General features: G+C 55.5%; 2 protein-coding genes and 1 long non-coding RNA gene across 6 annotated transcripts; 1 reads left to right on the forward strand and 2 right to left on the reverse strand.

The window, feature by feature from the left end:
* Window positions 1–9,665: 9,665 nt before the first annotated feature.
* LOC119867960 lies at window positions 9,666–11,710 on the reverse strand. The gene is made up of 2 exons (XR_005385381.1): window positions 11,227–11,710; window positions 9,666–9,831 (listed from the first exon to the last, which is right to left on the reverse strand). It is a non-coding gene; the product is annotated as an uncharacterized LOC119867960 (long non-coding RNA).
* A 3,991-nt stretch (window positions 11,711–15,701) lies between these two features.
* IGFBP2 (insulin like growth factor binding protein 2) lies at window positions 15,702–31,999 on the forward strand. Of its 4 annotated transcripts, none has more exons than XM_038585691.1 (4): window positions 15,702–15,753; window positions 28,864–29,093; window positions 29,783–29,923; window positions 31,509–31,999. In XM_038585691.1, the coding sequence occupies exons 1-4, from the start codon at window positions 15,717–15,719 to the stop codon at window positions 31,671–31,673; spliced, it is 573 nt and encodes a 190-aa protein (XP_038441619.1). In that variant the 5' UTR covers window positions 15,702–15,716; the 3' UTR covers window positions 31,674–31,999. The 4 variants fall into 4 exon arrangements, with proteins under 4 accessions (XP_038441619.1, XP_038441618.1, XP_038441621.1 ...); XM_038585690.1 differs by lacking the exon at window positions 15,702–15,753 and adding an exon at window positions 15,899–15,995; XM_038585693.1 differs by lacking the exon at window positions 15,702–15,753 and adding an exon at window positions 23,125–23,161.
* A 5,925-nt stretch (window positions 32,000–37,924) lies between these two features.
* On the reverse strand, window positions 37,925–59,692 carry IGFBP5 (insulin like growth factor binding protein 5). Its single transcript, XM_038585694.1, has 4 exons — window positions 58,546–59,692; window positions 44,779–45,008; window positions 43,803–43,922; window positions 37,925–42,652 (listed from the first exon to the last, which is right to left on the reverse strand). The coding sequence occupies exons 1-4, from the start codon at window positions 58,877–58,879 to the stop codon at window positions 42,521–42,523; spliced, it is 816 nt and encodes a 271-aa protein (XP_038441622.1). The 5' UTR covers window positions 58,880–59,692; the 3' UTR covers window positions 37,925–42,520.
* Between the last annotated feature and the right edge of the window lie 2,282 nt (window positions 59,693–61,974).

Below are 61,974 nucleotides of genomic sequence, written 5' to 3' on the forward strand. Positions count from 1 at the left end.
CTTATAGCCTGTGTGCGGATTACCCAGTGGAGCCCTGTCAATCCACAGTAAGGCAAGAGATGATACAGATGGTCGTTGTAACCCTTCAGTTTGAGGATGGTTTGTGCACAGGGAGAGGAAACAAGGCAATGGCAGTGTGGGCCACGAGGGGGTAAGGGACAAGTGTGGCCACGCACCTTGATGTTAGCAAGTCTGGAGTTAGAGTGTTGGTCTCCCCAGAGTAGTAGAAAGGTAAGGGAGGGTCTGACATCCGGCTCTATTACACACTATAGACCTTCCTCCACCTAGAGTGGGGTCGAGTCCCAGTAAGCCCTTTGGAAGGAGGAAATGCATCACGACTTAGCCTCGCTCACCTTAACGGTGCTCAGCACACAACGTGAGCCTCGGGTTGCACAAGATCATCTCACACAAAGCCCATTTTGTAATAAAACGTTGACGATCTCCTGTAATTTATTGAATACTGTACTGAGAGCGAAAACCAGAACCGTTGTAGGGGGTTGGGAATGGTGGTAAGGCATACCGGTTGCTGACCCTCGAGATCGAGGGCTGCCGATGAGCCGCGGCCCCTGCCACTCACTGGCGGGGCATCAGGAGAGAGAACCGTCCACGCAGTGCTAGCCTGGGACAAGATCCAAACTCAAAATTCGAAGTACGGTTTCTACCGCAGGCACATTGCTTTTGCGCTGTTGCAAATTCGAAAAATTGCAAGTTGAAACCACTGTGCGTCAGGGACTGTGTGCAGTTGGCTGACTGGGGACAGGTCCCTTAACCTCTCTGGGCCTCATCTGACACTTATGAGAATTAAATGAAGTAACGCCTGGGAGAGTGCTCTGACTTTTGTTCCATGCTTCCTCTTGTCACTGACCTTCGTTGCCTGTGGCTGTGGCCTTGATGATCAGCTGGATCTCCAGCCAGGAGGGATAAGGTTCTGGACTCCATGGCCAGCTCCATGCCTTCTTCCAGGCTTCTGAGGGAACACTATGCTCTGATGTCTACTTCTATTTCTTTCTCGTTACTCCCCCCCTTTTTTTCTGTCTTTCTTGTTACTCTTCATTGCAATTCCTGGAAGCTGTGTGCATCCATTATCCCCTTCCTGCCTCACTTTGTGCCAGGGATCTACTCCCACCCCTTCCCCACAAGCTTATGATGAATTCCTCCTCCTGCAAACATCTTCCCAGCTTTTTTTTTTTTTAAGATTTATTTATTTATTTGAAAGGGGGGGGCGAGGGTGCACATACACAAGCAGGGGAGGGGCAGAGGGAGAGAAGAGTCTTAAGCAGACTCCATGCTGAGTTCGGAACCCAACGTGGGGCTTGATCTCATGATCATGGGATCATCATGACCTGAGCCAAGATCAGGAGTTCACGTTTACCAACTGGGCCACCCATGCACTCCCATCTTCCCAGCTTTATTAGAGGAAGGGCCTTCCTGGCCTCACGCTGAGGCCCTGTCAGCCTCATGCTCCATTCCCATACAGCGCAAAAGGACATGGGCCCCTCTCATGAGCAGAAGGTAAGAACAACAGCGAGACTACTGTCAAGGGCTCTGTGCTTGGTGGAGGGTTTCACTTACTCCTTGCAGTACCTCTTTGAAACAGGTGTTGTTATTATCATTCCCTTATTACAGATGGAAAAATTGAGGCTCAGAGAGGTAAAGTAACTTGCCCCAAACCACACGATCAGTAAGGGAAGGAGTCGGACATGCATCCAGCCTGGCCCAAAGCCCTTTCTCCTTAACGCCTCCACCAGCCTCCAGGGCTCGCATTCCCACTCCGCTTTTCCTTTCTGTGCTCTCTCTCCATTTGGTTACTTTAAAGTCACTCAACCCAATTCCATATCTTCTAGAGGGCAGGGCCACCCAGAAGCCTGAGCCAGCGTCTGGGAAGAGGCATCTGGTCCAGATGCTCTGAGGACAAAGATGATGATGGTGATGGGATCCAGTTGTTAGCCTGGCATGTAAGGCCGGTTCAGGAAATCACCATGAAGCATGCAGCCCTGGCCTCTTATTTACCTCTGAGCACTTTTTCCATTTTTTTAAAAACTCTTTTCCATGGCGATGCTCCTCAGATTTTCCTTATGGAGTTTCCCACCAAGGAATCAGATCAGAAATGCTGGAGGTCATCATGCTTTTTCATTGCTTCAGGACTTACCAAGGAAGAGGTACACTGGTCTGTGGTGTTTCCTAGCAGTGTGAACACAGAGAAGAGGATGCTTCATCTGCTCGAGCAATACTCTTACCCTTTTTCACTGCTTTCTTCCTCCTGAAACAAACAAAACTTCCAAAATAAAAATGTCTGCACCTGGTGTGGCCAGGATGATTTTAGGCGTTACTCACGGTGTTTAATCATGATACACGGGCATGACATTATATAACCTGATATGATAGGATTCTCTTTTAAAATTCATCCCATTGGGGCACCTGATTGGCTCAGTCGATTGAGCATCTGCCTTTGGCTCAGGTTGTGATCCTGGGGTCCTGAGATCAAGTCCCACCCACATCCATCTGGGCTCCCTGCTCCATGGGGAGTCTGCTTCTCCCTCTGTCCCTCCCTGCCCTGTTCGTGCTCTCTCTCTCTACTCTCTCTACCAAATGGATGAATAAGATCTTTTAAGAAAATAAAATTCATCCCATCCTATCATTAAAAAGGTACTCAACTTACTTAGTCATCTGGGAACTGCAAAATAAAACCACAAAGAAAGATGCACAACTATAGATCTACCATAACGGGCATGTTGTGAAAAGATGGACTATGTCAAGTGTTGGCAAGGACGGGGAGCAAGAGACTACTGATGGCAGTACAGATGCAGACGTGGACTTTGCAAAACTTTTTCTGCCTGTCTTCGGCCTCCTAAAGCTGAACACATGTATGCCCCATGACCCAGAAATTCCGTATCTAGTAGAGATGCAACAGAAATGTGTGCACATGCTCAACAAACAGCATGTTCTGGGAGGTTCACAGCAGCTGTGTTCAGAAGAGTCAAACACTGGAAGTCATCCAAACGCCCATGAACAGCACCAAGGATAAATACACGGTGGTATAGTCACAGCACGGAACGCTACCCCACAGCAAGAAGGGGCCAATGACCACATCCAAGAACATGGACGAATTTCACCAGCACGATGTGGAGCAAGATAAGCCAGAGACAAAAAGACTGCCTGCTGTATGTCTTCATTTATGTGAAATGCAAAAACAGGCCAAACTCATCCATGGTAGTAGAAGTCGGGATAATGGGGTGTTGGATGTGATACCTGGAAGGTCTGGGTGCTGGTCATGTTCTCTCTCTTCACCTGGGTACTGGTTATGTGGAATGGTCAATTTGCGAACATTTCTCAAGTTTACGATAGGTGCACTTTTTTGCCTGTATGACATTTCAATGTCATGACTTGATGACTTAAAGGAGACGAATCGCACCTTGGGTCCTGGCTTGCCTTTAAGGCTTCTCTTTAGACTGGCTCATCTTTTGTTAAGCAGAGGCGTATGCCGGGTTCAGAGGCATCAGTGGGCAACAGTCTTCAGCTTGAATGACACTGTTTTGCTTTCGTTGTGTTTATTTTGATGGTTGCCATCTATAGACGGCCATCAATCTTGATTTTCCATTTACCGTAGTGATGTAGTGATGTAAGGTTTGTTTGAGAAATAGCTTTTAGTTGCAAAGAAAAAAAGTGAACTGACTTAACATTAAAACAATATTATGTAAATAACAGTACAGGTGGTACTTGGTGAAGGTAAACCTTGGGAGGGTGGAGTTTGTGAAACACTTTTCAAATGGAAAAAGGCAGGGATTAGGGGGAGGGGAAGCAAACCAGTTTCAGCCTGTCCCCAGCTCTCAACAAGTCCCCACTGCCTGGCATAGTCTCTCAGGCCTAAGTACACATCCTTGATAGAGGGACTCAGGAGCAATTTAAGGTGAGGTAGGCTCCAGAAACAGTGGGCATGGCAGGGATGAGGACCGAGAGCCGGGGCTCACCCAACAAATGTTTATCAGAGCCTCTTAGGGCCAGGCACTGTCCCAAGCCCTGAACCTACAGTTAGGGAAGAAAGTGGTGGGTCAGGTCCCTCCACTTCTCCAGGCTTCGGTGGATGACAGGTAGCCATCTAGTAGCAGCAGCCAGCCTTTCTGGAGTAGAACCCTGAACCTCACAGGGGTTAGGACTTAAAAAGATGGGGTTAGCAGTGGTGGTGGTGGTGGTGTGTGTGTCTGTGGGGAGGGGCCGTAAAACTAACTCTTCACCAGGGAACTAGGAGAAAAGAATTGAGATTCTGGATGTCAGACTCATTCAAGAGAAATCTTGAGTATTTTGCATGTGTCAAGTTAGCTTCACTTTGTCTGTTCATCTCCACAGTTCTTGGCTAAGGAATCAAGAACCTTTTTTTTTTTTTAATTTTACCCGATCTAATTTTTATTTTTTTATTTTTATTTTAAAGATTTTATTTATTTATCCGAGAGAGAGAGAGAGAGAGAGAGAGAGAGAGGCAGAGACACAGGCAGAGGGAGAAGGCAGGCTCCACACAGGGAGCCCTATGTGGGACTGGATCCCGGGTCTCCAGGATCCCGCCCTGGGCGGAAGGCGGTGCTAAACCACTGAGCCACCCGGGCTGCCCCCCCCCAACCCCCGATCTAATTTTTAAAGATTTTATCTATTTATTTGAGAAAGAAGGAGAGGAAGGGCATGAGCAGAGAGAGGGGTAGAGGGAGAGGGAGAACCAGACTCCTTGCTGTGCTGATGCGGGTCTGGAGCTGGATTCCAGGACCCTGGGATCAGGACCTGAGCTGGAGGCAGATGCTTTTTTTTTTTTTTTTTTTTAAGATTTTATTTATTTATTCATGAGAGACACACACAGAGAGAGGCAGAGACACAGCCAGAGGGAGAAGCAGGCTCCACGCAGGAAGCCCGACGTGGCACCCGATCCCGGGACTCCAGGATCAGGCCCTGGGACGAAGGCAGGTGCCAAAGCGCTGAGCCACCAGGGATCCCCCAGGGGCAGATGCGTAACTGACTGGGCCACTCAGGAGTCCCTGATATAATGTTTTTTTTAAAGATTTTAAAGAATTTATTCATTAAAAAATTAAAAAAAAGAATTTATTCATTAAAAAAAAGAATTTATTCATTTGACACAGAGAGAGAGCGCGCACACAAGCAGGGGGAACAGGGGAGGGAGAAGTGGGCTCCCCATTTGAGCAGGGACCCCCCCCCCCCACCTCGATCCCAGGATCATGACCGGAGCCAAGGGAAGTCGCTTAACCGAATGGGCCACCCAGGTGCCAGATCAAGAACTTTAAACAGAGCTGGAAAGAGCATGATTCTCAGATGGTCTGTGAGTAGCTAAATGAATGAGTGAACGAAGGTCTCTCCTATCCCCTCTGCTGGACATCACAATGGAGAGTGAGAAGAACTGCCCGGAGTATTTTTGGAGACAGTGCTTTTCACCCATTCCCTCATTTATTCCTTCACCATATTTATTGAGTGCCCACTAGGTGCCAGGCACTGTATCTTTACTCCACATGGTCACAACTAGTTGCCTGTGGGTGTTATTTAAATTTCGGCTAGCTCAAATTGAAATGCACTCTGAGCACAAAATACACCCCGTGAGCCTGAGGAATTTCATGCGAAAAAAGAATGCTAAATCTTTCATTAATAATTTTTAGTACCGATTACATATTAAAATGATATTTTGAATGTACTGATTGAAATACTGGGTTTCGCCTACCTCTTTTTACTATGTTTTAATGTGGCCGCTTGAGATTTGAAAATTGCACACGCGGCTCACATTTGTGCTTCGCGTGAGACTTCCACGGGCCCGTGTCATGCTAGACACTGTCCCTATTCTGAAGGCGCACAGACCCAGCGGGTGAGAACAACAGGAGCAAATGTTAAGCAGGCAGGACAAGGAGCCAGGGCACACCCAGGGGGAGAGACCAGCAGCCTCCCCACCACGCTCTCTTCTTACTTCTTCAGATCTGCACTAGACACAGCTCTATCGATTTCCAGAAGTTCAGCTCCATGGATCCTACTCCTCTGCTCAAACATGGACACGGCCTCCCCTGTCCCCTGAACGAAGCCACACCTCCTCACAAGTCAATTGGCTTTCCTGCCAGTGCTCCCTGCCTCCAAGCACTCTGCTGGCCCAAGTGGATCTTTCCTCAACCTTCCTGTCCCACGTTGCCCTCCTTGCTTCGGTTGGCCCCTCTGTTCCGAGTGTCCTTGTGATCCCTGCATTTCCGGGGATAGGGGTGGTGGTGGTAAGATTTCTAAGTTTCGATTTCAATTCGGATTCACCCATGACCCCCAAATCCTCATCACCTCTCCATCCAAATACTTCTCCTCCTCCAAGCCTCTGACAAACCAGTTGTTTGTTCATCTTACCAAAATCCTATCCCCAAGCACCAGTTAATTCCTTCAGCCAGAACTTGCCTTCCCTGGGGCATCTCACTCACCTTCGGGGCCAGGTGGCCACTTGGTAAGGAGCTGTAGAGTTCAGTCAAATGGCTCTGAGTCCTAAAGTTAGAGCTGGCAGGGAGGGCTGGTGGGGGTGGAGGGTGGAGAGCGGGGCAGAGGTATTGGGAAATTAACTGTGGGCTGGAGTCAGCTCAACCGTGCATCTTCTCTGACAGGGGTCTTTGTTAGGGCCACAGCCCAGGGACGTGGGTGATAATGAAGGCCTGGGTCCTGCCTGGAGTGCTGGGGGCTGGGGGGCAGCAAGGAGAGGGACTCCGTGTAAACCCAACAGGACAATGAAGGGAGGTCGTCCTGGTCCATCTGCAACACTGGAGAGAGCTCTCAATGCCCTTCCCTGGGGGCCTCCTCTCACACCTAGACATCTGATCTAACCTCTCCAGGATCCCTGAAGCAGGGTGTTTTGGGATCTGTCCCACAGCAAATGCGTCTCGAAGACTCTATCTGGAGAGGTCACAACTAAGGGATTACTTTGGGGAGGGGGGTGTCCGAGGAGGCAGAGAGGAAGGGAGCAGGTTTCTCAGTGCCCCCAAATTGCGTCTCTGGTAATTACATGTTACCGGACGCTCGCAGAGTTGGGAAGCCGGCGTGGTCCCTAATAGGGCTGCTCGGGCTAGGCTGGTGCAGAGGAGGGGAGCTTCCTTCGCCGGAGTCATCGCCCCAGGCCCCGCGTCTGCGCCGCGCCGAGGGGAGCCCCGAGGATGGAGGGGCCCGGTGGGAGCGGACCCGGAGGTCAGGACTAGGTCTTCTGCCCTTGGCCTTTTGCCCCAGCGGTCGGCCCGGTGCCGGCCACGTGGGACGCACGCAGACTAGGTCCTTCCGAACCCAACCGAACACAGGAGACAAAAGCGCCCACTTTTCTCCACTCCCGCGCGGGTCCTGCCCCAACCCCGGAGTCATTCGGAGGGGCGCGGGGCGCGGGGCGGGGGGCGCGCGGGGCGGGGGTGCGCGCTGGGGACCCGCGGAGCAGGGGGGCGCGGGGCGGGGGTGCACGGGGCGGGGGCGCGCACTGGGGACCCGCGGAGCAGGGGGGCGCGGGGCAAGGGGGCGCGACGGGGCGGGGGTTGCGCGCTGGGGAACCCCGCGGAGCAGGGGGGCGCGTGGGCAGGGGTGCACGGGGCGGGGGCGCGCACTGGGGACCCGCGGAGCAGGGGGGCGCGGGGCGGCGGGGCGGGGGGCGCGCCACTGGGGGACTCGCGGAGGCAGGGGGGCGCGGGGCAGGGGGGCGGCGGCGGGGCGGGGTCGCGGCGGGGGACCCGCGAGCAGGGGGGCGCGGGGCGGGGGCGGCGCACTGTGGGGACCCGCGGAGCAGGGGGGCCGCGGGGGGGGGGCGCGCGGGGCGTGGGGCGCGCACTGGTTGAACCGCGGAGCAGGGGGGCGCGGGGCGGGGGGCGCGCACCTGGGGACCCGCGAGCAGGGGGGCGCGGGGCGCGCGGGGCGGGGGCGCGCACGTGGGGGACGCCGCCGGAGCAGGGGGGGGGGGGGGCCGCGGGGCGGGGTGCGCGCGGGGCGGGGGGCGAGCGCTGGGGACCCGCGGAGCAGGGGGGCGCGGGGCGGGGGCGCGGGGTGCGCGGGGCGGGTGCGCGCACTAGGGACCCGCGGAGCAGGGGGGCGCGGGGCGCGCGGGGCGGGGGTGCGCCCTGGGGACCCGCGGAGCGGGGGCGGGGGTGGCGAGGGGCGCGCGCCCAGGGCCGGCGCGCGGGAGAGCGGGGAAGGGGGTGGTCTCCCGAAGGGGGAGGGGAGAAGGCAGGGGGCGGGGAGAAGCAGGGCCCTTTAGGACCCGGCTGCGGGGGAGGAGGGAGAAGCGGAGGAGGCGGCTCCCGCGCTCGCAGGGCCGCGCCACCTGCCCGCCGCCCGCCGCCCGCCGCCCGCCGCCCGCCGCCGTCGCGCTGCCCGCCGCCGACATGCTGCCGCTGCTCCTGCCGCCGCCGCTGCTGCTGCTGCCGCTGCTGCTGGGCGCCGGCGGGGGCCGCGGGGCGCGCGCCGAGGTGCTGTTCCGCTGCCCGCCCTGCACGCCCGAGCGCCTGGCCGCCTGCGGGCCCCCGCCGGCCGCGCCGCCCGCCGCCGCGTCCGGGTGGCCGGGGTGTCCGGGGTGTCCGGGGGGCCCGGGGCGGCCGGGGGGCCCGGGGCGGCCGGGGTGTCGGGCGACGCCCGTGCGCCCTGCGCCGAGCTGGTCCGCGAGCCGGGCTGTGGCTGCTGCTCGGTGTGCGCGCGGCTGGAGGGCGAGGCGTGCGGCGTCTACACCCCGCGCTGCGCGCAGGGGCTGCGCTGCTACCCGCACCCGGGCTCCGAGCTGCCCCTGCAGGCGCTGGTCCTGGGCGAGGGCACTTGCGAGAAGCGCCGCGACGCCGAGTACGGCGCCAGCCCCGAGCAGGTTGCAGGTAACTAGTTGGGGCGAACTTGGGCGGGCGGCGGGGCCCCGCACCCGGGGGCGGCTGCCGGGAGGGCGCTCCCTGGCCGCCTGCTTACTGCTCGGTCGGGGTCGATGGGCGCAGGAGGGGCGTCCCTGTGACCCCAGTCTCCCCTGGCTGCAAGGTCCCTCCACTTCTATTTTGGAGGGGGGATTTTCCGGGGAGGAGGGTGTCGGCCAGACCCCGGGGAGGAAGCGCTTGAGGCTTATTAGGGGGCACGGCTTGAGTCGGTGGCCGCGACCCCAGGTTCCTGGAAAGGTCCCGGCGGAGGGCGCTGCTGGGCGTGGGGGGCGGCGGGGGCGGCGGGGGCGGGCGGGTGCCGCTGACTTCGGGGACGCCGGGCGAGCGGGGCGCACGGAGAAGGCGGCAGCTCCTCGAGGGACCCCTCCGTCTGGGATGGTGAGGTGGAAGGAAAGGACTCGGGACTTTGTAGGGTGGGTTGCTTAGGGGAGAAGTGCAGAGGCGCGCTGCTGTGTGCGGTGGGGAAGCAGGAGGGCTCATGCTTCCTTCCCTGTCGGGTGGAACAATGAAAGAGGGGCGTTGGGGAGGCGCAGCCCCGCGGTCGGCTCCGGGTGACTTAAGCTGGAGGCCGGCTGCGGCCCGGGCGGGGGCAGGCGTGCGGCCCCCGGGAGCATCTGGGCCCCCGGGAGCATCTGGGTCCGGGCCCGGCCGCCCGGCCCCGGGGGACTCCTTCCGCCCGGTGGGATGGGGGCCCCCGGGAGTCCTTGTAAGGCGTCCGCATCGCCCCCACCCACCCAGAGGTTCTTGAGGGACACGACCAGGCAGGGAGACTCTCACTTTTGTTTTGTTTTGTTTTGTTTGTAAAGTTCCAAAAGCCTCCTGCCCCAGTGGTCTGGAGGAAACTGCAATTTATTTTCTTTCTTCTTGGAGACGGTTGGGAAATGTGTCCACTGCCTGCTGCTGTTGTTGTAAAAAGCAAGCCAGCCTGACCAAGTTCCTCAAGCTTAAAAGAAAGAAAGAAAGAAAGAAAGAAAGAAAGAAAGAAAGAAAGAAAGAAAGAAAAGGAATAAGTGCAAACATTCTTGCATGCGTGTAAACTTCTGTGGTCCTAGTACAACCCCCCTTCCCCTTAACCCCCCAAGGGCCCCCCCCCCTCCAGGACCCTACAGCCCCTTGCCCTTCCTCTACCCAGTTATTGTATTTTCCCTGTTCTCCTTGGGAATGGAATTGGGGGTCAGAGTTGAAATCTTTCCTCTGTGTCTCTGGCACAGTTTTGACCTTGAGTGCAGAGCACGTTAGGGCTTCCTCCCTCCGAGGGAGCTAAGCTGAACCCCAGAGTTCCTTTCTTCTCTCTCCGCTGGCTACCCCCCCCCCCAGCCTGCTTGCTTCCAAGTTAACCCTTCCCTGCTGCTTCTCTTAGAAAGTCATAATAGAAGGAAAATACTCGGCTCTGCCTTCCTCCTCCATGGCCCCTTCCAGGCGGCCGGATCCCCCCCCCCCCCCGCCCCCCGGCCCCCCTCCAGGGAGGTGCTGCGCTTTTGGAGCTGAACTCTGACAAACCAAACCTCTTCCTCAGCAGGGTGAACTTTTCCAAAGGCCTCCGAGTTCGGAGACTCCTTTGGATTTTGACCGTCTTAATAAAGTGCATGGTACAGGTCCTCCCTAGACGTTGTAGTATTTTTTCCCACCCTTCATCCCTCTCACTGGCAGCTTGGAAACCAGCTCTCAGGCTTCCCAGCCCCAGAACAGATGTGGGACACTGTCCCCGTACCCTCCTCCCCGCCAGCCTGAAGGGGACCGGGGAGTTGTCAGGGGAGTCCAGGGACAATGGGGCGAGTTCATGGGAAGAATGTCACTCCGGATTTTCTGCCTGGTTGTGGGACTCCCCTCCGCCAGCTAGCCCCAGCTGCCTCCTCAGCCTTCTCCTCCCAGTGTCCACACGGACGCCTTCCGCATTTTTCTCTTGTGCTCCAGACTGGGAAGAGGGGCCCCTGGGGTGGGGGTGGGAGCTAGATGTGGAAGCCGGGTGGGCACCCTGGAGAGAAGTGACCCAGAGCAGGGTGCTGAGGCGCGAGTGGGGCTGGGTGAAAGGGGGCGGTGCAGGGAGAAGCCTGGGCTGCCAGGGGTGCAGGGGAGAGAGGGGCAAGCTGTGAGGCTTCTGGGCAGGAGAGGGTCTTGGGCTGGGGCCGGGACGGGGTGCTGCCTGGAGAGCCCTGGGGTCCGGCTCGGGTGGGCGGCCAGGACGTGGCCCGGAGGGGAGGGGAGCGGAGCCCTGGAAGCCGCTGCCTGCCCCCCCCATCTCCCATCCCCTCTCCCCCCCTGTCTGAAGAGCGAGCTCTCTCCCATCCCAGACTGCATTCCTCTTTGAGCAGGTTGCTTTTGAGAATTTTAAACATACCCTCTTATTTTGAGGCAGCAAACCCCAGCAGTTCCGGCTTTGCTGTTAGCGCTTTTGTCTTTGTTCCCGGGACGCAGGGGCTGTGTCGCTGACTTCCTGGGGACGGGCTGGGATGCAGGGGGTGGGGGGGGCCATCTGCGGGTGCTGAGCCTCCATCCCTTGGGGGGTGATGGGGCGGGCCTGGTGGGCTCAGAGCAACTCGGAAGTCCGCCTGCCTCCGGGTTGGAGTAGGTGAGCGAGCCTGGACGAAACAGGGGAGTGGGGCCCCCCCGGCCCCCCCAGATCCGGCGGGGTCTGGACCTTAGCAGCGTGTGGGTGTGTTTGCTGGCGGAGCGGGGCTGAACCGGAGTGCCTAGAAATGTCGGGGGGAAGAGGAGGAAGTGGGCTCCCTTTCAGAACCCAGGGCCGGCGGGGGACTGGCCCGCTCCGGCTCCTGCTCCTTCCCGCCGCGCACAATGCCTGGGCTTCTGCCGAGGGGCGGAGCCGCCGAGTGGCCGTCTGGCGGCTGCACATATAAAGGTGCTATAGAAATGTGCAGTCATTCAAAGTCCCAGGGCGGGCGGCTCTGAGGAGGCTTTGCATCTGCAGTTGCTGGGGGAGCAGAAAGGGGGGCAGAGGCGAGCGCTGATTTACAGTGGTGCCGTGCAGCTTCGAGAAAGGGGAGAAAAAGCAATGGGACTTCTGGCTCACAGCGCGCTGCTTTGCATCTTGTCTTGCATAAATTTGCATACTGAGTTCAAAGTCGTAAAATAGACTTGGGGAATGAGTGGGACCCACTGTCACCGATCGCTAACGCCACTACCTTCCGCCACCCTCCCCCCCCCTTCTGGACAGAACACCCAGAACTCGCTCTGCTAGGCCGCCCCGCCTGAGTCACCACCGTGCATTGGAAGGAGGAGATGGGGGGAGCTGAGGGCTGCTGCTCCCGGGGCTCCGGGACGCTGAGTCCCTGGGGCCACTGGACCCCGCGGGGGGCGGCCCCGAGGCAGGGCTGGACTGGAGGACGTGGCTCGCCAGGTCCCCAAGCAGCCGAGGCAGGCGGGGCAGGGTTTGCAGGGTTTGGCCGGTTGCCTCCCCTTCTTCCTCCTCCTCCTCCTCCTCCTCTGTGTGCCTGGAGGGCTGGAATTTGAGGAAGTCCCAGAATCCGGGTGTTTGCCGGCAGTCTCCTTACTCACCTTCCACTTAGGTCCACACCGTTCACCCAGGTAGTTCCCTTTGTGTGGTAATACTGACCCCATCTATTCCTTTGACAAAGGTATCTGAAGAAGCTTCGAGGGGAAAAAAAAATCCTATGTAACGAGGTCAAAGGATCTCGTAAAAACAAGAACAGGGCTAAGGAATCTCTGAATTCGCACACGTGGCGGTGTCCAGGGGGAAGAAGAATCTATCTGCTGGTGACCACCGCGAGGGGCCGTCTGGCCAGTGGGTCCTGGCCAGGTTGGACTGCTGAGTTTCCCGGCAGGCAGAGGGAAAAGGGAGGCTTAGATGATTCTCATTGTTAGCTTTAAACGGAAAGCTCGTTGAGCTTTAAACTGAAATTTTCAGGCAAATCATGCCTTTGGGTTAGGGGACTGCATGGAAGTCGGCCCTAGAGAGATGCCTGCAGGTTACTTGGAAGTGGCAGCGTGTTTGGCCACCAGTTGTCCAGCATGTGAGGGTTTAGGGTGAGAGATTTGAGAGGATCAGTGCACTGTAGTAGCTCATTCATCAGGTTAACTTCTAGTCCGGTCTCACGTTAGCTCTTCTTTGCCATAGGAAACTGGATGCACAATTGCTAAATTTTGGTAGGAGGAAGTTCCAGGAATTCTTGGTTCCAGTGAAATCCAAAACAGGACGACAGTATTTGGTGGGGGTGGGACGGGGTGGGGGGGGGTACAGCACGGGCTGCTGAAGGGTGTGAAGGAGGAGCAGGAAATATGCAGACCTTGCAAGACCTTGCATACCTTTGGTTTTGCTGTTGACCCTCCTCACCCTCCTCACCTACTACAACACCTATAACAATAACTATTGTTATTTTGTCAATAACAAAGGGCTTGGTCGTTACTGTTATTTTTAAAAAGCCCCCATCAGCAGGGACTGCTTTAGTTTCAACCTGTCCCTTCCTAGTGCTTCCAGTCCCTCCCCTGGCTCCCCTGGCTCCCCTAGGCCTCTCCCACCATGGCTGGGTCTTGAACCCCTGGATGGACGCTCAGTTAGGAGGATAGAGCTTCCCCAGCCTTCCGCAAGAATCCAGGTAGGTGGAGACCCCGTAGGTGATGGGGGACTGGAATGCTGGGACCACATCTGATCCTGAGATGAGGAGGGTAGTTGGCGGTGGCACAGGGGCTGGGCTTGGTGGGGGGACGCGGGGGAAGTGGCCGTATCCCCAAGGGGGTTTGTGCTGAGGCTGCTCCCCCTGCAACCCGAGGCAGGGAGGAGCAAGGTTATGCTTTTAAGTCACCAGGGGAGCTGGTGTTCTGCTTGGCACCCGTTCTAGGCCTCTCTACTCCTTGCTGTCTCTGGCCAGCATTTTGCTGAGGTGGCAGGCAGCTGCCAGGGGTTCGGTCGCCTTCCCATCTGTCCTCATCCTATTATGAACTGGCTTCTTAGCCTGCTTTGTCTCCTGACTTCCGAGATCCCTGGGAGGGAGAGAGGGAGGCTTTTTACCTCCGTTTCGCAGGTGTGGGGGACTCTGAGGTTCAGTCAGGGGACGCCTTAGCAGGTAAGTAACGAGAGGCCTGACCTTTCTTCTGTGCCCCTCCGCCCCCATGGCCAAGCAAGGGGGGGGGGGGTGTTGGCAGCAAAAGCCTTTGACCCTGTCAGCCAGAAAGTTTGTTCCTGGACACCTGCCACGTAGGGGCCAGGTTCGGTTATTTGCTTTCCCTCAACTCCATTGGGAGGCCCACGTCCTGGGGACTTCAGAGGGGAGTGACCAGCGTGCAGCAGTCAGGAGAGACAGAAGGGTCCCAGCGCGGCCTCAGAAGAGCTGGTGGGCCGGCTTGTGCTGCCACAGGGACTGGGTTCCGTTGCAGACCTGTCCCCGAGAACCTGAGCGCTGGTGTGCAGGGCCTCCCTCAGATGCCAGTGTTGGGGAGACGGGGATGGCTGTGCTGCTGGCCAGTGTCTGGCACAGAGCAGGTGCTCACACGTATTAGCTCCTCAAGCTCAGCAGGCCGGGGCTCCCCCCTGACGCCTAGGGAGCCCGTCTCTGAAACGAAGAAGGCCACGCTGGCTGCGTCAGGCAGGCCACGGAGTCCCCGGAGGTTTCAGTGTGGCGCTTAAGTGGCCTCTTCGTGGTGTGAACTTGCTCCGGCTCAAAGCCCAGTTTCCAACCACACACTAATCACCCAGGGCAGGAGATGGGTCCTTCTTGAGCCTCTGTGTCCTTATCTGTAAATCAAATATTGACACCACCAGCTCCATAGGGTGGCGCCCGTGTGTGTGTGTGTGTGTGTGTGTGTGTGTGTGTGTGCGTGGAAAGCTAGATAATACAGTCAAAGCTAAGCACTTTGGTGTTTTTTGCGGGGAGGTTTTTGGTTTTTGTTTTATTTTTAATTAAGTCACTTGCTTTGCATCTCTTCACCTATAAAATAGAAATATCCATACCTCTCGCCTACTTCCATGGACTGGAGTTGTAGGAAGAGTAACAAAACTATACTTTAAATATAGTATCAATGGATTTGACGTCAGGCAAGTGGTTTGAGGTCAGCCGGCTTCCATTTTTTTTGCAGAGGAGTTAGGCAATGTTCTTTAGGGGCCGGGTCCTGATGTCTGGGACTGACCATTTTTGGTCTGGGAGCCTCATTCTTGGTCTGGCCGCTCTTGGTCTGGGAGCCCCAGTGCCTCAGTTGGGGGTGGAGGGAATGTGGGGACAGAGGTGGCCCTAGAGTTGGGACACTGGGTACATTGCAGGCTTGCTGCTCCTAAGCTGGCGACAGGGCTGGGTCCTGCCTTCACCTGGCCAGTCAACCTTTAGCCCTCCAACTGCAGGTATTTGGAAGACCAGAGAATCCCTGAGGCCACATTTCCAGAGGGGGAAGCCCCTTCCTCCACGGACAGCCCTCCACAGGAAAGCGCTGGGACCCAGGCTTCAGAACAGTAGGGCCAGCTAGGAACCAGCCTGGTCTTAGCACGCCTAGTATGTATGGCATGGGTGAGGGCGCGTGGTAGTTGAGTGGTCCAAGCCAGTGAAGGCCCCGTGGCGCCTGTTTCTTGCTCCAGGAGAATGGGCTTTCACATCTATCCTGGCTGAGCCTAGGGAGCCAGAACGTTGAACGTGATCCTGCCAAAGAAATTGGACGTTCTGTCCAGAAAGTAACGTTTCCTTTCCATACTACGCAGTCTGCAGAGTTGACCTCACTCCCTGGGAGGCGGGTTGGGGAGCAGCATCTCATTTCGAAGGGGTTGATGGGTTCCCCACTGGAGTGCTGGGGGTTGGGAGGAGTGTTTTCTGGGCACTGAGATCCTCCCTAGTGTCTGATTCCATCCGAGTGACCGCCTGTCGGGGTGTAATGATAGGACGACTGTGTTTTAGAGCATCTGTTGGAGGTGAGGCCCCAGGAAGCAGAGGAAGGGGATGCTGGAGCCTTCAGGGGTCAGCATAGGCTTGTGGTGAAAAGCGGGACAGTTGGGACAGAGTACAGCATTTGCCGCTGGGAATCTGAGCTGGCGGGTTCCTTAGACTCCGAGGCCCTTCATGACTGTGGGGATGCAGCCTCCGGGAGAAAAAAAACCCACTTTACAGATGGGATCCTCAATTCAGAGAAGTTTGTTGGCTTTCGGATTCCAGGGTAACTACTGCCCCCCAACCCACCTCCCCAGTGAGGAGTGTCTGGGCAAAGGATTTTATTTTCACTCCTGGGAAATGGACACCCCCTTCCCCGCCCCGTGCCTCTCCCCCTCCTCGGCCACTCCTGTCCTCTCACAAAGCCAGGGAAGATCTGCTCTGGCTCAGCTCCTGGGTGTCAGTCAGGACGCAGAGGGAGACCTTGCTCAGAAAGCCGGCTCCCCCGGAAAGAAATACAGAGTCGATTGTAGTCAGGAATTGTTTCTACCCCCCTCCCTTCTTTTTTGATGGGGGAGGGGGCACTTGGCAGCCCACGGGGCCCCTTCTGGCCGCCGGCCCCATGTCTCTTCCTGGCTGTTGGGAGGCAGGGCCCCAGTGGAGATTGGGGAGAAGGGGCAGGGGCTGGCAGGCCTCCAGCTGCGGGGCAGGAGACTTGGCCCACAGGTCCCCTGGTCGCTTGGCCTGAGCTGAGCAGAGCCTGGGGTTTCTCATTAGCTGATGGGTATAGGTGTGTCCGCCTGTGTTTCATTCGAGGAGCTGAGCCCCGGAGGCAGGAGGCCAGGGAGGGAGGGGCCCAGAGCAGGGGCCCAGGAGGGCTGAGGGTGCCCAGGAGGGCCTCAGCCTGTGAAGATGGGCCTGGGGGGGCTCAACGTGTTCAACTCCTGAAAGGTATCTGGGAGGTGAGGCCTTCGAGCCGGAGGGATCCGAGCTGGATTGTGGGCTGCAGTGAGCAGAGGGTCAAGGACAAAGTCATGTTAATTCAAATTGCTTTTTTTCTAGACATCCTCCACTTTGACCCAGCTGCCTGTAGGGTTTTGTTGTTTGTTTCATTTCTTTCCAGCTCTGCTTTAGCCTCAGAATTCTCCCCACTTGACAGATGAAGAAATCGAGGCTCTGTTCGGGTTCTGGTGCTGAGGCAAGCACAGACCGGAGTGGAGGCTGGGTCTCTGGACTCCCATCCCAGGGCCCCGTTCCCGGAGACTCATGCGTGCAAAGAAGCAGTGAATTATATATTGCTGCTCCGAAAAGCTCCTTTTCCCTGGGAGGTGGTAATTAAGGCACAACTTCTCAAAAATATTCCTTAATGCGACTCCCCGGGAAGTTTCTTTTAGATCTATTGTCTTGACTTCTGGATGGAGGTGCCAAGTTGCCTCTGGATGGTGCCCCCGTTGCTTTCTGAAGTGCCTGAGGCCAAGATAAAATGAAAATGGCAGTCCCCTCGAGCCCTGCCTCTGCAGCTGCCTGATAAGGCTGGGTAGTTTCTATAGCAACAGTGGCAGGAGGGGTGTCGGGCGGGATGAAGGGCAGTGGGGTTGGGATGGGGTTGGCATCGGTGTACTGGATCAGAAGGGTTTTTGAGGTTGGGTGGGCCTGGCTGGGATCTGACTGATGAGTTCCCTTCCAGGGAAGAGGTGGGTCCCGTCAGGAAGAGGGGTTGAGGTGATAGGGAACAGAAGGAATAAAGCACTGGGGTTGAAAGCTGCCAGTCGAGTCTCCCCTTAGACGATGCCAAAGACCAGACCCCATCATGGTTGGTTAAGAGCTATGGAGCTGAACAACCTGGATCTGTGTTGGCTTTGCCATTGACTACGTGACTTTGTGCAATTGGCCTCAAGCACTACGGCTTTTTTTTTTTCCTTTTTTTTGGTCAAGGTGAGAGGGGATAAGAAATTATCAACCTCGTGTGATTGCTCGATGATAAAAAACGAGGTTCTGTACACAAACCACTTAGCACAGAAACTCAGATAATCAGATGATGTCACACCGGTTCTCCTTCCTTCTTCCTCTAATCTCAACACGCAGAAGGGAAGGAGAAGGCAAATGCCTGTTTTTCCATGTTTTCTGATTGGACAAGTTTAGTAGAACAGGGATTTAAGGATCTGGTTCAGAGGCACGGCTTTCTCCACGGGGTGCGGCTTCCCTGGATAGCTGCCCTTTTGCTTTGGAAAGTCCAGAATGGCGTTAGAGGTGGACGGGTTTTCCAGAGGGCCGTCGTCCTGGTCTTTGATGCCATTGTCACTCGTCATGGTTCTACCAGTGATTGAGAGCATGGCCCATTTATGCTCCAGAGGCGACGATTCTCACTCGAAGCTCTGCTGCTTGTCTCTGGTTCTCTTTGCTGCCCCTAAGCCAAGAGAGCACAACCAAGGAAGACCCCAGATGTGATACAGTATTAAGTCAGGCACAATTAGTGAACTTTTAGTTGAAGAAAAAGAAAAGCATGGTGACCTATTTAAAGACACTTATTTATATTCCGGACACTTCTTGTGCTGGTTTGAGAGTGTGGCAGGCAATCCTGGACATCTTTACAGGTTTTTAGTTTCTTTTTGCACCCTCTGGGTTCAGTTTGTCAGGCCTGCAGTCTCGGGGAAGAGTCTTACGGGGATGCAGAAGAGGCATGGAGAAGAGGTGGGCAGAAGGGGAGGGGTCAGGAGACAGGTGGGTAGGACCCGGTCTTTAGCTCTCTGGGAGAGCTAGGGGGTCTAGGGGGTCATGTCATTGGACAGTTTGAATGTGGGTCCCAGGAAAGGGAAGCGTCTTTTTCTCTCCCATCTCGTACTTCCATTTGCTGACTGCCCCCCACCCCCCTTTTTTTTTTATAAACCTCTGACCACTCTTACTGCTACGGGGCCTGCCTGGATGGAGAGGGAGAGCCCAGAAAAGTGAGGAGAAATAATACATGATCCGCTAGGCCAGAGAGTGGGATGCTCTTCAGGTAGTCCGCTCTCCTGATGTTTACACACCGACTGAGCACGCACTGTGTGCGGGACTTTCAACCCCAGTGCTTTATTCCTTCTGTTCCCTATCACCTCATCCCCTCTTCATGATGGGACCCTCATCTTCCCTGGAAGGGAGCTCAGTGCAAGACTGTAAAGAGGCAGTTGTCAGTGCTCCCCGTAACACATGCTTTTTCATCCTGGAGGGGAGCCAGAGAAGCGTTTCAATTTATTTAAAACAATTTTTTAAAAAGATTTTATTTTATTCTTTTAAGCAATCTCTATACCCAACGCAGGGCTCGAACTCACGACTCCAAGGTCAAGACTCTGGATCTCTCCTGTTTCAACTTAAAGCTCCTATTTCTCTGGGCTTCAAGGAGCTGGAATGGGTTCCTCCCTTCCACTGGGCGTGACTGGCCCTTGGGCACTTCCATCACTCCACACCTCTGGGCACCCCCTGGTGCCCTCTGGGCTGCACTGGGATGAGCTCGTCCCTTGGCTTTCCATTCTCAGGCCTGCCCCATCTTGATTCCTTCGCCGTCCTCTCCTTGACCCTGTAACTGTCTCCCATTCTCTTTGGGTCTTTGCCTCTGGCCCATTTCCCAGTTCTTCATGCCACAGAGACCTGGCCAGGAGCCCATGGTCAGCCTCTGGCAGGCAGTGATCCTGGTGATGCTGCGCTGGCCTCAGAGTGGCAGTGAAGTTGGCCATGGTATTAATGTTCAGTCCTCTTCCACCCAGGGGGCTTTCAGGAGCACCTCATATTTACTGATACCCCTGCTTGGCAAGGAGAGAGAAGAGTGAACGTGGTGAGGGAAGTGACTTTTACAAGAAAATGGTTGCAGCGTGCCTGGCTGGCTCAGTGGAGCGTGCAGCTCTTGATCTCGGGATTGTGAGTTCAAGCCTCACATTGGCTATAGAGGTTAAGGATTATATAAACATGAAATTTGTAAAAAAAAAAAAAAAAAAAAGAAAAAGAAAAGAAAAATACAGATGAGTAATAAGATTTATGCTAGAACACCAGTCTACCCCCTAGAGCTGGGAGTGGTTGACATTTTGTCCTGTTTGCTTCACGTCCCTTTTAAACACCTCCAGATGACCTTCCCCACCAGCCTCTTGTTGCTGGTCCCTCGTCCCCAGAGGCAGCCACCAGCATGTATGACTTGGTGTTTCTCTTCCTTGGCTAAACAGATTTGCTGATCCATGGCCAACATCTAGAGTCGTTCTTGCACTAAGTCAAATGTGCAAGAAGGTTTCATTCTGCAGCTTTTCCCCCTTTGTCAGTATTAGGTTTTGAGATCTGTCCACGTTGGATAGATGTCAGGAGTGATCACAGGTCAGAGCGATCTTGTCGACTGCCGTGTATGACTCCATTGTATTACCCTGCTGATTTTATTTAGCCATTGACCCGCTGAAAGGCTTTTTGGGTCAGGTTGCCAACAGTTTTTGCAGCTACAGGTAATGCTGTAGTGAACACAGCACCCGTGTTGGAGAGAGTTGGACTTGCTGGGCCAGCCACAGTCTTCCTGTTCCCATGGTCCCTGTTCCAAGTTTGCACCAAAGCACATTCTCTACTCACTTGGGCTTTTGGCAGGTAGGCCACCTTGCCAGGCTCTTGGATGGCTTTGGTTGAACCGGAGGAGAACTGTTTGGGACCCACAGAAAGAGTGAACACACACACTGGTAGTGTGTTTGCCATCTTGATTTCAATTTCTCTGGCTCTTCCAGGACAGCCTGGCTCACGGAGTCCCTGGGGACCTTGGCTGAATGTGAGCGTGTTTTTGTTTTCTCAAACGGTGTGCCTCAGTGCTGACCCTCCCCGGGTCTTTGTGATTCCAGGAATGACCCTGGTGTTTATAGAGCAGCCCACGAGAGCGCGTAGGCAGGGAAGCTCTGTAGAGGCTGTGCTGTTTCTGCTCACTCAGGGGGAGCCCGAGAGGAGACGGCGTCGTGAAGGCATGCTCTAGAGATCTCCATGACGTTTGGCCAAGAAGGGCCTCCTCTGTGCGTCCAAGCATGCATGTGTGTCAGTTTATGAACTCATGAGTCTCTGGATGGAAAGAGCTCGAGAGGCTGTATCTTCATAGGGTGAGTATGTGAAGTCCTAGCTCTTGAAAAGAAGAGGCATCTTTCTCCTCCCATTACCAAGAAGTTCATCAGCAAACTGAGGCAGGAGCCAGAGAAACGCAGAGGAATGGGGCCTTGGAAATGCTGGAGCTTTAAGGGGGTTGTTCAAAATACCTAGTCCTTGACCTTTGCTCAGGCATGCTGTCTGTGAACCCTGGGGGGCTGGGGTTGAGGACCATTTGTAGCAAGCTCTTTAGAGGATTTCTGATGAACAGCCATGACTGGGAAACATTCCCCTTATCTAACTCCCTGAATTTATAGATGAGCATGCTGAACCCTATACATCTTGACCATATAAGCTCCTTTTATTTCTTTAAAGTGATCTCTAGATCCAACATGGGGCTCGAACCCATGACCCAGAGATCCAGAGTCATGTGGTCTACCAACTGAGCCAGCCAGGTGCCCCCATCTATTAAAGCCTACACATTTTAAACACCTGTTGGGCATCACTCAGAGTCCACAGTCATGGTGGTAGCTTCGGAATCAGACCTTGCCCCCCTGCCCCCCCCCCCCCGCCCCGGCTTTCAGGCCAGCACTCCTCTTCCTGCTGTGTCAGAACCAAAGCTTTGAACCCAAGAGCTGGCCTTCCAAAGGGAATCCAGAGGGGGAGCTTGGCAAGCAGTGGGCTCTCTGCCCTCCAGGAGTTTCAGTTCCTCCCCTGTGTGAGCGTGGGTACTGGCCGTTCCCCTCCCTGGAGGTTATGAGGGTAGCAACGCCTCGCTGGGCGATAGGCCCATGGCAGTTCTGAGTGCAGGGTAATTATCCTTTGACGACAGTGGCCAGCTCCTGCCCTTGTGTGGTACAACCTGGATGATGTGTGCATCTGGAACCTCTGAAGAGGCCGCTCGCAGCTCTTCCCCACCACACGGGGATTCCTTTTGTGCAAAAGCCATGCTGAGGAGCTACTGGTCCGTTGCCAAAAGAGTTTCTCCCAGAACATGGTGGCATCTGAGAGATGTCAGGTCTGCTTTGCTGGTACCATGCAGAGAGCAGGGCCCCAGAGGGCGGGGAGAGAACGGGAAGGGAGTTTGGAAGGAAGCGGGGTGTCAGCAGGGGGGTAGATGGGCTGATGGGAGGACGTCATTCGAGATGCTGGAATGTGTCCTGGGTGCCAGCCTCCACCACAGCAGACGTTCGTGGACACACTCTTTGTAATTCCTGCGTGAGGGACCAATGTGGCCTGCCGCCTGTGACCTTTAGAAGAAAGAGTGGAGGGAGGCACACAGACAAGGCCACTTACCAGAGAGACCAAGGACCTCAGCTGAAAAATAAAACTAAGAAGCTCCCCTTTCTTCCCCACCACTGCTAACTTCTGCTGGCCTCCCTCCCCCCCACCTCCCAAGGTGGCCTGAAGGATCCACCCCAGCCTCGGTGGCCTGTGTTATTGCCCATGGTGGCCAAAGTCAGCCCTCCGAAGGCACTGGCTTCCAATTCTCTCCAACAAAAGCTGTTTCCCCTGTAAGTTGGTGACTTTACCTATGAGCCCTGTTTCCCCTGTGCATGCGTGATATGTGGGAGCCACCTCTCCTTCTCCCCTCCCTTTCTTTCCCTCTTTCCCTTCCTCTCCTTTCTTCCCATAAATTCTGTGAAGTTAAAGTAATTTAGGCAAATCCACACTTGCCCAGAGACTTCCATCAAATGGCAGAGGGTTGTGATGTTTAGTGACAGACGGAATTCACGCAATCAACAAAATCAGGCTTTAGAAGAAATGTGCAGACAGACAGTATTGCAGAACCTTCTTGTAACTCCTGTCTCCCCCATGCATATGGCCATTCTGCAGATCAGATCTCATCCCCCCTTCCCCTCTGCCTGGCCCATGCATCTTCCATTTACCCACTTGAGAAATAGCTCATCTGTCTGCGCATTTCTTCCGGGGCTTGATTTTGCCCACATTGGGCAAGTGGTAATAACAAATAGCAGACTTCACTTGAGTAGGGTGATTATTTGCATTTTTCACACTTGAGGAGTTAGAGCTCAGGAACGTTAAAGGGTTTGACCAATGTCACGGGTGAATCGTAAGCGGCAAGGTCGGGAGGCCTCTTGACTCCTGGAGGTCTTTGCCCACTCGAGCTTGTTAATGAATTGTCCACTGCCGTGGGTGTTACTGGAGAGGTTGTCCAAGAGGAAAGAGGAAGATGGTAGTATTCATTCTTTTGCCCAGCATGCGTCAAGATTAAGTGCATTTGGGGAGAGACCAACAAAGCAAGAGCCACATGAGTTCTGTGCCCAGCGAGAGCGGAACCGGGAACGTGGCCAGCATTCCCCTGGCCCATTACTCGGAATCCATTCTTGCAGGGGCCTGCGATGCTGTTACCTGTTGAAGGAGGTGAGTCCACTGGAGGGCATGATTCATTTGGGGTCGGAGTAGACTGCCAAGGAATCAAGGCTTTCCTCAGCCTACAAGCTTGTCTCATCTCCCCTCAGTGCCCTCAGCTCTTAGATTTCCAGATAGTCAGGAGGTAGGCTAAGGAGAAGGTTGGATATGGCTTGGTTTTGTTCGGAATACAGAGCAGAAGGAGTAGGGAGGCATAGTCATCTGTTAGGAAGATGTGGCCTGTTCTGGGGAAAATCATCTCTTGCCAGGTGTGCATAAGGACAGAGCCTCACGTTCTAAGCAAGAAGGAGTGTGGGGGGCTGCTCTTAGATGTTGGGGGCCTGTTTTCCTAAGAGGGCTTTAAGGTGCTTCCATAGATCAGGAATCGCCAGCTGTCTCTTGGAGCACGGAGGTCAGGGCACGGTGCTAGGAGGAAATGTGGTTTCATGAGCTTAAGAATCTGTCGAACACGATTCATGCATTGAGTGATGTCGCCAGTACTATGATCCGACAAGATTACGTCAGGGAAAAAAAAAAAGGCTATGCCAAAATTAAGTTTTAAAACCAGGGTATTAATGCATAGTCTGGAATGCAGAATGTAGGTGTAAAGCTCTTTCTCCTGCAGTGGCAGCTTCCAGCTGCCCTCCCGGGCCCCTTGGCAAGGCTGGGTCAAGGAACAACGCCGGGGCCCCATGCCCATTGCGAAGCACGTCTGCTGATGGCACACAGGTGGGGTGTGCTCCTGTTAGACCGGGTGGTCGTCCTTCTGGGCTTCGGGCTTGCTGTCTGTAAAACGGGGCGACTCGTCCCTTGCCTCTCATTCTCCTTACCTGTCTCGTGTCAGCTCCCCTCCAGGTGCATGAGGTAGAGAGGTACGGCCGTACACCTGCACAGGACAGGGGTTCTCATGCTTCAGGCCCTTTGGGGTCTCCGCCACCTGTCTTTGGAAAAGCTTTCCCTTCTTACATAGTCGGCAAGTCCCCTGCTGCAGTGTTGAGCCATCTCCGGGGGCGCTGTGTAGAGAACAGCTAATCCCTCGGGGAAGATCTCTGGGGGCCCGGGAGGTCCCTGTTGGTCATCACTAAGCCCGAAGCCTTTCCCAGTTATGTGATTCGGGCTGCTAAGAACCATTTCTTAGACTGACCTTTGCACTGCAGCCCACGGAGCTGCATACATAAGTGGTTGCATAATAAATATTATTCTGGACCTCACTCTTAGGCAGGAAAAAAAAAATGCAACTTGGTATTTTTGTTCTGAGGGCAAATTCCATCTCTAGTTGGAGTTCTGCATTTGGAATGTTTTCCTACGGGCCGCTCCTGTCACCTATAAGAGAACGTATGGGAGGAACTTCGTAAAACGTGCCAATGCCCTCGTCCGCCTGAGTGGAGGGGTGCTGTGTGGGTGCTTGGCCGAGTGTGGGGAGACGTGGGGGCAGGTGAGAGCCAGCTCTGTGTGTGCCTGGCCCTGTGTCTGCGTGCAGCACCTCTGGGAATCTGGCTGCCCACTGGCAACGGGTGCTGTCCGTCCGTGACTTCGAGATGAGCCATGGAGCCACAGAGAGCTTAAGTAACTTGTCTGGGGCTGCGCTGGTAGACCTGGATTCAGTCAGGCGAGTGGACTCTGGACCTGAATTCTTGACCTTCTCTGGCTGGGAATATAACAGTCAAGGAATCCAGGCTTTTCTCTGGCTACAGGCTTGTCTGCTCTTCACCCGGTCAACTCTCTCGTTCCCTTCCCTGGGCTTCTCCTTCAAAGTGTGGGGCGTCAGCGTGTGCGTCAGCAAACCAGGTTTCTTCATCTTATTGGCACGTTCGTTGGCAGAGCCGAGATCAATAACGGAATGGGATGAAACCTAGCCTTGAATCCAGGTGGCCTCCGTGTGCAGGACAAACTGATCTTTACTTTGGGAGAATGGGGCTGTCTCCGGATAGAAAGCCAACTCCGTCCTCCTGGAGCGGGCCGCCCAGGTGGCCCCCCATCTTCCAGGGCCTGGCCCGGGGCTGTGTTAGGACCGCGGACCCTGGACGCCTTGGTGTTTGTGGCCCTTCCTCCGTGAAAAGATGTTAAATCATAGATGATGACCGCATCTTCTAACTGTGAATGTATCGGTGCTGGCGACTAAGGCTTAAAAATTTTTTTTTTACCTAAAAGCTTATTTTTCAAGAGATTGATTTTATTTTATCGTATTATTATTATTTTTTTAAGAGATTGATTTTAAAATAGATCCTGACATTTCTTAGGCCCTTGGGCACTGTTCCTGCTGTGCCTGATGACAAGCCAGCCCTGCCTGGAGCCTGCAGGCCTGATGCGTATTTACCTGTGTGCCTCTTACATCTAATACGTTTTCACATGCTTTGTTGTCCCCCCTGGGACTCAGCCAGGGGTCCTGCTTTGACCCCTCTCAGTGGTCTGGGTGCCCGGAGAGCTCAGAGAAGGGGGAACAGCAGCCTGGGAGTCTTCTGGATGCCTAGGGAAGCCCCCTAGCCCCCGGCCAGAAGGTGGACTAGTGGACGCCAGAACTGTACTGGGGATGGAACAGTGGTGCGGGGTCTTAGCTGAAGGAAGGGAATAGAGTAGAGCTTGGATCTGCCTTATTCGGGGCTTGGAGTCTTCAGCATGGAGCTGGGGAACTTCTAGGCCTCTGGATAAAGCCTGACTTCCCAATGATGGTTTTCGGTGGGGGGCACTTTTGCTCCCCAGGGACCATTTGGCAGTGTGCAGAGGTATCTTTGGTAGTCACAGCTTCAGGAGGGTGCTGCTGGCTTCTGGTGGGTAGAGGCCCAGGATTCTGCTTGGCGTCCTACACTGCAGGGGCAGCTCCCAGTGAAGAATCCTGGTCCCAGTCAGTAGTGCTGGGGTCGGGAGACAGGGTGAGTGATGAAAGTTTGGGGTGGGTGGGTGGGTCTAATCCAACATGGTGGGGACCGAACTCCCATCCAGCCTGGTGGCAAATGCTTCAAATAGGCCATCTGCTGCGGGTGGTGTTGGGGTTTCTGGAACAGAATTGATTGGTTTTAAAGATTTTATTCATTAATCCATAAGAGACAGAGAGAGAAGCAGAGACGTAGGCAGAGGGAGAAGCAGGCCCCCCTCCAGGAGCCCATTGTGAGACTCGATTCCAGGACCCCAGGATCATGCCCTGAGCTGAAGGCAGACACTCAACCACTGAGCCACCCAGGAGTCCCTGGAACGGGATTTAATCTGTGGTGGGTTTATTTATGGTAAAACCCAGGCTCCCCTGGAGCCACTGGGGAAATAGTCATTCTAGAGAGAATTTTCTGGGTTTCAGAGGGCTTACTCATTCAAATATTTCCATTTTTATTTTTCTAAAATTTTAATAATTTTGGATAGAAATCTTTTTTTTTTTTAAATGCTAAAATACTGGACATGTTATCCCACTCGCCTTTTTTGGACCTCCCAAGGTCCTCGTCACTATCCACACAACTCTTGGGCTACACCATATGGAAGTCCTCAGGGGTCATCGATGGGTGTGGAGTTGTTTGCTATGCACTAAATATCCCCAAAGTTCTTATGTTTGTTTGTTTTTGTTTGTTTTTTTAGTGTCCTCTTTTCTTCCTGCCATTTGATACTTCTTGCCACTGTTCACATGCCTCCGTTCTCTCTCTCGTTTTAATTTTGTTGATTTTATTCTGCGGTGGCCCGGGAAACCAGACATCCAGAGCCCAGGCTTGCTGGAGCCGTGCTCCTGTGAGCTGTCAGTGTTCGTCCTGTGCCGAATGTCCCCGTGCCTTGTGAGGAGAGCACTTGTACTTGACCAAGCATCCATGGAGCGACAGCTGTTCCGATGCTCAGAGGCTTCTCTTCCTCCGCTTCTTGGTTCTTGGGCGGGTTCCGTGTTGCTGACGGAGCGCATAACGGACAACTGAGGCAGTTGGCATCTTTGTCCTCATCAAAGTACTGTCACCAACAGGACACAGAGTTTCCGTGCTCTAGGCCTTACTTAACCTTATAAGCTTTACATAGAACATCCGCTCAGCAGTCCTGTGAAGTGAGAGCTATTATGATCCAACAGTTCGGGTAACGAAATGGAAGCACAGAGAGGTGGTATGTGCAGGACAAATTGAGCCGCTGTAAAAAGTCGGGGAGCTGGGCTTGTCTTACCAACCCGTGCTCGCCAGTCTGGAGAGCTTGTGCTGGGTTTCTAAAGGAATGTGGCCGTAGCTGGTGAGGACTGGCCAAGGGTCAGGTGGCCAGACTCCACCTGGGTCTCCTGGAGCATGCTCCGTGAAAGCAGGTGCCAGTACCCCGTGGCGCACAAGAGTGTCCCCATCCCTTTGTCGGCGGGGAGTGAGTGAATGCCGCAGCTTGCAACCACCCACGGTAGGCATCATGGCCCCCCTTTTATGGGTCAGGGTCAGCTTTTTCTTCCATAAAACACTACCCAGGACAGTGGCCATCTGAGCCCACCACGCTGTGCCCGGCTTCTGAGGGGACCATCAGGTCCTAAGTGCCTCACCTGAAGCTCTTGGGTAGAAATATATGAAGAGCCATCCCGTTATGTTATCAGAGCTGTAAGTTTTTGAAGGCACAAAAAAAGAAGAGAAAATGCAAAATTTGTTTAGAAACATCCCCTCCGCACCTCCAGGTCTTGTCAGGACCTGCTGGGGAGCCGCTCCGGGCGGCTTGGTCAGAGGCGCCGTGTGCTCTGCTGTGTCTACAAGGGCGGTGTGAGTCCCGGGTTTCCTAGAGCCCGTGGGGACTTGTCTCCCTGGTAACCACTCTTCCATGCCCTTCTGTTCCTCTGGTCTGCCCCTGGCTGGACATACCTGAGCCAGCGTGAGACCATGGGAGCTGGGGGCTGTTCTCAGGGCCCCCTCCACCTGAGCTGTGCACTCAGTAGGAGCCTTTCCCTGTTGTTGACACACTGGTGGTTTAGGAAAGTTGAAAGAGACTTAACAGATGCTCCTTGGACAAGCATCTGGGTGAGGCTGCATGCCTTGCAATAAGCTGACAGTTCAGAGTCGAGCCGGCCCCTGTTCTCGGGGCTCCCTGTAAGGTGGCAGGCGGTGGCATGCATGGACAGACCAGTCAGGGCCGCGGGGTGGTGCTGGAGCAGCCCTGGGACTGAATCTTTGGGACACACGAGGAAGGGGGCAGGTGGGTGAGTGAGGAAGTAATAGCAGGACTGTTAGGAACTGGAGGCTGTGGCTTCTGGTGGTGGCTCTCGACCTCACTCCCTCGCCAGATGTGGCACGGCCCGGTGATCTCTGACGTTAGTTTTAAAAACTGTACCTTTTAGGGCACAGATGATGAAGACTTCAAATCGGAGGTTAGGGCGGGTGGATCTGGGATGTCTTTCTAGGGGAGAGTGTTGGATCCAGAAGGACTTCGTCCCATTCTGGGGTGGGAGCCTTGCAGACGTGTTGATCCTTCTGTGCTGCCCCACTCTGCTCTGGCTGGAGGCACAACGGACTAGGCCTCCCAGACAGCCTGTGTTCCTCCCAGACCAGATGTGAGGTCTCGGTCTGGGTTTCTGCGGGCCTTGACTTGGCCGTCCGTCAAAGTTGGGGTAGTGCCACCTGCACCCCCCAAGAGTTGCTGCAAAACTGAAGTTGATAGTCGGTGTAAATTGCTCAGTACTGTTGCCTGGACGTCAATCACCTCCATCTTCAGGGGTTAGGACAGTCCCGGGGTGGGGGGGCGGCACTCGGGAAACAGCACCCAGGGTTCTTCTTCCCTTCTTCTCTCTGCAGACAATGGCGACGAGCACTCTGAAGGAGGTCTGGTTGAGAACCACGTGGATGGGACCGTGAACCTGTTAGGCGGCGGAGGTGGTGCTGGCAGGAAGCCCCTCAAGTCAGGCATGAAGGAGCTGGCCGTGTTCAGGGAGAAGGTCACCGAGCAGCACCGGCAGATGGGCAAGGGTGGCAAGCATCACCTGGGTCTGGACGAGCCCAAGAAGCTGCGGCCCCCACCTGCCAGGGTCAGAGGGGCCGGGTCTGGGTGGGAGAGGGCCCCCGGTAACATCTGAGTCCTTTCTGCTTCTGCCGCTAACACATGTCAGCGACCTTCAGGCTGATTGGTGTCTCCTTCGGGGACCTCAGTGCCTTTGGTTGTGAAAGGGTGGAGGATTTCTTGAAGCCCCGTCCTCCACGTTTCTGCTTGCCTTCAGGCCAGAGGCCAGGAAACGGGTGCTAGAGGTGGCGCTGGATGCACTTGAACTTGCTCAAGCTTGCTGGGATGTGTTCCTTTCGCTTAGCTGCACCCCCCACCCTCTAGCTCCGCTCTGTCGTCTTGGGTCTTGGTCCTGGTTGGGTGGTGGATGGAGAAGAATGGAGGTTGGCCCACTGGGTCGGGGTAGCGATACGCCAGAGACAGCCACTCGAATGCACTTTTGCAAGTAGATCCCATTTTGACCCCTGAAAGCCACTGACACAGAATGAGTGACGGGCGAAAACCCCTACCCATGCGACTTTCCTTAAAGGGTGAAGTGGGGCACGGTGACATATCAGTGCGATCACAGTCAGAAGTCCCTGGTTCCACCAAGTAGCTGCGTGGCCTGGGGAACATCCGTTCCCTGCGCATGAGCTGCTTTCTGAGGCTGTTCCCAGGCCAGTGTTCTGTGAGCTTGGGCTCACTCTGAGCATCCTCTGTGCCCGTCTGTGCCCACAGACCCCCTGCCAGCAGGAATTGGACCAGGTCCTGGAGCGGATCTCCACCATGCACCTTCCGGATGAGCGGGGCCCTCTGGAGCACCTCTACTCCTTGCACATCCCCAACTGTGACAAGCACGGCCTGTATAACCTCAAACAGGTGAGAGAGGATCTCCTTGGCCGCAAGCCCCGGGGTGCCTTGTTCCTACCTTACCCACCTGTCATTCTCTGAGGTCTGAGAGCTGAGGGGGGCATGGGGAGGCCAGCCGCCAGGCCTGTCGGGGGCTGACTCCACTTACCCAGCTACCTGCCGTCAGCCCGTGGTGTCTAGGTTGGGAGGGAGCCTCTGGGAGAAGAGATGTGGGGTTACACCAATGCTTCTCAACATTTCATTGAACATTAGAATCGCCTGGCAGTGATTCCTGGGCCTTACCTCCCATTCCAGAAGGTTGGGTGGCAACCAAGAGTGTGCATTTCTAACAAACTCCCAGGGGTCGCTGATGGTCCGTGGACCACCCTTCCAGAATCATGGATTTAAACCATTGACACCCACCCTCCTGGAGGGGTCCCCCTTCCTACCTCCTTCACAGCCCAGGCAGGCAGACAGGCAGGCATTTGCCCCTTGAAATAATCAGTCTAGTGTTAAAAGCTACCTGTACACGTGCCCTCAAGATGTAAGCCGACTACTGCATTTGGAGCTCAGAAGAAGAAATAGTGATTTCTTCCAATGAAAAACAGGCTGTGTCCTGTCCCTTATGGGGTAACTAAAGGGATTTTCCATGGTAATTAGTTCATAGGTAAGGAAAGGGACCCTGGGACAAGAATGGCTGGGTTCACATCTCGGTGGTGCCTCTTACTAGCTGGGTGACATTGGGCAAGTTACCTAACCTGTCTGTGCTTCCTTCTGATCATCTGTGAAGTGGTGAAATCACCGTACCTGATTCACGAGGAATAAATGAACGGGTTGTGCTAGATAAAAAACAGGAGGGTCACCTGGCTGGCTCCGACGGAAGAGTGTGTGACTCTTGATCTCGGGGTCATGAGTTCAAGCCCCACATTGAGCCTCGAGCGTACAAAAATAAGTAAATAAATAGGGGCACTGGGGTGGCCCAGCGGTTGGGTGTCTGCCTTCAGCTCAGGGTGTGATCCCGGGGTCCTGGGATCGAGTCCCGCATCGGGCTCCCCGCAGGGAGCCTGCTTCTCCCTCTGCCTGTGTCTTTTTCTCTCTCTCTGTGTCCCTCATGAATAAAGAAATAAAATCTTTAAAAAATAATAAAAAAATAAACTTAAAAATGCAAGTTGTAAACCATAAATGAGCAGCTTGGAGTTTGCTCATACAGTGCGAGGCACATAGCAGGGCCGGTGCTAGCATTGTCTCCCCTCCCACTACAACCAGACCCCAGTAGCCAGGTCCCCCACTGGGTGGGGCCTCCCTGCCGGGTGGGGATGGACTCTTCCCACCTTTGGGCAGCCCCCCAGAGCCTTGGTCACTGGAGCGCGGCCCGGGCACCAGCATCCCATGGGGGCTTGCTAGCCCAGCAGAGTTTCAGCCCTGCTGCAGACCTGCTGAAGGGGAGTCTGCATTTTAGGGTGCTCCCCAGCACACGGTCGGGGTTGGGGAGCCCCGGCCTGCAGTGCTAGCTTGCATGGCACCCTGGAACTGCTCCCTGAACCTCGGGCTGGGAGAAGCAGGGACAGCTGCTGGTGACAGGGCCGTCTTCCATGTTCTTTTTTTCTCTCCTCAGTGCAAGATGTCTCTGAACGGGCAGCGTGGGGAGTGCTGGTGCGTGAACCCCAACACTGGGAAGCTGATCCAGGGAGCCCCCACCATCCGGGGGGACCCCGAGTGTCACCTCTTCTACAACGAGCAGCAGGAGGCTCGTGGGGTACACAGCCAGCGGATGCAGTAAAACCACAGCCAGCCGGTGCCGGGCACCCCCTGCCCCCACCCCCTCTCCAAACACTGGCAGAGGGAGGAGAGCCTTGCGTGGTGGGTGGGGAGGGTTTTCCAGGAGTGTTGACACGTGTATTTATATTTGGAAAGAGACCAGCACCGAGCTCGGCACAGCCCCGCCTTCCCCCTCCCCGGCGCCCTCGCCTTCTCCTATCCCTGCTGGGGAGGGAGGGTGCTTGCAGGGGTGGAGTTGGGGTGAAGGTTGGGGAGGGGGGAAAAAGAAATTTTTATTTTTGAACCCCCGTGTCTCTTTTGCTTAAGATTAAAGGAAGGAAAAATACAGTGTATGTCTTTTGCCTGAGTCTTTGGGGCTTCCCTGGGAAGAGATCCTGAGGCCTACCTGCCTGTCTGTCCAGCTCTGTCCCCGACCCCTAGGGACATGTCCTGGGAATGCGACAGGCACTGCTGTGGTTCCCGGTGCAGGCGGGATCCTGCAGGGCTGCAGGGCGGCCACCTGAATCTGGCGTGTCTCCCCCTGGATGGCCGTCCCCCCGGTGGGCAGTGAGGGAGGGGAGGTGGCTCTGAGCCCCTTCTCTCTCCCACGTTCAGGTGCATCGCAGAGGGAGACAGAACAGGGAGACACTGGACTTGCGGTCCTCTGGCCCCTAAAAGGAGAGCTCCCTTCTGTGCAGGAAGAGGCAGCCCCCAGGTCCTCAAGGAGAGGGAGCAGGCTTGGTGGGTGCCAGCATGTTCACCAGAGCGCTGCCCCTGGGAATTCAGGAGCTGCTCTCCGAGGGGCCCACATAACCGTCGGCCTTCCAGAGCAGCAAAGTTGACAAGACCAGGGACTACACATGTGCAGATAGGGACCCTAGCTCTGGAGCAAAATTCTATGTGAGAGCTCCACCCACTGTGTTCTGGGGGCCCCTAACCCCTGGCGAATTGCAAACCCCCCACCCACGTTGCACTGGGCCACAGGGAAAGGAGTGCTCTGCTCCCAGCACAGGGCACAGAGCCCCACCTGTCACCCTAGCCGCTCTCCTGTGTCTGGACCCTTTCCTGCCGCAGGTGAGGGCAGGTGGTGCCGCTCCAGCCATATCCCTCCTGACCTTCCAGCACCTCAGGACAGGCAGGGGGACGCTCGGGGCCCTCACGGGGGTGGGAGTGAGATGAGCTCCTCCCCTTAGAACAAAGCCAGGTGCCCCGAAGCAGACGACCCTGGCCAGAGAGCTCTGGCTGCGGCAGGCCGAGGCCAAGGTCTAGGCCAGCAGGCCATTTGGTCCCTTAGCTAGGTTGTCCGGTCTGCTGCTCCAGGAGTAGTCCATTCATGAATCCACAAACGAGGCTCTATTAGCTCCACTTTACGGATGAAGAAATAATCCACAGAGCTGCCGCCGCCCAACCTCCAGGGCCCAGGCTGGGGCCCCTAACTCCAGAGTGTGGGTGCTCCCTGGGCCATGCTGCCCTCTCTGGGAGGAAGCTGGGCGGGCCGCCTGGAGAGAGCCCCAGGCACTCTGGCTGTGGGTTGGATCTGCACCCTGAGGGTCAGCCGTCCTTACCTGGGGCCTGATTTTCTCTCGTCCACGGGTGGGTGCTCCTGCCACCCGTCTCCGTGCCCCTCGGGTGTAGCAGGAGCTGGTGGCTGCTGGCCTGGGATGGGGCAGCCGGTGCTGGCCCCCCTGCAGTTGCAGGGGTTCTCAACCTTGCCTAACACGTGAGTGGGCCGGGGCACTCAAAATACTCCTGTCCGCACGCCCCCATCAGAGAGTCTGATCTGATTGGCCTGGAGTGGAGCCCGGGTAGGTCGCCTTGTGTGTTTTAAGGGTCCTGGGTGGTTCCAGGGCAGAGCTGGGCAAGAAGAATGCTGGAGTCGGGACACCTGGGTGTGAATCTTGTCCCGTTGCCCTGGTCCTACGTTACTCGCCTTATCCGAGACTCCGTTTTCCTCATCTGTCTAATGGGCATGATCTCAGCCTCGCGTAACAGGATGATGCTCCATGCAAGACCGTGGCTGTGAATGTGCTTGAAAACTAGAGGGCCGGGTGAATGGGAGCGATGGTCATGGGGCCGCTGCGGGCGGAAGCACTCAATGCCAGGCCCCAGGCCCCCCAGCCTGGCCGACTCAGCTCTGCGGTATTTTGGCAGGGTGCTTCCGAGGCAGTCACAGTCGCCCTATCCATTTCCATGTCGCTTGCCCACCGCCTCCCTGTCCTCTAAAGCATCTGGAGAGGAGGGTTTTATGGGTTCCGAGCTCAGCACCCCCGCTGTGGCTCTAGCTACAGGAGCCCCCCTGACGGATGACCAGATGCCCTAGAAACCTTGGCCGAGCGAAAACATAATTGCATCCAAGTAGGAAGGTGGTTGGCTGGGCAGGGATCTCCGGGATGTCAAGCCCGCTGCTGCTCGCCTTCTGGAAGCGGCCGCTGTTGGCACACGCCGGGGCTACGCTGCCCCCGTGAGGCGGCCCCGGGAGCCGCAGCTGGCCCTACGCGGGACCTCGAGGGTCCTTTGGCTTCAGCGGGGGTCCCAGGTTTCCGTCGGGGGAGCTTGTTAAACTCGCCCAAGCAGGGCACCTGTCGTCGTCGTTGTCGTCGTCGCAGACTGCCCGGCTAGAAGCTGGGAGGGCGTCTGGGAATCTGCACTGGAACATTCCAGCCCCCCTGCCCCCCCGGGGCAATTCTAATTCATACAATCACCCAATTTCTCTGTGACCTAATTTGTAAAATCCAGGGCACCTGCAGAGCCCCTTGTTCAGAAATTATTAAGAATTTCAAGAGCGCGACAGCAAAGCGTGAAGCTGAGCACAGGCCCCGGGTGGGCGCGCGGGCAGCCGGCCCAGCTCTCGGGCCCTCTGAGTTTGGAGGGTCCCCGTGTGCAGCGACCCCGTGGGTTAGATGTGTCCAGAGTACTGGCTGCGTAGGGATGAGGTAGGTGAGAGAGCATCGCCTGGAGGTGGGGCGGTCTCCGAACAGAATTTGGACGCTACCACTTACGACTTAGGCGACTTCGGACACATTCCTAACCTCTGAGCCTCACTTCATCTTTAAATATTAGGATAGTTTCTATTTCAAAGAATTGCTCTGAGAATGTAAACTCATTCCTGTGATACAGCAAGTGCTGCCTAAATGGAGTTACTACTGCCTCCTGGGCTCTGCGTTCGGGTTTTAGGATGTAGGAGTAGATGAGGATGATGTACATTGTGGTCCCCATCCTAAATGGACAGAGGCAGCCACAGAACTCCCCCCTGACCGCGGGTGGGATGGAGGTGTGCCCAGGTGCAGGTAGGAGAATATCTGTGTCCCACAGGGGGTGCAAAGACAGGTGTAGGGAGGAAGCAGGAATATGAGGGACGACGTGGTGTGTGTGTGTGGGGGGGAGATGGGGTTCAGGCAGATGGGGCATGAGCTACACACGAGCTTGGGGCTCCCCGTGGTAGAGGAAGGGTGTAGGTAGAGGAGAAGTTGGAGAGGAAGCCAGAGGAGAGCTCATCGGGAAAGCCTCTGGGGGTCTTGCTGTGGGATTTCAGCTTTGGGCTGAAAGGAAAGTATTTAAGCAGAGGATTTGTGTTTTAGAACAGGAACCTCCTCCTGTGATACTTAGCAGGGAGGACACGGGACTGGGCTGGTCCTGGCAGGAACAAGTGGCCGTGGTCCAGGTGAGAAGCGGGTGTCATCTGGACTCGGCAGCGGAAGTGGGGAGCGATGTAGCTGATTCCCGGGGCCTGGGGACCTGCCGGACGTGGGAGGGGATGAGGAATCAGCGGTGACTCTGGAGGTCAGGCTACGCAGCTGGGTGGATGCTGGTCCCATCGTCTGGGATGATGACCAGAAGGGGAGGAGGGAAACAGGGCAGGGGGTGGTGGTAGGGAGAGTTTAGGAGGAAAAGTGACGAGTTCAGATTTTGTTGGTGTTTTTGAATTTGTACTTCGTAAGGGGTAAGATACCTGAGCGTCCAGAATGAGTTCAATTTGGGGGCACATGGAATTGGAGTTGCCTGGGGGACACACTTGACTCTCCCATCACCCTCATCCTGACATCCCGTTCACGAACAAGACCCACTGGTTCTGTCCCCAAGATGCTGTTCATACGTGTCCCCTTCTCTCCCCCTCCTGCGTCACCTGCACAGAGGAGAGGGGCGGTGGTTGTTGGGGAAGGGCAGGAGCAGCAGGCCGTGAGGGCACAGGATGGGGCCTGTCCTTTGCAAACAGGAGGGTGGGTGTGGAGAGGTTTTCTGGCTGACTCCAGGGGTTTGGATGGGCAGGGAGGACATTCTCACAGTCAGGTCTTGGTTTTCTCGGATGGGGAGAAGGCAGAGTGGGGAGAAGCATGAAAGGGTGTTGTAGACACGGGGGAATGTGGGAGCGAGACAGCTCGAGCAGGTTTCCCCAGGCAGGATTTGGAGCTGGGGGGGTTCTGTGGTGATGTCAGCCGGCACTGTGGGGGGACTGTCTCCATCAGGGCTCCTCAGGTTGTGCGGGGGCACCAGTGTTGGCCAATGGGGCTCCTCGGGGCTGAGATGCTGCAGGGCAGGCGAGCCACAGAGGAGCAGAGGTGACGGTGGAGCCTGGACCTAGTCTCTTTAGGGACGGAGGCAAGGCCGGAGAGGCTTGATGGGTTGGGGAATAGAATGGGGAGAGCAGAGACTCCTTCTTCCATCGGCAAGACGTTGACATTGAAGCCTCCACCTGGCCTCTCACCGCGGTGTAGACCATGGGCCGAGTGGGCGAGTCGGGTGTTCAGACTCTCCATGCAGAGCACTGAAGCTCAGAGTGTGGCTTCCGAGTGCTGAGTGGAGGATGCAAGACTGGTGAAGTCAAGAGCGGTGGCCTTGGACCAGCTTGGCCCGCCGGGGGTGAGGGTGGCATCCAAGCAGGCTCCAGCTGCCAGCCCAGTCCCTGTTGGGTCACAAAGGGCCCGTGAGTGTGTGATCCCCGGGGTGCTGTGTGGGTTGCTCCGATGACCCCTGAACTGTGCGGGGCAGGACGGAGCAAGGGGTGGAGCGGCAGGGAGCTGGAATCCCAGATGACCTCAGGGCTGAGCAGGGGGTTCGCAGATGAGGGTTGTCAGGGCCCAGAGGAGGCCCAAGGGCAGCAGAGGAGCGTGGTAGAGAGGGCCCAGCTGCGGCAGGCCCTAAGGGAGGAGCCGCGGGGAGAAGACGCCTGGGTCACCCCCATGTCCCCCAAAGCTCCCCTGCAGCATGTGGGTGACAGGAGGGTGAGCAGCTGCCGATGGAGAGGCCGGGAGACGGTCCCCGTGGCAGGTGGTGCCATGTGGCTGGACCAGCACGGCCTTCCTGAACGCTACTTTTCCTGAGGCCCCTCCTCAACCTCCCTGCAAAGGGAGGTGGGGAGACTCTGGACCCTTCTCTGTGCCTCCTAGAGCAGCCAGGCAGAGGCAAGGCCAAGGGGCCTGCTGCATCGTTGCCTTTGCTGCTGGGCGCTGGCTGAATGACGGCACGGCTCAAGGGCCTCGGGGAAGCGAGCTTCAGTGCCCTCGCAGAAGGAAGGGTGCCTGCCCGACGACAGGCCAAGCCCTTGCCAGGCTGGGGTGCTCCCAAGTACTCCACTGGCCACATGCCATGGAGCGGCGGGGGGATACAGGGGTCTGGGCTGGGCAGGGTGGGGAGGCCACCAACTCTGAGTACATGCTGTGCACGAGGCCCGGGAGGCCTCACAGGGTGCCGTCAGGGGACGCGTAAAGGGCAGTGTGCTGCTCTCACTCCCGCACAGGAAGGGGGCACGTGGGGATGGAGGGGCCCAGGTGGAAGGAAAGATGTGAAAGAATGTGGGGCAATGGCTGGAAGGTGGGACTCAGGGTCACTAGCCATTCTGTAGCTTTCTTCTTCACGGAGAAGAGACAGCTGGGGGCTGGGTAGGGGCGAGAGGTAGGATTCACCTTGGCCGGAGGCCCCTGGTGGTTAAGAGCTTATGAGGCCTTGGAATGAGCAACTGAGGAACAGTCTAGAAATGCCTTCCTGAAAATCCTCTCCAAGAAGGAGACCTGTCATGCACCGAAGGGTAGGTTAGGGCCCCTTGACTTAATTGCAAAAGGCCTGCGATTGCCCACTTGCTGCTCTAAGCCCCCTGTGGACACTACCTCACTGGACTTTTTTGAATGGTAGAGAAGGGGGCACCCAAGTCTGGATGGGAGGCCGGGTCTGGGGGCTCCCCTCTGGAGGGACAGGCCCCTTGTGCTCTGGAGGGTGGCCCGTGGGCCTCTCACCCTCCACCTGCCTTCCCTGGGCCCTTGGAGGACGCTGACGCAGGGCTAACTGAATGCATAACTTTATTAAATAAATGCTTTGTCATGACAAAAGACAAAGATCAAGGAGTAACATAAATTATAAGTTGAATAAATAGTATACAGCAATCTTCACTTTTTTAATAAAACGTGAGATCCTCTGGCTTTTTTTTTCTTTTTTTTTATTTCCTCAGGTACAAAATGCTAAACAGGAGGCGAGCCCCTCTGCATTCAGGTGATTTTTTTTCCCCGCTTTTTTTAAAAATTCTTTTCCCCACAAACTGGTTTTATTTGTCAATTTATTTTTTTTCATCCTCTTCACCAGTAAAGATTATGAGCGTTTATTAAAAAAAAAAAAAAAAAGTCGAAAACAAAACAAAGGGAGAGAATAGAGCTATGATATGTATGTACGTAACACTACAAAGAGCTACAGTAATATGTGCTGTGGTTATTGCTGTCTTCAAAAAAGAAAAAAAAAAACCGGTAGGCAACTCGGAATCTGAAGGAATCTTGTCTGACAACTGTCTATCCGTGTGGGCTACTGTGTGGTGGTGGTGGTGGTGGCGGTGGTGGCAGCGGTGGTGGTGGCGGCGACGGTGGCGGGAGATTCGGGACTCAGGCTGGTGGCCGGGGACCTGAGAAGGTGGCTGACGCTCCCCACCTTCCCTTTCCCCACCCAGAGGAGTTTGAGAGGGGGGCCAGGGTCTGTGAGGATGGCTAGACCATATAACTCCATTAGAAAACCCAGAAAGTATGTTTATAAAAAGAAACAAAAACCCAGGAGGAGAAAAAAAAAAAAAAAGTGGAGAAAAGTGCAAAAGGAAGTCTTGCACTTTAGTGGTTTTAAAAATAAAGACAGTACAACGCCCAGGTGGCTGGCTTGGCAAGTCCCCATCCCCTTGTGCCACCACTTCTCAAAATTTAGCCTCCTTTCTCCTGCAAACCACAAATGTCCTCTTTGAGACCCAGGGTTGCTTCTCGTGGGCTCACTTCCCTCTAAGGCCCCCGTGCACCGAGGCCCTCCCTGGTGCCAACAAGCCAGGTGTCGGGAGAGCGGTGGCCGGGCCCACCTGCCCGGGGGAGGCTGACCCTGCAGGATTCCCGGGGAGACCACTGAGATGGCGATGGGCAAATGAGCGAGGAGACAGGAGGTAGACCGCACGGGGCCGCCTGGGCCTCCCGTCCTCCCCTGTGGGGGTTGAATGTCTCCAGGCCTGTCTGTGTAGGCCTGGCTGTCTGAGAAACGTTCGAGCGTCACCCGTCCCAGATGCCCTGTTTGCCCAGGTGGGTAGGGAAGCTCTGGGGGAAGGAGGACGGGTCCTGGCGAGGCCTCCATCCGCGACCCGGCGGCAGTGGCAATGACAGGTAGTCGTCTCCCTGCCAGAGCGAGGCACAGGTCAGAGGGGATGGGAAGAGGCCTACTGTTGGGTGGGTGGGTGGGTGGGTGGGGGTGACATTTAGTCTTGAGGCCACAGAGAACTACAGAGCCTGAGGCCTCGAGGTGAAGCAACAGTAGCCCTCAGGCAGCCTGGAGTCAAGGAGATCCCGGGTCAGGATCCCCGCTGGCGGCGCTGCCCACCAGCCTTCCCTCCCGCCCTCCTGGCTCAGGGACGCTCCATCTCCGTCCTCCTCCTCGACTCCCTCCCCAGGCCAGGCCGCCCCCTTGGGAGGCTAGTCTCATCCCTCATCCGTCATGCAGGTCCTGCGTCGTCTAGGGAGTGGCCAGCTGACCGGAGTCACCCCTGCAAGCACTGGGCTCACAGGCTTGGGTGAGTCGCGGGAGCTCCGGAAACCCGAAGACTGCTGGGGTTCAAGCAGGCCCTACTCCCCCACCTCATGGCCGGCGGCAGGCTCCCCTTCAGAGTCCGGGACGCAGCAGGGGGAAAGGAGAGAGCCTCTCTCAGGAACCAGGTCCAGGTCTTGGGAGGGGTGTGCGGTGGGGGGTATGCAATTCCTGGCTCAGTCTTTTCTTAGGGGGAATGGCACCCCAGTATCCACTTGGCAGATCCCAGTTAGACGGCTGCTCAAGATGCGCAGAAAGGATGGGCAAACAGTAGAGTGAAGCGGGAAAGGTTTACAATACTGGCCTCAGACACGGAAATGTGAGTCGGGGGTTTGGGGAGAGAGTTGTGCAGAGAGATGGGGCGCACTGACGCGGCAGGTCGACTCAGTCCTCTCGGCCGCCATCCCCATCGGGCCCTTTGTCCTGTGGCAATCGACCGTCTCTCCTGTCCCAGCCAACTGTCCTGGGGTGGGGGGCGGTTAGGGAGGCAGGAATCCCCCCCCCGCACCCCAGCCCCAAGTCCCGTAGCTGCAAGTCTCCCACCAGCTGAAATGTGTCTGCTTCTCCGCTGGAGAAGTTGGGCGCTGGAGTGGTCCCCACGGCGTCACGCCATCAGGGAAGAGTGGAGAGAGCTGTGTCCACAGCGAGGAGGGGGCCCCTTCGCCGGTGTCCCAGCCCCCTCTCCCGGCAGGCTGGCTCCGTCCTCCGAGGACAGCCCCACGGGCGCCGGTTTGTTGAGAACGTCAGCGGGAATGGGAGTTTCCTTGGTTCCGAACCTGGCTCCTGAGGACAGCACCCTGCAGCATCCGCTCGTCCTGGGCCCTTGTCCCGTCCCCCGCCCCAGGGAGAGAGCCTGCGCCGGGCTGGCCGGAGGCGTTGAAGGGCTTGCAACAGTCTGCCACCTGTCCCTCACTGCAGAGCGGAGGTGGCCACCCGCGTGCACGGTCTTGTCCCTCCGAAGGCACGGCCGGTCTGTGCCGATCCCTGCTCCTGCCCAGCGGCAGGTGTCTAGAGCCCACCTAACGGTGCCCACCGTCCCCAGCGCCCAGGCCTGGAGCAAGCTCATTTCTCTCTGAGGAACTGCGCCCCCATTCTCTTCTTGCTGTCGTCTTGAGTCCCAAAGGCCTAGAGGATGGGGAGCCAGGCAATCGCGCTGGGCTTCGTCCCCCTTCCTGTTGCTTTGCTCCAGAGCTAGAAGGAGGCAGTCCCCCCTGGCCCTCCAGCCGGTCCCCCCTCTCCTGCTCCCCTTTTACCGGCTCCCCTGCGTTCACCCCGGCTCACGTCCCTCCCGCTCACGTCCCTCTTTCATTTCAGGCTCTCTCCTGCTCGGCCAGCGCGGAGGCCCAGCAAGGCCCTCAAAATGTCCAAATGCAGGCTTGGCCCGGACGGGAGAAAAAGGCTGGGCAGGACCAGTGGGTCACACTTGGCCCCGTTGTGCTTGTTTGGTGCAGGGTCCAGAGGCGGTGACTCCCGGAGGGTCTCAGGGCTAACAACGCCAGAGGCGCGGGGGGCGCGGGGGGCACGCCTCGGAGAGCCCTCGTCTACCCGGCTGGGTACCTGCGGACACACCTGCACACACCTGCACGCGGGAAGCCGGGAAAGAGTCTAACACCGTGGCCCACCGAGGGTTTGCGTCTGCCGCTCATGGGAGGCTGGCAAGATTGCAGTTATGGGTTGTGTCAGAAGAATATGGGTTTTCTCGGTTTTCCCAGAACGAGGAAGCTCCTCAGTGCACCCAGAGGAACTGCTTTGAAAAGTTAATGCAAACCTTCGAAGGAAAGGGAGGAAGAAAGCAAAATAGAAAGAACGTAGACGTATATGCCTTATACATGACTACATGGAGCCTCGTAGAGAAGTATGGACGAGGCCGCATCGATGTCAGCCTATCCTCCCCCAGAGGGGCCGTGCTCGGAGCGGAGGGAGCGCCGCGGGGGGCTCAAACCACCCGTGTCAGCGTGATCTGGTCACCCTGGGAGAGCAAGCCTCTCGGCTCCGGGGTGTGTCCTGCTTTCTAAAAGTCTGCACGGGGCCTGAAGTACGCACACCTACTTACTCTTGGTATTTCTGCGTAGGAAAACCTATCTATCTAACGGCACTCGGTTATGCAGTTGCTTTGTTTGGAGAGGAATGGAATGCATTTTAGTTTTCAGAAGTTTTGGGGAAGGAGAACCCTCTGCCGGGGGGAGAGGGGAGGAGGAGCGGGTTCAAGCCATGCAGCTTGCTGGCTGGCGGTGGAGATAGGTCAGGAGAGGCGCTGACCCCTCCGGTCTTTTCCCTTCTCCCCCCGCGACCAATCCAGACGGGAAAACCCCCAAGGGTGCCATCGGGTGCCACACCTTGGGCCATACCTTCCGGTGCCCAAACGTCTCCCAACTCAGGCCAGGGCTGGACACGACGACGGGCCGGTCCAGCCGTGGTCCCGGTGATCTTTCCCTTCCTGCCCACGTTCTTCTTTCCTTCTTCTTCGAAACGACACTCTGGTGTCTCCCTCTCTCCTCTACACGTGCACTTTCTTCCCTTCTCTCTCCTCTCTCGTGTTCCTCCTCTCTTCCCCTCCCTGTCCCTTCAACTTGCCTCAAAAAGAAAACCATTTTCAAGATTTTTCAAGGGGTGTGTGTGGGGGGGTCTCCTTAGCTGTCTGCATCTCTGCTGTTGCCGGTTTGAAAGTTGAGACCTTGCTAGCGATTCCGAGGTCCTCAGTTTCCTCAAATAGATAGATATATGATTTTTTTTTTCCCTTAAATGAGATGAAATGAGTGGCGTCCTGGGGTGGAGGGAGGTGCTGGCTGGAGTCGGGGCTGGGGATGGGATGGGGCGAGGGGAGGACGGGGAGGGGACGCGTCACTCAACGTTGCTGCTGTCGAAGGTGTGGCACTGAAAGTCCCCGTCGACATACTCCATGCCTGGCAGCTTCATCCCATACTTGTCCACGCACCAGCAGATGCCACGTTTGCGGCCACGGGAAGGCTTGCACTGGGGGAGGGGGGAAGGGAGAGGGACAGGCGGTGAGGGTGGCTGTCCCCCCGGAGGCTCTGCTCCTTGTCTTCCCTGCCCCAAGACAGACTGTGACCCCAAAACCATCGGGGTTCTGCTGTGCCCCCTGCACGGGGGTGGCCCTAGGGAAAATGCTCATGTAGACAGCCCGCCCTCCACTAGCTCTTACAACCTCTCTTTCACGCCACCCGTTCAGGGCCCTCCAGCTTGACAGTCTCCATATGGCTACGTGATCTGCTGAGGATGAGGTGACAGCGATGCTGCGGCTGCATCATCTGTACGGCTTTATCGGGTACCAGACGCTACTTAACACTTCCCACGGAGAAGGTCCTGTTCTAAGTGCCTTTACAAAGATGAATCCCTAATCCCTCATCACTGCGTAAGGATAACAGGTACGATGGTCGTTTTGCATCAGAGTCTGGGGGCAGAGACTTTAAATAAGGAGATAAGGAGGGCACAGCTCCTAAGTGGGAGAGCCAAGAATTGACTCAAGGCCGTCTGGCTCTTGACCCTCAACTTAGACGAGGGGCACCCTTAGGGAGCATCAGGGTCACCTGAGAGGGAACTTGTTAGGAATGCGAAATTCTCAGAGTCCACCCCCAAAACCCCAGGGTGGGGCTCCACAATTGGTGTTTTAACAAGCCCTCCAGGTAGTTCTGACGCCCCAGGATCCCGGAGATCCCAGGACCACTGGCCTAAGATAACGGGGTAACCGCTTGAATAGGCTAAGTATTAGCGCAGAAGTGTTGCCCAAAAGGGCAGCCTGGCTGGGAATGGGACGTAAATCATTTCACGTGGTTCCTGCGGAAAATTCGCTTGGAAGTCACTATCTGTGCGCATATATTTACGTGTGTGTGTTTATCAGAAAAGAATCTATACAACCTGCGACATGACACAGTGATAGAACGCTTGCTTTTTTGGTGAGTTCATGTAAATGAGGCGGATCACTAAAACTTAAGTAGGTCCGCACGGGAGGGAAGGGGGAAAGTCACGATTGAGGTACTTGCATGGATATCAGGGATTCAGGAAACACTATTGTTAACGGCACAAACCTTCAGCACTTGGAGGTGAAGGGTTTCTGGCAGCTGCCCCTTCAGGGGCCCCCTGAACATGGGAGCAGGGGACGTACCTGCTTTCTCTTGTAGAACCCTTTGCGGTCACAGTTGGGCAGGTACACGGCACGAGGCACCATGCGTGGGCTGGCTTTGAGCTCCTGCAGGGAAGCCTCCATGTGTCTGCGGCAGGGGCCCTGTGTGAAGACGGCAGGAGTGAGACCCATGGCAGGACCCAAGTGGAAAGCACCTTTCTGGGGACGCCTGGGGAGCTCAGCGGCTGAGCGTCTGCCTTTGGCTCAGGGCATGCTCCTGGGGTCCTGGGATCGAGTCCCGTATCGGGCCCCCCTATGGGAGCCTGCTTCTCCCTCTGCCTGTGTCTCTGCCTCTCTCTGTGCCTCTCTCATGAATAAGTAAAATCTTAAAAAAATAAAAATAAAAGAAAGAAAGAAAGAAGAAAGAAAGAAAGAAAGAAAGAAAGAAAGAAAGAAAGAAAGAAAGAAAGAAAGAAAGAAAGAAAGAAAGAAAAAGAAACCACCTGTCTGTGCAGAACGTGGGGCGCAGGGCACTGGGAGCTAAAGGGTCAGTGGAGAATTTTTTTCAATTAGTCGCTACCAGAGATCTCTCCTCCTTTGTGCCTGTCATGCACTCTGGGTATAGAAAAGTGTGCAAAACCAGCATCTGACCGGTCACGGGGCATACCGTCCCACTTTTCTTGCACAACCCCCGCCCTGCTCTGATTCAGTCTGGAGGTGGCCGTCCGCAGGTGCTCCGGGGAGCATGCTGCCCAGGTGAGGTCACCCCTGGCGCTTGAATGAGCGCCTTGAATGAGCACCGCCTCTATGCCCCGCTCGGGTAAGCCCTGAGTTCTGATAAATGGAAGCCGTGAGATGTCTCTGAATTCCATGCTAGGACTCACCTAAGCACTGGCTGCTGAAAATACTCATTTAGAAGCAGGGAAAAGTCAAAAGGCAGGGGTGGTGGTGGCAGAGGCGGCCTGGCAGGGATGCCGGTGGAGGCGGGGTGGGGGGTGGCAGTGTCCCTGTGACTCACCTGCTCAGATTCCTGTCTCATCTCGGGGGCAGAGATGACCCGGGGGTGGGCAGTGTTCTCGGCGCCCCCCACAAACTTGGACTGGGTCAGCTTCTTTCTGCGATCCTTCTTCACCGCCTCGGCCTTCAGCTCGGAGATGCGGGTGTGCTTGGGCCGGAAGATCTTGGGCGAGTAGGTCTCCTCTGCCATCTCGGAGGTGGTTGGCTCCTCGTGCTCACGGGAGTCTCTCTCTGCAGGAGAAGGAGGCGGAGGGTCAGCCTCTGGGGCCGTGCCAGAGCTTACCAGACTGGGGACAAGCAGGGGAAGAAGGAGGACATAGGGGTCCTCGCTGCTGGAAGTGCTGGGAAAGGCTGGCATGACTCGAGTCCAAAGGAGCAAATCTGGGAAGGCTTCATGGGGTGGCATGGGGTTGAAAAGGTCAGGCTGATAAATGAGGGCAAGTCTGACAGGGGGGAGAGGACATTCTGGGGGCAGGACGGGTGTGTGTGGGGGGACGTTGGTGGGACGTGGCCCGTGGGGGTGCTCAGTGCTGGTCGGGGACTTGCTTGCCTGCCACGGGGCTGGCTCTGTAGATGGGGCAGTGGCTGGATGGGGGCTGCCGTCTAAGAGCATGACCTGGAGATGCAGGCTGATGGGGGAAGGAAGGAAAGGCCAAGTCTGTCCCCGAGTGGGGCCTTCGTGCTTCCAGGACTGTTAGAGCTGAGATCCATTCAACTTGGAACCGGGGAGCAGGAGGGTTCTCGGGATCTAGACTAGCCGGGTGGTGAGGACCGTCATGAAGAGGAGGGGACCTGAGGGGGCCAGACAGGTGGGGCCTGGAGGATGGGTGGGGGGACCTGGAACCCCACGGCCCTGCCCCGGCTCCGGGCTGGCTCCGGGCTCTGGGCCCTGGGAGGCTGGAACGTAACCCAGCTCCAGGCCAAGAGAGGCCGACAGCTGGCGGGGGCTGGAGCAGTTATATATAGGAGAGACTTGGTGACAGTCTATACTTAGCTGACTTATGACCTTTAAAGAAGTAGGACTTTGTTCATTTATTTGTTGATCTGATAATTCCACCCCCCCGGCCTCCTTTCCATCTGCAGACTTCCAGTACATTCTTATCTCCCAGACACTCTTCTCTGGGCCCCTCTTCCTCCTCTCAGCTCCTTGACCTCGCCAGCCTTGGCAGACCCAGAGTGGGGAGGGCTTCATCACTCTTCCCAGGTGGGCAGGACGTGACCAGGATGCCCGCAGGGAGACCAGGTGCAAGGTGGGGGTGGGTAGGGGCGGGTCAGTCCTATCTTCACCGCCTCTTTTCAAATTTTAGAGAGAGAGAAAAATAGGGCTCCGGGGTGACCCCGGATAACTCAAATGAGGTGAAGGAAAATCTTGTTCTCCAGCCACTCCACTGTCACTGGGCTCTCCAGGAGCCACGATGACAAGGCCCTGGGATGGAGAATAGGAGTCCAAGGAGGTGGGGATGACGGGACACACAGGGAAGGAGAATCTTGGTGAAAAGACACTGTTTTGTGTCCCCAGGGGCAGGAACCCTCTTTCCAGGGGAAGTTCCGGGTGTGGGTTAAGGGAGGCATTTGGGGACCTGGCCTAACCTGGTCAGGATGGCAGGTGGCAGGAAGCACCTGAGCACCTGTTTGTCTCTTGGCTTGGGATTTGTCAAACTTAATTGAATAGGTATCCGGTCTTTAAGGCCCTGGCAGGGAAGTTTCCTGCCCTGAAGAAGCCTCCACAAGTTTGCAGTGTTTTGGGTGGTTAGCTGGCTTGGATATTTATCCACAGAGAGGAAGGGAGGTAGTCACTAGAGGGACACGATGCGGAGCGAGCAAATGGCAGAGATACGGGGAGGCATTCTCGGAGCAAAGTTCGGAGCCAGGTCCCCATCCCCCACTTTTGGTCTTTCCCTCCCTCTTCCCGCCTTGCCTGGACTCAGGGCTCTGACTCTATCAGATCTGCTGCGATCATTAATCAGCGTGGTGGGCGATCCACCTGGTAGGGGGAGGATACCGTCTAGGGTTAGCTGAAGGAGTGACGTTTGGAGTAAACCAACTTTTCTTGGTTGCGGGACAAGCTAGAATGGGGTGACGTGCAGGGGAGCAGTGGGGGGCTCTGTACAAACTGAAATGCTAGGGCTCTGTTATCTAGTACTGAGCCCGAACCCGAGGCTCAGGTCTTGGGGAGAGATGCGTGGAGAGGAAAAGCCAGCTGTGGGACGGAAGGTTGCTGAGCCCATCTTGCTGAGTGATCTGAGGCACTTCCCGCAACCTCTCTGGGCATCACCGAGCGCTCTGACCCTGAGAAAGCAGTTGACCACTGGGGTAGAAGAGAGGCAAGAGATGGCTGCCACTGAAAGGTTGGGAGCATTGGGGGGGGCATGGCCACCCCCTTCCCCTAATCAAGATCGTAAGCAGGTGAAGTGAGGAAAGGTGGGTGAGGGCACAGGTGGGAGGGTGGAGCAGCTCCAGCCTGGGCTGGAGGGCCAGCAGATTGGTGTGTGGCTGGGCTCCAGGAGTTGCCACTTCCGTGAGGGAGATCCAGGGAGCTGCTGACCTCCAGTGGCTGGAGCTGCACCAGCTCCTGGAAGCCTTCCAATGCACCGTCAGGTCCATGCCCCTGTGTCCAAGCAAGTACATGAACATATCTCAGGGTGCTCTTTCTAGCTCTTAAAAACACCAGAGATGGGGGTGCTGCCCCTCCTCCTCTGGCCACCTGTTGTGCCGGAGCCCCCCCGTCCCTCTGGTCAGAGAGTGTCATCCACCAGATGTGGTGTCCCCTCTCCCGGGGCTTCTCTCTCTAGCCTTGCTGGACACGGAGGCCTGCTGGCTCACGCCACTCCACATACCAACAGCTCTTCTCAAGACCCTTCATCTTTTAGGACCTTTTCTAAGAAATGCTATGGGCTGCCCTTAACCTTGACTCACTCCTCCTGGGACAGGGATGGGGCTATTAACAGTGGTTCAATAAGCTTGGGAGCAACTTTTCTTGGACCTTAGTCTTTTCCCCGAAAGTGTTCAAGGATGGCCTTGGGACTAAGCGCATGTTCATACTGGAAAACGATGTGGATTCCTGTATGTTCTTTAAGGAGCTCAAAGCACTTCTGCAGGGAGGCCTGGGTGGTTCGCCTCTGCCTTTGGCTCAGGTCATGATCCCGGGATCCTGGGACTGAGCTCCACGTCGGGCTCCCTACTCAGTGACAAGCCTGCTTCTCCCTCTCCCTCTGCCGCTCCCCCAGCTTGTGCTCTCTGGCTCTATCGCTCTGTCAAATAAATAAATAATATCTTAAAAGAGAGAAAAACCCTAAAAAGCAAAGCACTTCTGCAAACCTTCTCTCCTTCCCCGGCCATACCCTCCCTGGTTCACAGGCTTTTTTTTTGGCTGCTTCTGAAGGGCAGGCTTAAAGTTTTAATGTGTCTCCTGGTTTTTTGGTGCCACTTAACCCCATGGGACCTATTACTTGGGCAGCCAGGGCACTGGACTCTCAAAGATACCAGTCAGGGTCTCGTGGTCACTTGCAGGCTCCAGAGACAACGGAAACTCAGCACAGAGTCAGTGCGGAGCTACAAAGATGAAAAGGCTGGAGAGTAAGACGGGGGGTTGGAATGCCAGGGCCCGCTAGCCCTCCTCAGCTGCTTCCTGGCCAAGTCATAAATAGGCTTTCAGTTTGGGAAGGGCTTCAGTTTTAGCTAAGACAAGCAGGCACACGCACACTGGCGGTTCCTGTGCTCATTCATGGAGAGAAAATGGACCAAGGTTGCAGAGGGGATTTAGGTGGGATGAAAGGGAGGACTTCCCGAACTGTGGAACAGCAAAGGAACTACCAAGTGCAGGGGGTTCTCGAAGCTGTTCCACAAACAGGCCAGTACCTCCACATGGCCGGTAGGTGGCGGAGGAGACTCATGGCTGCACAGCAGGTCCCCGGTGCTTATTTCCAGGGACCTCAAGGCACTTTTAAGATCTGAGATTTGTGTGCTGCCCTCCTCGACTTCTGTGACAGCTACCCAAATCCTCTCCTTCCCTCTGTGTGTCTGCAGATGCATTTCAGGAGTCAGGGCGATGGACAGGTGAGGACTAGAAAAAACAAAAAACCCATGTATGGGGAGGGTGAAGGCAGCTGTGAGAGCTGGAGGCTCATGGAGGGACAAGGCTGACCTGTGCATCTGTGCATAGCCCCCTACTGCTTCTCTCGTCTGCAGCTGAAAAGTGATCTGGGGACGAGGGGACCCCTTCGAGGGCCTCCTTGCCCTTGTCTCCATGTCCTTCTGAAAGGATTCTACAGCAGCTGGAAAATGGAGAATGCTCAGTATTGTTCCCTCCTCCAAGGGGCAATGGAGGCAGGGCCCGTTAATCCCTCAATCTCATCCAATGGCCAAGGGAGCAGGGGCTGTCACATGGTCCTTATGGGTGCCTTTCCTGATGGGCGGGTTCTGAGTCTGGCCTGCCTCCCCACAGGCTCTCTGATGGCCCCTGTCCCTGCCCCGTCATGGGGGCCAATGCAGTTCCTCCTTCATTCATAAGGGGGTTCTGCGTCCTGCTGCTGCGCCAGCACCCACGGAGGCACACTCAGGTACACGGCCCTTCCTATGGCAACATGAACACCTGCTGGAGGACTACGCCATTATCACGTCCCAGCAAACACAGAGGGTGTCTGGCTGGAGGCCCAGCGGCTCTGGATCCAGAGCCATCGTAGGGTGGGCAGCGCTACCACAGCACAGCGGACAATGCCCGAAGCGGGCCCATGCTCTTAAGAAGCCTTCCGATTCCATCCTGCTCCATGGACTGTGATGGAGATGTTAGGGACCTGCTGCTCCCTGCAATCTATCTCCCCATGCTGGTCATGCCTTGGCCCCACTAGCACCCTGGGCCCAGGCTGGTGGTAATTTCCCACTCTATCTTAATCTCATCATCAGACTTCAAACAGAGTGGCCCAGATACTGCCTCTTTGCTTACGGAAATTGAAGAAACCGAGGCATAACTTGGACTTCACAGCTCAGGAAGACTGTGGGGCTTGGCCAGGCCACCTGGACCTGGGGAGAGGAAAGTCTCTTTTTGTAGCCAGGAGACAAGATGGGTTTGCCCAGAATCTCTCTACAAGTAATGAAAAGGGGAGCTGGGTTTCCTCTGGCTCTCACTCTAACTCCTTCTGTGGAATTTAAAAAGTAAGCTTCTTAAGAGCGGAGCCCGGTCATCTATGTCCACCTCTCCATCAGATGGCATTCAGTATATAAGCTGTAAATGGAGAGATGCACAGATTTCTTCAAGAGATGAAGAGAAGCGGGTCAAGAAGCGGGCCTGTAACATAAAGTCGGGCATGTTACGGTTCCACGGATGCCGCGAGAGGTCACCTCACCCTGCCCCTTGCCTTGAAGCCCTGGAGCTGCTGCAGAGGGAGCCGGGAAGCCGAGTAACAGGACCAAGTACGGCTCCCCTGGATTTCCTGGGCTTCTTTGATCTAAAGTCGTGCTCTCCGATATAGCACTCAAGAGTCACATGTGGCCACTTAAATGAATAAATATTAAATCGAATTACAAGTGGAGCTCCTCGGTTGCTCTATCCACTTTTCAAGGACCCGTAGCCCCAGCAGTGAGTGGCTGCTGCGGTGGACAACACAGATGCAGAGCATTTTCATCACTGCAGAAAGTCCTCCTGGACAGCGGGCCTGAGGGCACTGATCCACCCCTGGCCGTGGCCGGATGCCTGCACCCCCTCCCCACTTTGCCCTGTTTCCCCGCCAACCTGCCTCCCCCTGCTCTTTGCCAGGACATGCAGCTTATGGGGCAATGATGGATCGGCGGCTCACTGTTTAAAAAAACTGTGAAACGCGTTTCAATCTCCTGAAGTCTGACCGTTTCCCAGCCGTGGATGCCAAATGAATCAATGACACCGCGTGTGCATGCCTTTGCATAAAGAGAACGGGCCCAGGGCGATCGGGAGGGGCTGCCGGGCCTTCCAGGGGAACTGCCTCCTCTTAGCCATTCCAGTCCTGGCCAGTGTGTGCTTTGTCCCAGCCTCTCTTGGAAGACACTGTTTTCTTTTCCTCTGTGGTCAGTAACAGGCCTGCATGTTCTGGGCTCTTTTTAACACGAATTATGGGCTGGGAAGCAAAGGAGCGCTGTCTTTTCAAGAGGAAAACAAATCCAAATAACCATCATCCTGAGGAACAGTTGCAAGAAGACACTGGAGAAGGAAGAGGTGTGACTCGGGGTGAGTGGTGGAGGCGGGGAGCAGGTTCAGAGAATCAGTGACTGGACAGTGAGGACAGGAGACCTACCCTGCTGAGCTCCTCTACAGCCCCCACCCCATTCCAGACCAGGAAACTAATGTAGTTGGGTGCTCTAAACCAACACCAAAGTTGGCCAATGTGGGCACACAACATCTCTATCCTAAATAGAGAATTGGTGACATCATATCGCATGGTGGGTGAACAGAGTAAGAGTTGGAGTACCAGGAAGTCTGATTGCCAGCCCCAGCTGAGAGGAACCAGTCCCCACCTAGAGGGTTCCCTCCAGAAGCATCCCCCGTCTAATGGCATTACTTCATGCTGCGTTAGGCATGAGGTCTCGTTCCAAAAGATGGAGAGAGAAAAGGTGACCCACTGCCCTTAATGGCGTAGACCTGGCTGCTGTCAAGTTGGTGACATTCCTCCAGAATGAAAGGCGAGGCTCTCACTCATGCATCTCCCATTGTCCTGGGACCAGAGGTAAAGGCAGAATTCCCCCCATTCTTTTCCCCCTAGGGCCAAAGTAGGTGAGGGCTGCGCTTTCAGTACACATTTCTTGATCCCTGGGAGACAGTTGGTGATAAATTTGCACGTTAGAAATACACACTTATGTCCAGCTCCCCAGATAAGGTTCCCTGGCTGGGTTTCTCTAGAGCTGGGGAAAGTACAGCGTGCTCAGGAGAAACATCTGTGTCTGTTTCCCACATACACCCTAAACCAGAAGGGAATGGAGGGGGCTTGGTGGGAAGCAGCCTTCTGAATGGAGAAGGGGGAGAGGGAGAGGAAGCACTTGGCCATTTCTCTGACCTGGCTACACTTCCACTCATGACTCATCACAGTCCATTCAGAACATTACAATTAGGCAGCCACATTCCCTGAGAACAGTCCTGGGTGACCAGAAGGGGGTGGCAGGGAGCAGGCAACTAGATCTTTCCCTAGGTTCCCTAAGAAAAGAGAGCTGCTGGGGGTCAAACAAGAGTCCTGTGGTGTCTGGAAGAGTCCAAATTCAGACTCTTCCTGTTGGACTCTTTGGGGCAGAAGGAGAGAATGCAGAGATATTATTTCCCTTCTCAGGTCGGGGAGGGGCTTGCTAGTGGCTTCCACACTTTCCAGTTAGGCGGCCACTAGCCACACGTAGCTATTAAAGCTTGAAATGTGGCTAAAGGGGCCGAATTAAAAATTTTATTTCATTTAGGGCCACCTGCGTGGCTCAGTCTGTTGAGCATCCGACTCTCGATTTCGGCTCAGGTCATGATCTCAGGGTGCTGGGATGGAGCCCCGAGTCGGGCTCACGCTGGGTGTGGCTCCTGCTTAGGATTCCCTCTCTCCTTTTCTCTCTGCCCCCCCCCACTCTAAAGAAAGTTATTTCATTTTAATTGATTTGAATTTTAAAACTAATACTCAGTGTGGTGATCAGAAACTTTTTGAGTATGTTTGGAATGACTCAGGTATATGAATCCAGTTTTTCGACTGTAAACTTTTTTACAAAACTTAAATATATAAATCGAGTATTTTTAATGAAAATTTAGTGTCCAAACTGGGATGCGCTGTCCATGCAAATCATACCTCAGATTTCAAAGACTTTAATATGAAAGAAAGAACGTAAAATATCTCATTATAACTGCTGGAGTATATGTAGAAATGATAATATTGTGGATACATTGAATTGAAATATATGCTTAAAATTAATTTCACCTGTTTCTCTTGGCCTTGTTAAAAAGTATGGTTACGAGAAGATTTGAAATCACGTGTGTGGCTCGTATGCAGTTTCAGCTGGCCCGGGCTGTTCTAAAGCATCTGGGACGAGAGTCATCTTCAGTGGTGTGACAAAGAGACAGTGGAGCATACTCAGTTCAGCTGTGATGGCAGGACCTAAATGGTTCGGGATAACCAGAGCCCACCTAAAACATCTGTGCGAACCAGCAAAGGTCAAAGGAAGCCAGGTTCTGAGTGCAAATTCGGTCTGGGTCTTGCCTCAGGATTTGGCTAGGGAAAGCCCATGTCTGATGGTTGAGGTTGAGGGATGAAAAATGAGGTAACTAACCTATTTATATTAAAATTTCCCCCAGGGTGCACTTGACAGGTCTAACCTCTTGGGAAGAGGTCGTTAACTTATCTGCCTCCTTCTTAAGAATCCCCCAAGAGAGGAGCAGCCGCAGCTCCAGGATGTGTTAGCCTGGCTCTCCGAAATGCCTCAGATTCATCTGAGGCCCCCAGGTGTAATCAGGAGGCTCCACTCCCATCCTTTGGAAAGATCGCTGATAGACCTGCCCATGTTCCAAAACCTGGTGACTCTCTGGCTGTCTTCCTTATCAACCCTTAGGGCGTGTGGTTTTTCTCTCCTGCTCTCACGCTGCCCCACTGGAGGAGCTGGGGTCTCCTCATCTTGGCTCGCCTGACTCCATGAAAGGCCTGTGCAGGTAGAGGCTGCTTGCCAAGGAAAGCTGGCCGCTTAGGGGCCATGTTCTCCTTCCATACTGTAGGCTGCCACACAGCCAAGGGGAAGCGAGGGCCTGCCTGCCTTCCCAGATCAGGAGAGCACCCCGTAGTTCAGGAAAGGAGGTTTAGTCCACGGCCCCAAGGCCAGGGCTCAGCACTGCTCCTTTCCACCCCGGCCTAGGCCAGTCTTGTTTCCAAGACCATGGAGAAAAAGGGAGACAATGGAGTGTGGTTGAAAATAAAAGCTGGGGGTAGGGGGACTGCATTCTCCACTTTAGAGCCAGTTCACTTCTTACCTTAAAACAGAGCAGTCCCCCCGCCCAGTTCATCTTCACAAGCCCCACTATGGGAAGACAATGTTGGGCCATATTTGCTGAAGGCCTCATGGTAAGTTAGGCCAGGCTTTGGTGAGAGCCCTAGTGACTAGTCTAGAAAGCCCAGAAGAGCGGAATGGGTATAGAATCAATAGGACTGTCAGACTGAGTTCCATCTAGTCCTGGCTCTGTCACTAACCCTGCACTCCCTGCCTTGGTGTTCTCATCTGTGAAATTACTGTTTTGAGTACTAAGATCTATGGGTTGTTTCCAGCATTAGCACTCTTTGGCCAGTACCTAGACCATTCGTGGGGAGACACTAGGACCAAGCTAAGCCAAATGGCCAGGTAGGAAATGTCACTTTATCTCCCATAGAAGTTTGCAATAATTCCTCTGGATTTATATTAAAAAAAAAAAAAGGCATCACAATAGAAATTGGAAACAAAAGTGGGGGGATCCTCTGGATAGAGGGCAGTGGGAAATAGAAGCTTAGAACTGGCTTCTTTATTTTTGCAAATAGGTAATGAATCTTATTGTTTTGGAAAACAAAATCCAGACTGTAATTTAAGGATGGCCTCCGGGGATTGTATCTTTGGGACCAACTATAGTAAAAATGCGAAACAAAAACTCAAACAAAATCCCTCCAAATTGCCTCTTCGTCTCTCACCACACCCATTCTCCCATCTTCTTCACTTCTACTCCCTGTTGATCCCTCACTGGTACCTGGTCTGTACATGGAGTCCTTCCAGTTTCTGGATGTAGGAGGCTTGGAGTGTGCGGATCCATTCTTCGAAGTTCTATGTTCTACGCATTAAATAACCCAAAGTTTCAAAGGCATTGCTCAGGTACAAAGTCAAAGCTTTAGGCAAAAATTACCCTCCTTTCCTGCTAGCCACCTCCCCCCACCTCCCATCCCTTTTAAGGGGACTGGGGCTTCTGTGGGATTCCTACTCCCATGCCCTTTGCTGTAACCCCCATGGTGACCTCTGCCTCCTAGGTCAGCCCAGTCCTCTCTCTGCAGCTGCAAGTCCACCTGTCTGCTCAAATCCAACCCAAGCCTAAGCACTAACTGGCAGCTGCTCTGACTTAAAACTCAAGCCCTCAGGGAATGCCGTCAAGCTAGGGGATGGAGAAGTGGGGGGTGGGGGGGTGGGGTCAGAAGGAGGGATAAGAAAAGAGAAATATGGAAAGAAAATGAGTTCTCACTGTGGCCAACTGTCTTTGCTCTTCCAGTCTGAGCTGACACAGCAGAAAGAGGGGGCGGGAGGCAAGAAAAGTCAAGTTAAAAGCACCGTCTCTCATCTTCCCGGCTCCCATTTTGGTTGGCTCAGGGCACAGCCAGCCTCTCAAAGGCTTATTTCAAAGGGAGGGGGTGCGAGTGGGAAAGGAATCTGGCTCCTTTGGTTTTCCATGATCTTGTTCAACCCAGACACAAATTTGGCCAATAAACCGAACTCTGGGACTTGACTTCAACATGGCATTTGGACCAGGCTTGGAGTGGAAGCCAGGGTGATGGACGCCAAACCCCTCAGAGATGCAAAGGCCAAATTCATTTTTATTTAGGTAATATTTTTTTTCGTTCCCAGAGCATACTTTCTGTCCACTCTCTCTTATTTCTCAATGACAGAATGGAAACGCAGAACCCATTTCTCCCTGTATCCCAAGCTTAATGTCTCACGGGCTCAAGGGAGATCTCCTAGAACCAGGCCAGGGCCCTTCTCCCAACAATGCCCAAGCAAAGCCTGGTGTGTCCTTGCCTCCATCCAGCTCACCGGTATTTATTGAGTTTGGCTCAATAAAGAACTCCTGTCTCCCGCCTCCCTCCAGCCTCACACACACTGCCCTCTGTTTCTATATCTATCTTTGCCCCAGAACTGGCCAAAATAAAATGCAGGGCCCAGCGGGCTCCCAGCACCCAGTTCTCGGGCAGACTGGCTCTCTGGTTGCTCAGCAACGCGCCCAGCAAAACACCAGTCTCCGCCTGCCCGCCCTCAGCTCTTCCTCCAGCAGCTTTGGCTGCCTGCCACCTCACTCTCCTCAGCTCCCCATTCCGGATTCGAGAAATGCACTTTTTTTCTTTTGCTTAAAAAAAGATATGTATCTATATCTTTCTGTGCGCACATATCTTTTGGTGTGTGTGTGTGTGTGAGTGTGTGTGTGTGTATGCATCCATCATCTCTACCTGTATCTCTACCTGTATGGCAACCACAGGAGGGAGAGGCAAATCCAGGTTCTCACTGCCCACCTTGGTAGGGATGATACGGTGCTGGGGTGTTGGGGAGCAGGATTTTTGGCCAAGGGAGCTGACACCTTCCTCCCTGTCTCTGTTGACTTCCCTCTCTTTATGGAACCTCTCTGCGCCATCTCCAACTTTTTGGGGGACCCCCTCAACGGTTGCAAAAAGCTAGAGCCAGGAGCGCCCACTACCACCCTATCTTCCAGGAGGAAGGAGTCCCCGAAGCCATCCTGCAACCGTGCTCCGTTGGCACCTGCCAGAGGCCGGGTGGAGTCGCCAAGAAAGTCGGGGTGGGGCGGGGAGGCAGCCACGGGTTCCCCAGGAGGCGGCCAGAAGGTAGGGGTTGAGGAACAGGCTGCAGAGAAGTCTGAAAGGCATCTTGCTTGGGACAAAAGCCGGTGTCTTTGTGTGTCTCTGTGTGTATTACGTTCAACTGGAAAGTTGGATGATGAGCCAATTTGCTCTTCCAAGCGGTAGCGCGCGTGCGTGCGAGCGCCCTGCGCGCACACCCTCCGCACCAACCACATCACACCAACCACACGGTTGGGCAAATACAAGCGAGGCCAGAGCGGCTGAGTGATACCTTGCATACTTTCTTTGTGACCGGATTATTACCCAGAGCGCCCGCTTCCAAGCCAGGAAATCAATTCATACCTTTTCTCCCCCAGGCGCTAAGCTTTTCCAAATCCACATCCCCCAGGATGAGCGCGGCCAGGACCGCCTTTGAAAAGTGGCTCTTAATAAAAATAACTCCACAAACCCGGCCCCTCGGGCCTCCGGGGCCTGCGCGTTGCACTCTGTTCCTTTTTTTTTTTTTTTTGCAGGCTGCAATCCGGGGGAGGACTGGCTCTCGCAAAGTGGAGGGGCTGCCGGGGGCGGCCGGGGGGCGGCCGGCAAACCCTGCGAGGCTTGCGGGGTTCCAGGGTGAGCCCGGGAAAGTCCTGCTGCTTTGCAAGCGCTTCCGCACTCCTATCCTACACGATCGTGTCTGTAGCTGGCAGTTAGGAAAACCCAAGTCGGGGCGCCCTAATGGACGGGATGGGGGCTGGGAAGAGGGACATTGTCCCAGTAAGAAGCTACACAGAAAAAAGAAAAAATTTTTTTAGCTAAGTTTTAACCCCCTTCGGAGAGGATCAATAACCAGGTTGGTTATTCATTGGTTAAGAACCCAGATCTTTGTGCACAGCTCCTTAGATCAAAAAAAAAAAAAAAAAAAAAGACGGGAGATCAGGTAAGCGCCAAAGAAAACCCAGGCTAAGGAGGGGGGCAGAACCGTTCTGATTTAAAAAAAAAAAAAAAAAAAAAAAAGAACCGTTCTGATTGAACAGGCAGCTCATCCAACGTTTTAAACCTTAGGCTCCAGACTGAGAACTGGGGGGCGGGGCCGCGAGGGGCGGGGCCACAGTGGGGCGGGGCTACTCGGAGGAGGGCGCGGCTCCCGGAGCGTGGCTTTCCCGTCTCCGCCCAGTAGATTTTGCATTCTGCGTTTCCAGGGGCCTCTTGCATTTACACCACACCCACTTGTGATCCGGTTTGATGGATTGAGGTGGTGGTGGTGGGGGGGGGGGGGGGCTGGGGGGGCGCGGGGTGGGGGACAGATGAGCCCTGGCGGGGAAGTGGTGATGCCTGAGTCTCACATCCCTCCTTGCCCCCATATCCACCTTTCTTCCCAGGTAAAATCTGAACTGGGGCGGGGGGGGTGGGGGGGAAACAAGGAATTCGATTCAGGGACGAATACTCAGCATTATTGGATCAGAAACCCTTCTTTCCCCTCCCCCCTCCGCCCCCCGCCGACCCCCCACCTCCCCACCGCTGCAGCCCAGCGTGCCAAAGTCATTTTTCCCTTCTCGGGAGGAAAAAAGGTATTTTGCATTTTAATAATGTCTTACCACGTACCGCAAACCATCACACCAAGTCTAGAGCACTGGGTGTGCGCGGGGAGGGGCATCGGAGCCCCCCCGGCCCCCCCGGCCCCCCCGCCCCCGGCTTAGCTCCCCAGCGCCCGAGCGCGCGCGCGGGGGGTGTGCAGGGGCGGAGGGAAGGGAGCCCCGGGACCGGCCGGCAGGGGGGCGGGGGCGCGGGCGGGGGCGCAGGTGGGATTACCGCGGAGGGCCGGTGCCGCCTCTCTCTCCAGGTCCCCAGTTAAAGCAATATTTTAACAAAAGAGATTTTTCTTTTTTTTCTTTTTTTTTTTCCAAGTTCGAAAGAACCCGTGTTGGGTGGGTGGCGGAGGGAGTCTGTAGGGTAACAGGCGCCTTCTCAGACTGGGAGCTGAGCACCTGGGGGTTTGCACCGGGACGCCGACTGCAGCTCGGGGGCAGGATTCAGACGGGGGGGGGGGGGCGGGGGGGGGGAAGGAGCGAAGGCTCGGGGGGCTCGGCTGGGGGCGCGGCGCGGGGTAGCCGGGTCCGCCAGGCTCCGATTCCGAGGGGCCAGGACCGTGCCCACCCTCCTCCCGGGCTCCACCCCGGCGCCAAGCCGCTTGCGGGGCCGAGCGCGCGGGGCCGGCCGTCCCGCGTCCCCGGCCGAGCGCCGCGCAACCCGACCGGCACACCGAGCGCGCTCACCGATCTTGGCTTGCTCGCGGTAGCTCTTCTCGTTGAGGCAAACCCCGCGGCCGTGCAGCAGGGCGTGCAGCGGCTTCTCCTCGTCCTGCCGGGGGAGGCAGCGCAGCCCCTGGGCGCAGCGCTCCGTGTAGACGCCGCACGACTGCCCCTCGGCCAGGGCGCAAGTCATGCAGCAACCGCAGCCGGGCTCTTTGACCAGCTCGCAGCCCAGGGGGCTGGGGGGGCACATGGAGAGGGCTTTCTCGTCGCAGGGCTCGCAGTGCACGAAGGAGCCCAGGCCCTGGGCCGGCCCCGCACAGGAGGCCAGCAGCAGGAGGACCGCGGTGAGCACCATCTTCTCCGAGTCTTCCCCTTTACCTTGGGGCGGGGCACGAGAGCGAGAGTGTGGGGAGAAAGGGGCCAGGAGGGCGCCCGGAGAAATTAAAAAAATGTTTTTTTTTCTGGCAGGTAGAGCAGGTGCCCTCCCCCAGACAATTGCAAAATGTGGGGAGAGATGGAGGGCTGAGGTGCCTGCAAGCGAGTCCCAGTTGCAAGGATTAAAGGACTTGCAACAGGTTGGGGGAAAAAGAGCAGCGCCAGGTGCACGCGGAGGGAGTGGAGGCCAGAGAAACAACCCCCCCGGCCAGACCTGCTCAGAATTACAGGGAGGAAAAAGCCAAAAATTGTTCACCCCAAAGAAACCGCCGAAATAATGAGCTTGGAGGCTGTGGAGGAGAAGGGGGTGGGGGCGGGGGGGAGCAAAATGGGTTTGTCTTCAAAAATTTGGTTTAAGACCTAAAATGCACCCTGCCCCTAGTTCCTAACCTTCAGCTGCCTGCAGCGCGCGGCTGCCGCGGAACAGGTAAGAGGCGGCGGCGGTGGCCGCGAGGGTGGGGGAAGATGTTGAAATCAAGAAATTAAAAAAAAAAAAAAAAAAAAGCCCCCAATCCAAACCCCTAACACCTCTCTGCTCCCGCTGTGCCACCACCTCTTGGAAATTCGCAGGTTCTGCGTGAAGCTCGAAGAAGGGTGCAAACGGAAGAGGGGGTAATTAAAAGGAGCAAAAAAAAAAAAAAAAAAAAAAAAAAAAGAGAGAGAGAGAGAGAGAGAGAGAGAGAGAGAAAACCCCACACCGGTTTGCTCCTCTTTCCTAGCTCTTTCCCCCGGCAGAAGTTTCCAAAGAGACTACGGGCTCCGGTGGAGCAGGCGCTTTTAAATAGACGGCCCCTGGCTGCCAGCCAGTTTGTAGCTGCTATTTGAGCTCCCCAACACCCAACCCAGGCGAGGATGCCAAGGAGCTTTGCAGTACAAACTCACACGGGGTGGGGGTGGGGAGAGGCCTTCTAGACACACGGGGGCTCCCCTGCGCTCCCGGAGCAGTGCCCTCCTCCCCCCGGAATGCAAGTAGGGGGCACGGGGGACCGGCTGGGCTGCCTACGGGGCAGGGAGGCGTGGGGGGGGGGGTGGATAGGTGGGGGGGGTCGAGTGGAAGAAGCGAATATTCAGGAGTTGGTGGCCGCACTGAAGAGGAACTCGGTCTCCCTCCCTCCCACCCCTTAACTAGCCAAGGCTCCGGCTGCAGGGAGAAGCATTTTCTTATTAGCCAAGTGGATATATACCGTGCCCAAGAAATTCTTCCCAAGCTTTGGGAAATGGCTGTCTGCTAGTGTCTAAGTTACTATGTGAGGGGTGTGTGTGTGTGTGTGTGTGTGTGTGTGTGTGAAGGGGAGTGTTAGTGCAGGATGGCCAGCTGAGGGGAGTGAGCTGAATTAAAAGGAAAGGAAAAAAGAAAAGAGAAGAAAAACTAGATTCCCCCCACCCCCCAAAGTCCGGGGAAGGGGATAGGGGATTTGATTAAAAGCATTTTTCTCGCTGGTGGAGTGTGGAGTGACTGTCTTTGGTCATAGGATCAAGGGGTGGCCACCTTCCTTCGGCTCCTTGTTGGCCTAGGGAAGCTCTGCATGTGCGTGTGTGTGTGTGTGTGTGCACATGCTGCATGCTTGCGCACGCTTGTGGGTATCTGTGTTGTGTATGTTTGCAGGAAGGGATATTCATACAGCAGCATTGAAGGGAGCAGTGACTTACAGAGACTGGCATGTTCCAGAAGATGCTAAGTCTGAAAATCTTGCCTGGTGACCTAATGGGTCCTGGTGAGGGGTTTTGGGATGGAAGGAAGGCAGATGGGAGTGGTATTTTCCCTCCACATTCCCCCCGCCACCCCCCCCCCCCCGGGGCATCTCTGTTGGTGAGGGCCACATCTCTGGAGGGCATGGGTGACAGACCCGAGAGGCACCTTGTTAGGTTAACTGGCACACACAGTTACATCTCAGGACGGCGAGCTGACAGGGCCATAGGACTCGCTCTGAAGAGATCCTGCCCAACAACATTATTATTCTGTTGGAAAGCTCAGGCAATCTCTTCGAACACTGCTGGATCCCTTCTTTCCTTAGGAAAATGAAAGAAAGCTAAAATCTTAAAGGAAGGAAAGTGATGATTTCCTTTGTTTGTGAAACTGACCCAGTCGGGTCAGAGAGAGATGACCTGTCACTGCTGATAGGTCACCTCCCAGCTGGGAGGACGTGGGGGTGGGATTCACCCCTTTTACATTTCCCTCGGCTCTTTGGAAGTGCTCTCACTTTCCTTTGGAAAAGGGGCTGCATTTCATGAAGTTTGCCACTAGACTGCACCCTTATCTATGATAAGAATTCTTTCTGTAGGACTGCTTTTAAGAAAATATTTCTCTTGCCGGTTTGGTTCAGGAGCATCACACTGGATGCTGTTAACAGTCCCAGATCCTGATCTTTCTGCTTGCTTATCTGTTTGCTGAAAGGCACATTTTAAAAGGCTAGAGTTTAAAGTTGTGCTTTTGTTCGTAGTGCCAGAGGGGTTTTAGGTGTTGGCTGGGAGAGAGAGGAGGAGCTGCCTGTAGTGATGGAGAAACCAAAACAACAATAACAACAAAAAACCCACCCCAAACCACCCCCCCCATCTCAACAACAACAAAAAACCCCAAACTGCAAGACCTGTTTGCATTGCCTCTCCCTTCTCTCTGGGGGTCTGGGAAGGTAGGGGGAGAATTCATATTCAAAAATTCCGTTGAAATATTTGAGGAACCAGGGAGATCATGTATAATTTTCCCTTTTGTGTCAAGTTCAGACTTGAAGAGCGGCCCAACAGTGTGCGGTGTGTGTTCTGACCCCTGCTCCTATTTCTGCACCAACTCACCAGCAAAGCTGACTCCAGGCACACTGGTAGCATTTAAGATGAATGGGGAAATTGTGGTGCTCCTTCCAGAGAAACATGAGTGGCTCCTTCCAGCCACCCTCTATTCTGAGAGAGACGGCCTCCAGTGACACGTCTTTTTTGTCTAGCCGACTTCCAGTGGCTGGAAAAGTCAAATGTGTGAGGACAGGTAGAAGGAAGAGGGGGATGATTCATGGAGAAGACGAG

This window comes from Canis lupus, chromosome 37 (genome assembly GCF_011100685.1).
Source record: "Canis lupus familiaris isolate Mischka breed German Shepherd chromosome 37, alternate assembly UU_Cfam_GSD_1.0, whole genome shotgun sequence".
In the NCBI taxonomy this organism is placed as follows: domain Eukaryota; kingdom Metazoa; phylum Chordata; class Mammalia; order Carnivora; family Canidae; genus Canis; species Canis lupus.

Excerpts from the sequence above, each read along its gene's own strand:
- IGFBP2 (XM_038585690.1), top strand. The coding sequence starts at position 15,902 with ATGACTGTGGGGATGCAGCCTCCGGGAGAAAAAAAACCCACTTTACAG. Across the intron at positions 15,996-28,863 it reads GTTGGCTTTCGGATTCCAGG|ACAATGGCGACGAGCACTCT; the intron begins GTAACTACTGCC and ends TTCTCTCTGCAG. Across the intron at positions 29,094-29,782 it reads TGCGGCCCCCACCTGCCAGG|ACCCCCTGCCAGCAGGAATT; the intron begins GTCAGAGGGGCC and ends CTGTGCCCACAG.
- IGFBP5 (XM_038585694.1), bottom strand. The coding sequence starts at position 58,879 with ATGGTGCTCACCGCGGTCCTCCTGCTGCTGGCCTCCTGTGCGGGGCCG. Across the intron at positions 45,009-58,545 it reads CCGCGAGCAAGCCAAGATCG|AGAGAGACTCCCGTGAGCAC; the intron begins GTGAGCGCGCTC and ends CTTCTCCTGCAG. Across the intron at positions 42,653-43,802 it reads GGTTCTACAAGAGAAAGCAG|TGCAAGCCTTCCCGTGGCCG; the intron begins GTACGTCCCCTG and ends CCCCTCCCCCAG.